Here is a 69,199-nt window from a genome sequence, read left to right as displayed (position 1 = left end):
CGGCCAGATCCGCTTCCGGTCTTTTGGATGCTGACGTTGTCTTCCGGTTGTCTGTGGCCCAGGGTGGCGTTTGGGGTGCCCACGGTGAGTCCGGCAGTGGCGGTGGGACTGAGGGTCCCCGAGACCCAGGCTGACCCGAAGCGCGGTGCACACAGCTGTGGCTTGGGCCGACTCCGGGGCCTGCGGCTGCCGACGAGGTCGTGGGGCTGGTGTGTGGCGCCGCTCAGGGTGCCTGCCTGCCTGGCGGTTCTTTCCATACTTGGGCTGATTGCTCACTGCTCTTTTTTCCAAAGATGAGGCCGCTGGCGTTTGTGGTGTTGGCTCTGTTAGCTGTCAGTCAAGGAGAAGAAGGAGCCAGGCTTTTGGCCTCTAAATCATTGCTGAACAGATACGCTGTGGAAGGGCGGGACCTGACCCTGCAGTATAACATCTACAATGTCGGCTCCAGGTAACGGCCTGGGGTGAGCATGCTCCTTCCTGGGTACTGAGCTTCCACGTGGGCATAGAGAACTTTGTGGAGGAGCGAATTCTCTTTTGGAGCCCTCCAGCGTCGGGTGCCGTGAGTGAAGACATGAATGACTCCACCAGAGGGCTTACTTTTGCCGGGGTGCTTTTTGAAAGTGAAGGCACCCTAGAGTGAACTGCCATCTTCCGTTTTAGGGGCCTGGAAGGCTTTCAGAATATGTACATCTCGTCCTAACGTCAGGGGCGCGACTCTCCGCTCTCTTCTTTCACTCATGAGCACTTTTATTGCTGCTCTCTCATTTTATTTTTCTTTTCCATCTTCATTTTACTTCTCCAGTCCAGAAATTAGAGTCGGGATAATTTTGGGCCCATTCGCTTCTGGATATTTGAATATTCTGGTGTTTCTGAGTAACACAATCCCAGGCCTTGATCTGCCTTCTTTAAAACCAAGTTACTGTGTATGTGGGGCGGGGGTTCTTTTGACCAGCAGGTAGGTTTTCTAGTTAACTGCCTTAATTTTATATCCTTTACTCTTCTATTTGCTTTCTAGTGCTGCGCTGGATGTGGAGTTGTCTGACGATTCCTTCCCTCCAGAAGACTTCGGCATCGTCTCTGGTATGCTCAATGTCAAATGGGACCGGATTGCCCCGTATCCTCTTTTTCTAGGTAATGAGGGCTGGGATGGGGCATTGCTTCAAACAGTGGGCGTGTGACTCTTTTTCTTGCCGTCTGTGTGGATAAGATGACACAGGAAGACAGGAGCCAGCTGCGTGAGCGTGCCTTGTGTAGGCTGTGAGCCCTGTGGTCCAACAGGAAGGTGCACACATTTATAAAGGTATCAGTGGCCACATTGAAAGGTGTTTTTTCTTTGCATTGCTGGAGAGACACTCACGCACTCACACACACTGGCTAAATGCTCTATACCCGAGGTTCTTTCAGAATAGGTTCAGGGCGGGCTGGAGAGATGGCTCAGTGGTTAAGAGCACTGCCTGCTCTTCCAAAGGTCCTGAGTTCAATTTCCAGCAACCACATGGTGCCTCACAACCATCTGTAATGAGATCTGGTGCCCAGAACACTGTATACATAATACATAAATAAATCTTTTAAAAAAAGGAAAAAAGGCAGCTTCTTAGCGTAGAGAAACTGGGTAACCTGTTGCCCCGCATCCTTACTCAATGACTGTCTGACTTCTTATTTTTTAATTTTTTGAGACAGGATCTCACTCCGTAGCACTGGATATACTGGAACTCACTCTGTAGACCAGGCTGGTCTTGAACTCACAGAGATCCTCCTGCCTTTGCCTCCCGAGTGCTGGGGTTAAAGGTGTGCGCCACCACCGCCCCACCATATGCTATGCTTTTAAAAAGTGGGCTTGAAGCATGAAGAGGCGTGCAGTCACTACAGGTGTTGTTAACTCTTTCATGAATGGCACATCTTTTTTTACTTCCTTAACTGTTGGGCTAGTGCCAGCAATGTCTCCCACACAGTGGTCCTTCGTCCTCTCAAAGCTGGTTATTTCAACTTCACTTCAGCAACTATTACCTACCTGGCCCAGGAGGATGGGCCTGTTGTGGTAAGTTTTCCAAACCTTGAGCTCTGTGGGGCTCCGTCTATCTATCTTTCTTTCTCTCCCTCTCTCTCTCTCTCTCTTTCTTTCTTCCTTTCTTTCTTCTTTTATTCATTTTCGTTATCATGATACATCTCACTACACAATCCTGACTGGCCTGGAACTTACGAGAGAGCCACCTGCCTCTGCTTCCCAAAAGCATGTGCCACCATGCCCAGCCCTGAATTGGTTTCATTTTGTTTTTCAAGACAGGTTTCTCTGTGTAGCCCTGGCTGTTCTGGAACTCGCTCTGTAGACCAGGCTGGCCTTGAACTCAGAGATCTACCTGCCTCTGTCTCCCCTGCTGAGGTTACAGGTGTGAACCCCTGCACCCTGCTTTATTTTTAATTAACTGAGTGATTGAATTTTTTTTCTTTTATTTGTTTGAGACAGATTCTATGTAGCTCAGGCTGACCTTATTCAAACTTTCAAGGAGTTTGAACTCCTGATCTTCCTGCCTTAGTTACCCAAGTGCTAGGATTACAAGTGTGCGAGCCATTCTGCCCAGAACTCCCTGGTACTTAGTGGGTTAATAGACATGAAAATCAAAGGCTCGCCTGCCGCTGGGAACAGTTCTTCGCTGTGAGCTCCAAACTCTTGGCCACTCTTGAGACAGCACAGGAATGTGTGGCAGCCCCAGCCCTTCTCTGGTAATGTACGTTTGTGTAGGGCGTTAACATTTTCAGAACGCTTCTTACTACTTCATCTGAGTCGGGTCGGCCTTGTGAAGTAGGAAAGAGTGTTTTCTCTTCTGGAATAAGCAAATGATCGCTGAGGCCTGCTAACTCCATGATACACCCTGCCGTGCAGACAGGAGTGGTCTGTATCCTGACCCTGGTGTATCAAGGTTTGGTTTTAGTTGTGTAGCTAGCGTGTCCTGTCTGACAGATGCTCACTGTGTGTGTGGGGGGGGGGGTTCAACTCTGCTGGCTCCTAATCTACTTTTCTCTATAAAAGCCTGAGGGAATTATCTCTCTGGTATTTATTTATTTATTTGTGGTTTTTCAAGGAAGGTTTCTCTATATAGCTCTGGTTTTCCTGGCACTCACTCTGTAGGCCAGGCTGGCCTCTTATGGATCTGCCTGGATTTGCCTTCCGAGTGCTGGAATTAAAGGCATGTACCACCATGCTTGACTTCATCTATCTTATTTAAAAATTTTCTTTAAAAAGAAAATTTTGTAGATTTGTTTATGTATATGAGACCTTTGCCGAACTGTATACGTGTGCACCATGTCCACGCCTAGCGCCTACAGAGGTCAGAAGAAGGGCTTGGATCCCCTGGGACTGGAGTTAGAGGTGGCTGTGAGCTTCTCTGTGGGTGCTGGGGACCAAACCCAGGTCATTTGCAAAAACAGCCAGTCTCTCAACCACTGAGCCATCTCTCCAGCCCTCAATAGCGTCTTTCCTCCTTTTCTTTCTTTTTTCCTTCCTTCCTTCCTTCCTTCCTTCCTTCCTTCTTTTCTCTTTCTCTCTCTCTCTTTTCCCAGTACTGGTGATCAAAACCGAGTTGTCTTCCATGCTATACGAGGACTCTCCCACTTGAGCCCTTTACGCATTCTCGGCTGCTCTGTCTGTTGGTAGCTCTGTCTAATGCTCAGAGCTCTGTTGGCTGGAACAGCCTGTTCTCAGATGAGGTAACTTTGAAGCTTGCCTTAATCTCTTCTTTTTTTTTCTTTCCAGATTGGCTCCACCAGTGCACCTGGACAGGGAGGAATCCTTGCCCAGCGGGAGTTTGACCGGAGATTCTCCCCCCATTTTGTAAGCCTTTCTTTCTAGTATTGTCTCTCATCCCCTGGTGTGAGAACATTCTATTGGTTCTGGAAACTCATGGTCTCCTTAGAAAATTGATTAACTTGTTCTTACCTTATCTATTTCTTGCTTTCATATGAGAGACAGACAGAGAAAGAAAAAGACAGACAGTTTTAAGGTAATCCTGCCCAAATTTTTGTCAGGTGAGCTCACAAGAGCCAGCACTATGAAGCTGGCCTTTCTTTCTGCTCAGCCTGGAGTGGAAGCCTGTCAGGCTCAGTAGACTCAATGGGTCATAGTGTTGAGATAGTTACTTAAACTTAGTCTTGGTTTCATTTTCTTTAGGTCCTAGCTGGCCTGGAACTCACAGCGCTCCTCCTGCCTGTCTCCTGAGTGCTGGGGTTAAGTCATGCACCAGCTCGCCCAGCTGGAGCTTGGAGAGAATTTTTCAGGGTTGAGCGAACACTGAATGAGGGAATCCATTTACATCCAGAAGCTCCAAATACGACAGTCTCTCCCGTTAAAGATTACCTGGCGCTGAGGATGTGGCTCAGTCAGTAGCATGCACAAGGCCCTGGGTTCTACCCCAACGCTATAAAACCAGCCCTGGTGGCACACCTGTATTCCCAGCTTCTGCGGGAGTGAAGGCAGGAAGATCAGGAGCGTCATGTAGCCAGTTTGAGGCCAGCCTGGGCTACAAGAGACAGTATATAACCTCAGCAACAACAAAATTTGCCTGCTCTCATAGACTCAGTGAGGCTGTGGCGGGAAGCACTGTGGTCAGGTGTGTCACACAGGGTCCTGGAGCAGCTAGGAGCTGGAGCAGCTAGGAGCCGCACCAGCTGTCCCTTTGAGTCCGGAGAGGGTTTAGCCAGTCAAGAAGCGAGGAAGGGCAGACTGAGAGCAGCAGATGTGGCTGAAGACCTGGGTGGTCCAGTGCTTAACTAGGCTGGAAGACAAAAAGGTGAAGTATGAAGGGGATTGTCCAAGTTTCATTAGACTTGACTGTTACGGACTGAGGTGAGAAGGAGCCGCTTGTCTGGGCAGAGAGGCTTTAACTCTGCTGCCAGGGTCCTCTGCTTCCTTCTCATGGATCATTCCCTGGGTCGCTGTTCTGTCCTGCATCTCTGCATCCAGACTCCTAAGTAAGCTCTTGTTTTCCTCCACAGCTGGACTGGGCAGCCTTTGGGGTCATGACCTTGCCCTCCATAGGCATCCCCCTTCTCCTGTGGTACTCCAGCAAGAGGAAATATGATACTCCCAAACCCAAGAAGAACTGAGTGCAGTTTCCTCGACCCTTCTCTCCCAAGAAGCCAGGTGTTTTCTAGACTCCATAGGGTAGCAAATGTGTTCCCTTGGCCCGTGGCCATCTTGTCCTGGATCCTGACTCAGCCAGAATGCAGAGGGCAGACTTGGGAGTTGGCGAGCCTCCCTGTCCTCACTGAAGCCATACAAACAGTAACTGCCTTTAGCCTCAGCTTCGAGCTTGAGGATCCCATCCGGGTGCTATTGGCATGTTACTGGCAATGTGAACTCTTGGGGGTCCAGGAGAGGCCTTTGGACTCTGCCTGGCACCCCCATCCCCTGGCAGCTCCTCACAAGAGGGTAGAAGATTAAACGAGAGCTGTGGGGCCTAAACAGGCCCTGCCTGCGTTAGGGGCACTCACCTAAGGGTTTTCTAATAAAAACAAATGCCACACCAATGTGCTTGTCTTGCTGGAACACAGGTCTTGAAGCCCAGATCCAGGGCAAACCCAGACTTTGGGCGTTGGGGTATGATCTGCTCTCAGGGATATACCTGTTTGCTTTTGAACTCTGGTTATCTTTTTTTTTTTTCTCTGCTTTCACCACACAGTCCCCTAAGTCTTCCTTCCTAGCTCTCCATAGCTGTACAAGGTTTGCAGAGGCTCTCATGCCCTGAGGAACCTGATGTGTTTACTGACTCTTCTAGAAAACAATCTGTTTCTAGCCCACTGTCCAAGTCAGGGTTCTCAACCTGTGGGTCGGGACCCTTTCGCAGGGGTCATGTATCAAATATCCTACATATCAGACATATTATGGTTTATAACTAGGAAAATAATAGTTATGAAGTAGCCACGACATAATTTGGTGGTTGAGGGTCACTGCGCATGAGGAACTGTATTAAAGGGTCTCAGCACAGTGATTTTAGGGATGGAAGAGGTGGCTTAGTGGGTAAGAGCACTGGCTCCTCTTGTTGGACGTGGGTTCGACTCCCAGCGTCCACATGGTAGCTGACAGCCTCCAGACTACTGGCATAAGGTGCCCAATTGATACACTCGTAATCTTTTTTTAAATTATGGTTTTTTTATTTATCATGTATACAGCATATAGCCTGCATGTATTCCTGCAGGCCGGAAGATGGCACAAGATCTCATACAGATGGTTGTGAGTCACCATGTGGGTGCTGGGAATTGAACTCAGGACCTCTGGAAGAGTAGTCAGTGCTCTTATCCTCTGAGCCATCTCTCCAGCCTTAAAATTATGCTTTGAAAAATCCAAATGCCACCAGGCAGTGGTGGTGCACGCTTTTAACCCCTGTACTCAGAAGGCAGAGGCAGGAGCTCTGAGTTCCAGGACAGTCAGGACTATACAGAAAAACCCTGTCTCAAAAAACCAACAAAGATGGCTCAGCAGTTAAAAGCACATAATGTTCTTTCAGAGTACCCAGATTTAGAAACTAGTGTCTATGGCAGGTGGCCTCTATCTCTAGTCCCAGTGGATCCAACACCCTTTGATTGCACCCACACATACACATAAAAGTAACAGTGCTATTAAAGAAAATGGCTTCTCGAGGTTGAATTTATTTTTATTTTGTTTTGAGATGGGGTATCCTTATTGCATAGCTGTGACTGTCCTAGAACTCTGTAAACCAGGCTAGCCTCAAACTCGCAGAGATCTGCCTGCCTCTGCCTTCTGAGTGCGGGGATTAAAGGTGTGCACCACCACTACCCAATAATGTTGGCTTTTCAGGCCTGGAAGAAGTTGTGGGTTTCCTTCCTTGGGAAAAAAGTAGCTTTGGCTGCAGCCGCCCTGGAGAAGCCACTGTGAACTGACTCTGGCCAACCCAGGAATGCCGTGGTGTGAGAACACCCTCCCAAGCAGGAGGGAAGCCCAACAAACACTGGCTTTGTTTCTCCTACCAAGTTTCGCCTTTAGATTCCGCTCCTCAGCTCCCCTGCCCAACCGGCTTAACCTTTCCTTTACCCAGCTGTGGGCGCCTCTGGGTCCCTGGAAGATGAAAAGGACATGGAGACAATGGGAAGCTCCAAACGGAGTGGTCCTCAGCCAGCTCACATCCTCCTTTCAGGCCCTGCAGCTTGGACACCCCAGCACCAGCCAGGTCAGAAAGCAAGATGCTTGCTCTTGTTCATCGTGTGCCAGTGCAACCTGGGAACGCCCAGACTGGGACCCGAGTGAACAGGTGTAGGGGTGTAGCAGAGGGGCAGCCCATTTGCTGGGGAGGACGTTGCTGTCTCCTTCTAAGCTATTCATTTCCAGAGAGGGGAGCGCTCTTTCCCATGGGTGCAGACAGAGTTAAGCCGCAGGAGGAGGGCTCTCCTGCCCAAAACGGGATGGACTTGGGCAGGTGACAAAAAGCTTTATTTTTCTTGGCATTCAGTCTCAGTGGTCCCTTCCGGAAAGCTGGGGAGCTCTGCTCCCTTTCCTCGCACAGCTCAACGGCACTGTGGGGAAGGAGGTGAACCAGGAACACAGGAGCTCACAGATGAGGGCAGGTGAAGGCAGTGAATGTCGTGGGTTCTTGGAAAGAGGCCAAACAGGAAACTTCATCTCTTGAAGTCAGGGTGGAATTTGAGCCTCCCTGGGTAGAGGCCGCCGAGAGTGTAAGGACTGCCAGAGTCTGTAGACAGACTCAGCTGAACAGTCAGCTTCCAGACTGCCAGCGTCCGACTCAGGCTACTTGGCAGGAGGACCGGTGCCAACAGGCTCCTTCACACGCACAGCCTCCCCCAAACCTCAAGGCTGTGAACCCTCATCTCAGGTTGTGTGCAGATCTGTGAGGAGAGGGGAGCACCTCATCACCCCGAAGACTAAGTGCCCAGACTGAGGCTCTACCCTAAAAAGAGAGATAGTAATCCTGAAGCCTTCAGGTGCCCAGTCCCCTCTGCCTTCTGCAGCGCAGACGGCTAGCCCTCATTCAACTTGGTACCAGACACAGTCAGTTGTTGCCTTCAGATCTGGTGAAGGAGTCTATGTTGCAGGGAGAATAGGGCAATCCAGGCACGGGACGTTGTCTCTTGGATGCTCATGTGGGCCATGGGGAGCAGCACTGACCACACAGAACAACTGGGTCCCGGTCCCAAGATGGCCACTAGTGTTAACCTCGGTAATCTCATCTTGGAGCCTGCATCCTCATCTGGACAGCACAGATTGTTTAATGGATTTCCATGATCCTCCCTGCTAAGATGACAGGCATTTCTCCTGTGTTATCATGAAGAGGCGGTTGCTGTCTCCTTCTCATGTAAGAAAGGGTACATGGTTCCTCTGGCAGCAGCTGCCTTCCTCTATCCACAGCAAAAACTTCAGAGCAAAAGATGACTGACCTTGAATGAAAAAAAAAAAAGAAGAAGAAGAAAAAAGAAAGATGGCTGGCTTTCCTGCTCCCGAGTGTGGTGGAGGAGAAAGTTTATTACAGATATGTAGAGAGCATAGTCAGAGACAGGGCTCTCTAGGGGAGTCCAGAGTGGCCATGTCCAGCCTTAGCTGGACCATGTGGAGAGACAAAGTGGGGAGAGATGGGAACCAGGTCAACATCCAGGAGGCCCCAAATACAAAGAGATCAGGTAACCAAATGATTGGATTATATAGGGAAGGGCAGCCTAGCCCCCAGGCTGGAGCTTTTAGGCCAGAAGGCAGGGTATGCCAGTCACAAGGGTCTTGTAGCAGGGGGCTGAGAGATGCAGGGAGAACCTGGTGACCAGGTCCACTCACTGTGATGTGTGTCCTCAGCCATTTGTCCCCATTTGACACATAACAGCCAGAAGACTGTTTTATTCAATAACTCATGAAGGGCCAAGTGAATCGGCTTACCCAAGGATCACCAGCGGATGGCAGTTGGCATGGGTCTGACTCATATTGGTTTGGTTTTGGTTTTTGAGGCAGGGTTTCTCTGTAGCATTGGAGCCTGTCCTGTCCTGGAACTAACTCTTGTAGACCAGGCTGGCCTCTAACTCACAGAGATCCACTTGCCTCTGCCTCCCGAGTGCTGGAATCAGGTATCAGGCGTGCACCACTACTGACCGGCTGGCAGTTAGCATGTTTATTTTCACTTGCTTTTGAGACAGAATCTCAAAACTTGTCTCTGTATAGACACGACTAACCTGAACTCACTGCATAGCCCAGGCTGGCCCTGCCTGAGAGTACCGTGTGCCATCACACTGGCCCAAAGCACAGTTACTGCGTGGCTCCTACAGGTCTGCGTTGTTTCCCATTACTGCTCCTCTTCACAAATGGCGGAGAAAGCATTTAATACTTGAAATTTGCCCAAGGCCCTGTAAATAAGGAGCTGTCAGAGCGAGCAATTCTTCCAAGCCCGTTCCAGTAGCCACAGGATCCTTAGAGAGGCACGTTCCTAGTCACCTCAGGAAGTCGATGTGTGCTGAGCTGCCCTCTGCCCTGGAGGAGAAAGTGAGAGTGAGTCCACCACACCTCCTCAGTTACCAAGGAAAGGGTGGAGGAACTGGCCAAATATCCTGTCGCCTGGTATCCAAAACAAGCTATACCATGTGTATGTGTGTCGAGCTGTTGGTCACCTTCTTCCCTGTGGGACTAGGGCCCTCCTCACCTGGAGCTCCTCCCTGTACCTTATCGCACATAAATACTGGCTTTCTAACTCGCTACTGTGGCCTGCCCCTTAAAGGGACCAAGGAGTAGTTTTTTAAGCCAAACTGAGAGGACAGAGACCCCTGCTGCCCTCTGGAAGACCTTGCTGTTAAGTTGGTCTCCAGCGGTGACTCCTGCCCTTTTCCTGCCTCAGTTTCTCCCTGTCCCCTGCTAGAGGGAAGATAAAAGTTCCCTAGTTGGGGTCCCACATCCTCTCCCCTCAGAGAGACTCCAGCCTGGTCTTCCACACCTGTTCCCAGGGGAGCCTGAGTCCTGTGGCTGCCCTTTGCTCAGGGAATGCTTAGGGCAGGGCAGTGGCACCAGAAGGGTTAACGGCCTGGCCACAGAACTGTCTAGTGTGTTTGAAGTAGGGTGGAGAAGGGAAGGGCTTGAGCAGTTGAAGAGGCAGCTGGTCAGGACTGGAGTGAGTGCCCCCTGGCCCCTATGCAAACTTCTGGACCATGAACAGTTCCTGGAGAGGGACCAAGACAGAGGCACCCCCGCTGAAGTGTGGGGACCGACCCTCAGAGGGGCTGCCCGAAGCAGGACCTGAACGCGTACTGAAGTCACCAGCCGAGGGCAAGAGCAGGTTTCCCATCTTTGGGACCTCTCCCAGGTCTGGTGAGTCTACTCTTCCTCTTCCTGGGTCCTTACTTGACAAATGTACATTTACTCAGGAAGCAGCGATGGGCAGGAACTCCTCGGCACCCCAGGAGTGGCAAAAGAACTTAACCATTGTTTCACACTCACTTCCCATTTGTGATCAGGGAGCAGTGTGCGAGTGTGTGTGAGTGTGCAAAAGTGTATAGTGTTTGAGTGTGCGCGAGTATGAGAGTGTGTGAGTGTGTGTGTATGCATGCAAGTATGCAAATGGAAGATGGAATCACAACAGTGGTCAATGGTTAATTAACACGACTTGTGTAGCAAGTATTTCTAAATCCTTTCCATATTTTCTCTTTTAATCTTTAGAATCTTGTAGGGTTAATCTACTCACTTTAAATAACTAATCTATGTCAATTAAGAAGTAAGTTGTAGACTAGGTTTTAGATTCAAGTTTATTCGGCATTCAAATTCATTGTGTTGTCATTAAGAGAAAAAGCAAAACAAATCCCACTATCATTTTTTTAAAATTTTTTTTTAATAATACTCCCACTATCATTTTTATCTGTATGGTGCTGGCACCGGAGCCCAGCACCTCTGCAAGCAAGGGGAGTGCTCACCCCTGAGCTCCAGCCCACCTGGAACCTGGAGACTTACTTTTTCTTTTCATTTTCTTTTTCTTTTGGTTTTTTGAAATAATATCTTACTATGTAGCTCCAGAGGTCCTAGAACTTACTATGCAGACCAGGGTGGCCTCAAACTCACAGAGATTCACCTGCCTCTTCCTGCAGAGTGCTGGGATTAAAGATGCGTGCCACTATGCCCAGCCTCTACCATATTTCTAGCAGTGCGGACACCAAGGACAGCCACAGATCTGAGAAGCTGGAGGCTCGAATGCCCAGCAACTCTGTGTCTCACGATATTTCTTATATTCGATAGAGAGTCAAGAGATGGTCCATGTCACCTGAAACCTTTTAAAGATTTTTCCCCATATTTTGAAAAGGAATTACCAAGGATTACAATGTAATAAGACAAGACATTTTTCCTTATTTTTAAGTGTGGGGGTAAGAGGGACAACCAAAACACATTTTGTTTGAAAAATACCATAATAAAATCTAATTCCTGATAAATCTGTAAATTTCAATGAATGTGTGGAGTTAAGAAGCTGTTGCACATTTAAGATTCAATAAAAATAAGTTTAGAGGGGAAAAAGCGAAAGCCAGGCTGGGAAATGTGGTCTTGTTATAGCAGACGTAAGGGTTGCAAGACAACACAGGACCGCCAGGCGGTGGTGGCACATGCCTCTAATCCCAGCACTCGGGAGGCAGAGGCAGGTGGATCTCTGTGAGTTCGAGTCCAGCCTGGTCTACAAGAGCTAGTTCCAGGACAGGCTCCAAAGCCACAGAGAAACCTTGTCTCAAAAAACCAAAACACACACACACACATATGACCACTCATTCATTCCTAAAGCCAGAGTCTAGACCAGTGGTCTCGACCTTCCCTTCCCCATGCTGTGACCCTTTAATCCAGTCCCTCATGTTGTGGTGACCCCAACCATATAATGATTTTATTTGTGCTTCATAGATATAATTTTGCTACTGTTATAAATCGTAATGTAAATATCTGATATGAAGGATATGTGACCTTTGGGGGTCGTGATCCACGACCCACAGGATGAGAACCACTGGTCTAACCTGTCCTACTGTCCTATTAAGAGTTACCCACTCTGCCAACTACTTAGCATTTCCTGGGATCTTCCGGGTTAATTCCCCGTGTCACCTCTGGTCAAAGTCTTCTTAGATCTTAGATGTCTTTGGACCTCAGACTTCTTGCCCCACCCTTTTGGCACAGATGCCACGGTGCCTGCCGAGAAGCTGGCAGGAGGTGACGAGGATTGTCTGGCTGCCTTGCTGTCTGGACTGGGACCTGGGGTTCCTGTAGAGAAATACTCAGTTACAAGCCCAGGGGTGGGGTGGGGTGGGGAGGAAGACAGGATCCCTAAACTCGGTTTGCAAACAAAACAAAGCAAACCCGATGATCACCTTCAGAAACAGCGAAATTCCTGCCTGATGCGTGAGTGTTACAGAGCACAGGGTGGGTGGGGCGGGAGATGCCTGCTCAGTGACTTAGTGGAGTGTGTGGTTAGATTAGGGTATGGTGCAGCTTGGAACTTCTGGAATTTACTAACAGTAAAGTCAATAACTCTGCACTGTGGGCTTGGCTGCCAATGGGCTCCTATTCAGGGCCACCCCCGAAGCTTCTCTAGGAGGACAGATTTTAGCCATACAAGCTTCTGCCTGCCTTTACATTGATATATTGATCCTTCTGGGTCCTTTTCTTTGTACTGTGTGTGTAATAACACTTAGTTATGTTAGTCTACAGTGCTGGTTGCTGGATGAATGGGTCTCCTCTACTCCTCAACCCCCCACACCATCACCCTTTGGGGAACTGTACTACTATTCCCTGGCATTGACAGGAAAGTCAGAGAAACACCAGCACTCAGCCAAGATGGGCTGACGGTGCAGACACAGAACTTCCCTGCCACTGATGGGTTGTCAGCATACAGAAAGGAAGTGCGGTCCTGGGGTCCTCCTGTCCTAGCCCCGCTCCTCTGCTGGACTCATGGCTGAACCAGGGCTTGTGTGGCTGTAATAAACACTATGGCTATAAGCAACCTGGCGGAGAAGGACTCATTTCATCTTACAGTTGACATCATTAGAGAAGTCAGGGCAGGAACTGACCCAGAGGTCAGAGGCCATGAAACAACACTGCTTGTTCCTCATGTCTTGTCCTTCCTTCCTTCTTCCCTTCCTCCCTCCCTCCCTCCTTCCTTCCTCCCTCCCTTCCTTCCTTCCTTCCTTTCCTCCTTCCTTCTTTCCTTCCTCTTTTCTTTCTTTCTTTCTTTCTTTCCTTCTTTCTTTCTTTTTTATTTTTTTTTTGGTGTTTTGAGACAGGATTTCTCTGTATAGCTCTAGCTGTCCTGGACTCACTCTGTAGACCAGGCTGGCCTCGAAATCACCTGCCTCCACCTTCCAAGTGCTGGGATTACAGGTGTGCGCCACCACCGCCACCCAGTAGTGCCACCACCACTTGGCCTCTGCAGGTCTTAAAAAACATTATGACTTATCTATGTGTGTGTCCTTGAATTTAAGTCAGTAGTCTTGGTGACAGGCATCTTTAGCTGCTGAGCAATCTCACCCACCCACTAGTGTAACTGCTTTTGTTGTTGTTGTTTCTTTGTTTTGCTTTTCAAGCCCTGACTGGAACTTACTTTTTAGACCGGACTGTCTTTGAACTCAGAGATCCACCTGCCCCCACCTCCTAAGTGCTGGGATTAAAAGCATAAGCCACCACTGCCTGGCTGTTACTGTTTTAATTTTAAATTTATACTTAGGTCTTTATTGGGGGTTCATGTGGAGGTCAGAGGAACACTTTCAGGAGTTCTAAAACATGTGGGTCCCAGGGATGGTGTCAGGCAAGGCGGCTGGCTCTCCCCACTGCACCCACCTCACTGGCCTGACTGGTTTAGAAGCAGGGTAGGAGATGAACGACTGTGGGTTGCTCTCCAGGAGCTTGTGTTCTGGTTTCAGAAAACAATGCAGGCTCCATAGTGTGATGGGTCAGCTTTGAAATCTCACCACCTGCAGTCAACTGCCTGTGTGACTTTGAGCAAGCCCCTGAAGCCTGTGCCCTGTGCTGACAGTTCCTCAGGGGTATGCTGCAGAGGTGCTGGCCAGCACCTGCAGGCACTCCTAAGCTGACCTCCTCTGTGGGCTCCAGGCGATATTTAGGAAGCGGACATGTTGGGATAATAGTGTCTCCTCCCTGAAACCATTGCTGATTGGTATATAGAGAGCAGATCTTTAAATTTTTTCTATAAAGACCCAGAAAAAAATATTTTAGGCTTGTGAGCCATATGGCCACTGTCATAATGATCAACTTTGCTGACAATATGTAAATGAGTGAGCATGTTTAAAAAAATTCTATGAGTATGGAATTTTGAATTTCATGAAAATTTTATATATATATATATATTTGAGACATAGTCTTATGTATCCCACATTGTCTCAAACTTCCAGTTTAGCTGGCGATGACCCTGACCTTTTGCGTGCCTGTGTGTGTACCTGTGTGTTCCTGTGTGTTTATAGCTGTGTGTACAGAGGCCAGAAGCCCTGAGGATCTGTGTGCCTTCTGTTTTTTGTTGCTTGCTGGTTTTTAATTTTTTTTGAGATCTTGTTTATTTTTGTTTATTTCTAATTTGTGTGTATGATGTTTTTCATGCATGTATGTCAGTGTAGCATGTGCGTGCCGGGTGCCTGCAGAGGCCGCCAGATTCAGAGGGCATCAGCTTCAGAGGGCGTCAGATCTCCTGGAGCTAGAGTTACAGACACTTGTGAACTAGGAACTAAGCTCAGGTCCTTGCAAGAGCAGCACATTCTCTTAAGCACTGAGCTCCTCTGGTGGTCTTCTGAGACACAGTCACCACTGTGTAGCCCAGGCTGGTCTGGGACTAGGATTAGAAGCATGTACTGTCAGGCCCTCCTTCAGTGTCTTCTTTTTAATTTTTTCAACAACAATTTAAGAAAGACGGGGCAGGGCTAAGAGCTGGGGAGGAGGGTCAGCAGTTAGAGCGCTCACTGGTCTCGCAGAGGACTCTGTAAGGGTGTACAGTGCTCACTTGATGTCCACAGTCTTCTGTGAGTCTAGTTCCATGGGATCCAGTACTCTCTTCTGGCCTGCATGCCCACTATACACACAAGGTGCACATCCATCTATGCAGGTGAAACATTCATATGCATAAAATAAAAATAATTCTTTTTTTTATTTCCGATACAGGGTTTCTCTGTGTAACAGCACTGTTTGTCCTGAAACTAGCTCTGTAGCCCAGGCTGGCCTCAAACCCACAGAAGTCCACCTGCCTGTGCCTCCCAAGTGTTGGGATTAAAGGCGTGCGCCACCACTGCCCGGCACTCCTCATCTTTTTTTTTCTTTTAAGAATTATTTAAACTGGCTGGGCTGTGATGTTGCATACCTTTAATCCCAACACTTGGGAGGCGGAGGCAGTGGATCTCTGGGAGTTTGAAGTCAGTCTGGTCTACAGAGTGAGTTCTAGGACAGCCAGATTTGTTATACAGAGAAACCCTGTTTCGTAAAACAAAACAACCAAAAAAAAAAAACAAAAAACAAAATCGGGAGCAGCAAGTCTTGCTACGATGCCTCAGGACCTGAGTTCAGTTTCGGGAGCCCGTGTGGTGGAAGGAGAGAATCAATCCCCAAACTTGTCTCTGATCTCCAACATGTGCTCTGTGTCACGCTTGTACCTGCTCGGATGGTCTCTCTCTCTCTCTCTCTCTCTCTCATGCATATACACAAACTAAACAGAATGCAATTTAAAAATAAAGATGGGTCATTGACAAACCTTACTAAGAGTAAAGGCACTTCCTGCAAAGCGAAACACCTGGTCTCACTCCCCAGGGCCCACACGGTAGCAGGTTGTCCTCTGACCACTACAATCACTCCCTGCCCACTCATCTGCACAAATCAATATTAAAAATAAGTAAGGCCAGCAAGATGGCTCCATGGGTAAAGCCATCTGCTGAGTGAGCCTGGGGAACCTGACTTCAGCCCCCAGAACCCATGGAAAGGTGGTAAGGAGGGAATCGAATCAGCACTGTGGTTCTCTGATTGCCTCCATACACAATAATAGTAATAATAATAGTAATAGTAATAATAATAACAATATAAGTCTAAGCCAGGAGTGGCTGCAGGGATGGCTCAGCGAGGCCTGGGTTCAATTTCCAGCATCCACATGGCAGGTCACAAATACGTTTCACTACATCCTGATCTGATGCTGTCTTCTGGTGTTCAAATATACATACAGACAAAACACTTACTTACATATAATACACAAATAAAATTTTTAAAAAGCTAGGCATGAGTTTTTAATTGAGGCTTGCTTACATTTTCAGAGGTGAGTCTGTGACCACCGTAGCAGGCAGCATGGCCGCAGGCAAGCAGGCAGGCATGGTGCTGGGGCAGCAGCTGAGAGCTCACATTTTTTGAAACCTCAAAGTCCACCGACAGTGACACACCTCCAACAAGCCCCACCTCCTAATCCTTCCCCAAACAGTTCCACCAGCTGGGGACCAATTGTTCAAATACCAAATACTTGAGCCTATGGAGGGAGGCCTTTCTCATTCAAACACCACAGTAAGGAAATCATTCTCTCTCTCTCTCTCTCTCTTTTTTTTTTTTAGTTTTTCGAGACAGGGTTTCTCTGTAGCATTGGAGCCTGTTCTGGAACTAGCTCTTGTAGACCAGGTTGGTCTCAAACTCACAGAGATCTGCCTGCCTCTGCCTCCCGAGTGCTAGGATTAAAGGCATGCGCCACCACCGCCTGGCTTCTTTCATTATTTAAGACAGGGTTTCTCTGTGTAATAGCCCTGGCTGCCCTGAAACTCACTCTGTAGACCAGGCTGGCCTTGAACTGTCAGAGATCTGCTTCCTGAGTGCTGGGATTAAAGGTGCACACCACCACCACCACCCAGCTAGGAACATCATTCTCTTATTTTCTGAGTCAAGGAAAGAAAAGAAAAGAAAAGAAAAGAGAAGAGAAGAGAAGAGAAGAGAAGAGAAGAGAAGAGAAGAAAAGAAAAGAAAAGAAAAGAAAAGAAAAGAAAAGAAAAGAAAAGAAAAGAAAAGAAGGACGCCCACCATCACGAGGTTTAGGAAGGTTGTACTTACAAACGCCAGTCACATCTGAAGAAAGCAAGGGCTTAGCTTTGCTCTACAGCGCCCCCTGCTGCACACAGTCACTCTAAGTTACTATCCTAGTTACTGTCTGTGAGTCAGTGGTGAGCAGGCTAGCTAAGGGAGGCCACTAAAAGCGAGGCAGACCGTCTAGGGCTGTAGGAGACAGGGGTAAATCAAATGACTGCTTAGCGCTTTTTCCTGCTCGGCCACTTCCTCTCCAGTGCCTGTTTCAGAACCTCCTAGTTCTGTCACCAGAAACAGACCTGTGACTTGATGTGACCTCAGTGCAAGAGAGCCAGCCGGGGCTGTTCCCTTGTCTCTTGAGCCATTTCCTGAGCTAAGAGGTCAGGGGAAGTTGGGAGGGGGCTGGGAGTGAAAAGAGAGCAAAGAGAGAGCTAGCTACTGGAAGGTCCTCTGACCTCCGAAGGTACAACACGTCAAACATATATAAATAAATAAAAGAACCCACTTATTCACCCACACACCACAGCACATGTGTGGAGGTCAGAGGACTTTCCTTCTACTCCAGGGTCCAGGCATTGACCTCAGGCGGTCAGGTTTGCCTTCTCCTACGGGCTGGGCTCTTCCCTGTTCCTCCACCTGTCTAGAAGCCTTTCCTTCCCTTCCTCAGATCCCAGCCACCCTCCCCGCTCAAAGTTAACCTCTTCCTCCTGTTTTGCTTTCTGGAGTCTCCCAGCTAGTAATATGCACTTATTCCACTGATAGACAAAAGCCTTTTTTTTTTTTTCTGAGACAAGGTCTCACTCTGTAGTCATTGACTGTATGTAGACCACGCTTGTCTTAAACTCCTAGAGGTCTGCCTTTGCCTCATCCATCCTGGCCACGGGCTTTGGATGAACTTTCTCTCGTAGCATTTGATAGTTATGGAGGCATTTTTAAATTGTGCTTTAGTCTGAGCACATGCACACACACACACACACACATGCGTGCACGCGCACACACACACAGACACAGACACACACACACGGACACACACACACATGCGCACACACACACACAGACACACACACATGCATGCACGCACACACACGCACACACACACACACACGTATGAACACCTAAGGACAGAAACCGTATCTGCTTTTCTTAGCATGGCTTCCTACTGTATACATGCTCAATGGATGGAATAATAATGAGCAAACAAGATCTTCTTTCAAAGTTTTTTATTTTGTAACAAGGTTGCCCACAGCAGTGTTGAACTCTCAATTTTCCTGTTCTGCCTTCTGAGCACTGAGATTGCAGACATGAGCTACCACGCTCAGTAAAGGTCTACACTGAACAGAACCCTGGACTGACAGCCAGAAGTTGTTCTCCCTCAACACTAAATCCTCCGGCTCTGCCACAGCGAGGTGAGGGCGCAAGGGGCTCAGCAGCCTGGTCGCTGTGCTTCTTCATCCAAGCCGCCCTTTCTGTCTTCATTTCTCTTTCTTCTTCCTTTCTTCTTTATTCAAAGATTTATTTATTTGTTCTGTCTACATGGCAGACAGGCCAGAAGAGGGCACCAGATCCCATTACAGATGAGTTGTGAACCACCATGTGGTTGATGGGAATTGAAGGCCAGAAGAGGGCACCAGATCCCATTACAGATGAGTTGTGAACCACCATGTGGTTGATGGGAATTGAACTCAGGACCTCTGAGCCATCTCTCCAGCCCCTCCTTTCTTTCTTTCTTTCCTTCCTTCCTTCTTCCTTCCTTCCTTCCTTCCTTTCTTTCTTTCTTTCTTTTTTCCTTTCTTTCTTAAAACAGGATCTCACAAGTCGGGCAATGGTGGCACATACCTTTAAATCCCAGCACTTGAGAAGCAGAGGCAGGCAAATCTCCGTGAGTTCGAGGCCAGCCTGGTCTATACAGTGAGTCCCAGAACAGGCTCCATAGCTACTGAGAAACCCTGTCTTAAAAAAAAAAAAAGGATAGGATTTCACGATATTGTCCTGGCTGACCTGGAATTTGCTACACACAAGCCACGCTAGCCTCGAACCTGCTGAGACCAGTTTACCTCTGCTTCTCGTGCTGGCGTGAAAGGAGAGTGCCAACCACTCACAGCTTCTTTCTTCTTTTTTAAAAGACAGGGCCTCACTCTTAGCCCAAACTAGCACAAACCTCATCATGCAGTCCAGCTTAGCTTGGCCCCAACTCAGGGCCATCCTTCTGTCTCAGCCTCTTGAAGGTCTGTAGCATCATCCCTGGTTCCAAGGTTCTAGAATGCTGCTCACCCTTCTCTTTCTTCTCTGTTCAGAGCTGTCTCCGTGTACCTCCCATGAACAAATCGGCCCCAGAGGGGTCGCTCGTAGGTGAAGGCCCAGTGTCCCGAGGCCGCACTCAATGCTGCCTGTCTGAAATCGAGTCCCGAGAGCAGCTGGAAGAAGGGGAGGGCGAGGAGGACTCAGGGAGAAAGAGAAAACAGGAAGACGGTGATGGCGCCCACGCCTCACCCCTCAGAAGATCGGGGGCTTTCCGCACCCATAGCCATACCAATGATTCCTTCAAAAGACACAGTTGGGGACCCGACAAAGATTTACAGGACCCAATGAGCAGGTGAGTCCCCAGGGGACCTTCTGACCCTCCGTTCCCCGGCTCTAAACCTTGGAGAAAGTGTTCAAATAGATACATCCTGGTGTTTTGGCCCCACCCCCCTTCCCTGCCACTGATTTCCCTGGAGAAACAAGGGTCTCTGAGAAATGGCTGAAGCTCTGGAGAATCAGGCCCGGCCTGTGATGAGCCTTGGCGAGGCTAACAAGGGCTCTCCACGGTGATAGCGGGTAGTGGGAGGAGGGAGTGCTGAGTGGGTCCCCTTTCAGTTTCATAGTTCCATACGATGGTGTCAAAAAATCTGGAGATTATTATGTAACCCAGCCTCTTCTTTTTACAGACAGGAAATAGGCCCAGGGAACTTTAGGAGGTTTCTTGAAGGAAGTTGGTAGTGTTTCCCCAGCAACACCTGGAGTTTTATGCCTGGGAGTTTGTTAGTTGTTTTTCTTTATTTTTGTGACAGAGTTTCAGGTAGGTCAGGCTGGTCACAAATTTGCAGTCCCCCTAAGCCCCTCTCAAGGGCTGAGATGACAGGCATAGGCCACCATGCCTGGTGGGGACGGCTGCCTTGCTCAGAGCTTTGCGTGTGCTTACCAAGCTTGGAAAGGGGGACCCTTGTGTTCCCTGTCTCCTGGAAAACCCCTGGCCACTTCCCCAAAATAGAGGAAGTAGAAAAAGAGAAGGTCGGGGAGGGGCTTATCCACGTGAGGGTCAGACTGCTGACTTGGGTATGGTCCCTTTAGACAAGCCCTTAGCTCTGGTGAGTGGTTCAGCATTCTTCAGCTCTTGAGCATGGGCACAGGGGGCTTTGCTGAACAAGGGAGATGCCCCCTAGGACTTTGTCCCAGCATTGGTTTTGTGGTTTTTTTAAATATTTATTTATTTATTTATTATGTATACAATATTCTGTCTGCATGTATGCCTGCAGACCAGAAGAGTGCACCAGATCTCATTACAGATGGTTGTGAGCACATATGGTTGCTGAGAATTGCACTAAGGACCTTTGGAAGAGCAGGCAATGCTCTTAATTAACCTCTGAGCCACCTCTCCAGCCCCACCCCCCACCCCCAGCATTGGTTTTGTGGGAACTTGGTGAACAGCAATGCCCTGCCCACAGGCCTGGCTGAGAGTCTTGAGTGAGTGCCTTTCGTGATGCCTGTCTACAGATTTTCTGGATGTCTAAAGTATCACCCACTCTTCATGAACAGACGTTAATTCCATGCTTCAGATGCAGAGGGAAGGAGCGCTGACTTCTCCATAGCTGAGTAAGAGGAGAGGTTGTATCAGAAACCAAACAAGGAGAATTCAGCTTGCCCTTCCCTTCCTTTCTGGAGGACAGTACTGCTCTTGTACCAGCAGGGGTCGGTCTTGTCTGAAGCCCGCTATGCCAGCACCGAGCTCAGTTTGGGTTTGAGCTGTGCCTATGCTAACAGGAAGGGCTGGGCTGGAACCAAACAACAAGGCTGGGCTGAGGAACTGTTCGTTCCTGGTGCCCATCACTGACTACTGGCTACAAGGGCAGTGGTGGCAATGTGTGTTTCAGGAGAAGACTGCAGTCCTTGGGATGCCCAGGTTCCCAAGAAGACTCCTTTCTGCAGAGCTACGAGGAACTGGACCCCTTTCCGGGAGCACAGCAGCAGCAGCCACAGCAGCAGCAGCCGCCGCAGCTGGGTGGCCAACCCTCCCACCCGGTATGACAGACCCTGGTCAGGCCACTGCCTGGCTTCCCCTCCTGACCCTCCCCTGCCAGCAACCACTCTGTGCTTCTTCTGTTCCATCAGCTGCTGAGTCTCTCTGTGCCCAGACCTGGCTCTGGCTCCATCTGGGTCCATCTGAATCTATCTTCTGTGGCCCTCTGTCTACTTTGTTGAGTCTGTGTGCGCGTCCCCAATGCTTGGTAGCCTGCCTCTGTCTCTGTAGCGCTGTCTCTCCACTTCCGTGGCTGGCTCTGTATTGATACGGGTATCTGTCCCCTTCCCTTACTTATAAGACCTTTGTCCCTCTGGTGGCTATAATTTCTTCTTTCTGTGGGCCCCACATTTCCCAGAGTTGGAACTGAACTTATTATTGTGGGAATAAACTCAGCATCTGGTACCCTGAGAAACACAGCAGCTCTCTAAGAAAATCTCAGTGGAAACAGTGACTGAGAAAGGCTACAGAGCCTCGAGTGTAGGTGAATATCGGGGTCACTGTATATCAAGAGAGTCCCTGGATTTAGTCCCCAGCAATAGAGGAAGGGTGGAAAAAGAAGCTTTCTGAATGAGGAGCACAACTAGTAAGTGGTCTAGGCTCTAAGACCACTGAGGCTGAGAGGAACATCTGGCCCCACAAGCGAGTGTCCTGCACTCCAGAGGGAGCCTCAAGCCTGTGGCTGAGATCCCCTCCCGAACTACTTCTCAGGAGCTCCAGTCTGACCCTCGGTGCTGTGAAAGAAAGGGTTGGCTGGGAGGAAGAGACCATGTCCAACCTTTCAGGCAGGACCTCATCTTACCCCGGCTTCTGGTTTTGTCCACTCTGCTCTGAAAGTTTCCTCCCGACTTTCCCATAAGTGAGAAGATAAAGAGCAGATCTCACTGCTAGATCTTCTCCACTCGGCAGCTGGCGCGTTTATCTCAGCTTCCCCCAGATCAGAGCTAAGCTGCCTTCTAGTTGCAGTTATTAGAAGAAAGGCATTAGGCTGCCGTCTGATGTGAGTTCAGGAAATATTTTTTCTCTTCTTTTCCTTTTTTGTTTCGTCCTTTTTTTAAAAAAAAATAATTTATTTATTGGTACTTTATGTGCACTGATATTTTGCCTGCATATATGTCTGTGTGAGTGTCAGATCCCTTGGAACAAGAGTTATGGACAGTTCTGAGCTGCCATGTGGGTGCTGGAATTGAACCCGGGTTCTCTGGAAGAGCAGTCAGTGCTCTCAACCCCTGAGCCATCTCTCCAGCCCTTCCTTCTCTCTTCTCATCTTACTCTCTTCCTTCTTGGTATTACAAGGTGTCTTCTCACCCTGGGGCTCCCCTAATTGCTACAGACCTCTCCTCCCCTCATCTAATCCTTAAGGCCTCTCCTTAATAGTCTCTTTGCCTCAGGGTTTGGGGTTCTTGTTTTTCTTTCTTGTGGCATTCCTCCAAAGCCTGCAGACCAAAAGTCTGACTCACTGGGGGTTAGATAGGGGCTGCAGATGATATCTATAAGCAAAATCTCATTCCAAAATTGATCTTTTAACACTGTGTGCAGGTGCACGTGCCTGTGCATGCAATGCCTGACTGGTTATGGGGGTGCTGGGATCTGAACTCTGGTCCTCTCGCTTGTGAAGCAATCATTTTCATGACTGCGCAACCACCTCTGTGGCCCTGAATTTCTAAGCTGCAACTTGTCTCTGTTCTCCAGCTGGCTACGGCCACTGATATACGCTTGGATTTTCCCTTTGTTTTTGGTTTTATCTCATTATTTATTTTATTAGAGATAGATTTATTTTATATAGCAGACTGGCCCCTCAGTCCTCCTGCTTCTGCCATTCCTAGATCTGGGACCACAGGCACACACCACACCCTGTCTTTTCTGTTTTGTTTTTGTGTTTTGAAACTATGTAGCATTAGCTGGTCTGGAACTTGGCATGTAGACCAGGCTCACCTCCAACTTGTGACGATTTCCCCACTTCTTAAGAGCAAGGATTATAGGCATGAACCGCTATCCCAGCTCTGCTCTGCTTTGTTTTGTTTTGTTTTTTAAAAAATATGATATTTACAAGACAAGATTTATAAGGATCAAAGCCGAAGCCAAAACCCTTCCCATCCCACGACATCACCTCCTTGCTGACTGCTGACATGCACTGTCCTGGAACTCGCTCTGTAGACCAGGCTGCCCTGTAAAGGCCTCCCAGAACTCTCAGGCTGCCTCTGCCTCCCACGGGTTGGGAATAAGGATGTGTGCCACCAAGCTTAGATTACCTTTTTTCTTATTTATTAACATCTATTTATTTTACGTGCCTGGACATGCACACACAAGCTACGGTGCCTATGTGGGAACCAGAGGACAGCTTTCGGGTTTACTCTCCACCCACTACTCAGCCTTGTTAACAGGATTCACCCTGAGTTCTCTTCTAGTCCTTCCTCTCCTTCCTCTCCTTCCCACCATAGGTAACATTATGATGAATGTTTATCATTTCCCTTGTCAAAAACTGTCTTAATACAAATGTATATTTTATCTATACTATCATATGTTTTTATTGATGAATTTAAAAGCAATGATGATATGCTTTATAAAAGTTTATAGATCTTCCTTTTTCTTGTGTGCTGTGTTTGAGACAGAGTCTTGGCTGATTCAAGCTTGTGATCTTTCTGCCTAAGCTTCTTGTGCATTAAACTTTACAGGGTACATCCTCATGCCCGACAACATGGCTCACCGTGATGTTGTTATTTATCTTTTATTTCTGTGTTGTGGCAAATTGTTGCAGTCACTCAGTTGTATTTTATTTATACTTCATTTTTGAGATAGGGTCTTATGTACCCCAGGCTATCTTGGAAGTCTCTATGTAGTGGAGGATGACCCTGAATTTCTGATCTTCCAGCCTCTACCTTCCAAGTTCTGGGATATTAGGCACAGACTGCCATGCTGGTTTTCTCTGGTACTAGGGATGGGAACCAAGACTTGGTTATGCTGAACAAGCACTCCACTGGCTGAACTACATCCTAAGCCCTATACTTTCCCCCTATTTTATTATTATGGAGGTCAGAGGACAACTCTGTGATGTTAGTTCCCTCCATCCACCTTCCCATGGTTCCAGGGATGAAGTTCCGTATAATTCCTCTTTCTTCTTCTTCTTCTGAGAGAGGGTCTCTCTATTATGTATCTCTAGCTGTCTTGGATCTCTCTATGGAGACCAAGCTGGCCTCGAACTCAGAGATCTGCCTGCCCCTGCTTCTTGAGTGCTGGGATTAAAGCTGTGCACTACCACATGGTCTTAGATTCTTTCTCTCTCTCTCTCTCTCTCTCTCTCTCTCTCTCTCTCTCTTCCTCCTTCTCCTCCTCCTCCTCCTCCTCCTCCTCCTCCTCCTCCTCCTCTTCTTCTTCTTCTTCTTCTATTTATTTTTTGGTTTTTTGAGATGGGCTTCTCTGTGTAGCTTTGGAGCCTGTCCTGGAACTCACTCTGTAGACCAGGCTGGCCTTAAACTCACAGAGATCTGCCTGCCTCTGCCTCCCAAGTGCTGGGATTAAAGGTGTGCATCACCACCACTTGGTTTAATTTTTTTTAAATGTGTGTATACAAGTATGTGGGTATGTGCAAATGAGCACTGTGTTTGAGGAGGAAAGAAGAGGGCACTGGATCCCTAGACCTGGAATTATAGGTGGTTGTAAGCTGTCTGCCCAATGTGGGTGCTGGAAACAGAACTCCAGGCCTCTGCAAGAGGTGTAATCATAACTGTAAAACCTTCTCTCCAGTCATGACCTTTGTTCTCTTCTCCTTTCCCTTTCTCTCTTGTATACACACACACACACACACACATACACACACACACACACACTTACACACATACACACACTCACACACATATACACACTCACACACACATACACACACACACACACACACATACACACACACACAGTCTGTTGATGAACAATGACAATAATCTAAATACATTGCCGGTACAGCCTGGACTATATACTGGTGAAGTGTATGCTTGGACGAGCAAACATCACAATTACGCAAGTTAACCTCCTCAGCCCAGCTAAATTTCTCAGTAGCAACCGACACTTATATTGTATAATTGGTTTCTCTAGAAAAACTTTTGTATGTTTTATGTGTAATCTACCTGCAGATAGTTTATGACCCATATGTGTGCCTGGTTCCTGTGGAGTCAGAAGAGGGTATTGGATTCCCTACGACTGGAATTACAGTTGTGAGCCTCCATGTGGGTGCTGGGAATCAAATCTGAGGAGTGTTGCAAGGAGGAGGACCTGCTTGTTCATCTCGACCGCCCAGCTAGCTTAGCCTCGAAATAACCACTTCTTCTTGGCTAACTCTTACATATTAATTTAACCCATCATCATTAATCTGTGTATCACCGTGAGGTCATGGCCTACCAGTGAAGTTTCAGCACATCTATCTCTGGTGGTGGCTCCATGGCATCTCTCCGACTCCGCCCTTCTTTCTCCCAGCATGCAGTTCTGTCTTCCCTGCCTACCTAAGTTCTGCCCTATCGACAGGACAAAGCAGTTTCTTTATTAACCAATGAAAGCAACACACAGACAGAAGGACCTCATACACCAGAGGAGCAGCCAGTGCTCTCATCCACCGAGCCATCCCTCCAGCACCTTTGTTTTCTTTCTTTCTTCCTTTCTTCCTTTCTTTCTTTCTTTCTTTCTTTCTTTCTTTCTTTCTTTCTTTCTCTATTTAATTCTTTTTTTTTTTTTGATACTGGGTTTCTCTGTAGCTTTGGATCCTGTGCTGGAACTCACTCTTGTAGACCAGGCTGGCCTTGAACTCACAGAGATCCACCTGCTTCTGCCTCCCAAGTGCTGGGATTAAAGGTGTGTGCCACCACCGCCCAGCTCCTTCTTTCTTTCTTCCTTTCTTTCTTTCTTTCTTTCTTTCTTTCTTTCTTTCTTTCTTTCTTTCTTTCTTTCTTTCCTTCTTTCCTTTTTTAAACATTTTTAATGATTTATTGTTTTATTTATTCTTATTTCATGTGCATTGGTGTTTTGCCCGCATGTGTGTCTGTGTGAGGGTGTCAGATCCCCTGGAACTGGAGTTACAGACAGTGGTGAGCTGCCATGTTAGTGCTGAGAATTGAACCCAGGTCCTTTGGAAGAACAATCAGTGCTCTTACCCACTGAGCCCCCTTTATTATTATTTTTTATGATAACCACTTTGAAAGGGGTAAGATATAGTCTCAGTGTGGTATTATTTCCCTGTCCTGATGGCTAAGGATGTTCATTTGTGAACGGTTCACTTGCCCATTTATTGACTAATTATTTTTTTCTTCATGCCTGCTTTTTTCTCGTTGTGTTTAGCTATTGGTCCCATCATTTGCATGTCTAGCTCTCTCTCTCACTTTGTAGGTTGTCTCTTGCTCTGGTGATTGTTTCCCTCTGCCCTGAAGCTTTCTGAGTTTCACATAATTCCACTTGTCAGTTCTTGCTTTATTTCCTATCCTTTACAGAAAGAGAGTCCTCTGCTTGGGGCTGAGGATGTGGCTAGAGGTGGCTCAGCAGTTAATGGTACTTATGCTCTGGTAGGGGACCAGTATCGTCTGCTTGCATTGTTTATAACTCCAGCCCCAGGGGATTTGACGCCCTCTTGTGGCCTCTTTGGGAGCCTGCACACATGTGGTACACACACAATAAAATAAACAAACTGCAAAACTAAAATAAAGTGAAAGCAACAGAATACAAAACCAGCTACAAACAACTAGATGTGGTACTATAAGCCTGTGACTCCTGGCACTCCAAGGATGGAGGCAGGGGCGTCAGCAGCTCAAGATAGTCCTTGGCTCCACTGTAGAAGACCCCTGTTTCCAAACAGAAAGAAAAAGAAACAGATTTGCCTATGCCTGTGTCTTAAACTGTATCTGTGGTTTTTCTCACAACAATTTCAAAGTTCTAGTTTTTTTGTTTTATTTTGTTTTGTTTGTTTTTTGAGACAGGGTTTCTCTGTGTAACAGTTCTGGAACTCACTTTGCAGACCAAGCTGACCTCGAACTCATTGATATCATTGATATCTCCTGCCTCTGCCTCCCAAGTGCTGGAATTAAAGGTGTGCACTGCCACCATGTGGCACAAAGTTCCAGGTTTTTTTGTTTTGTTTTGTTTTGTTTTGTTTTTTGAAACAGGGTTTCACTGTGTAACAGCCCTGGTTGTCCTGGAACTAGCTCTTGTAGAACAGGCTGGCCTCAAACTCACAGAGATCTGCCTGTCTGCACCTCTAGGTGTGTGCCACCATCACCCAGCAAAGTTCCAGATTTTATTTTAAGGTCTATCACTCATTTGACATATCCTTGTGTAGGGTAAGGAAGAATCTAGAACTTTCAGGAACTTTCATGTGGCCCTTGGTGATTTCATTATCCTGACTCTGAAGCAGCCTATGCTCTTTCCTGCCCTGCACTGAATGCGTCCTTTAGACATTTTTGACACTGAGCCTTTATGGTTATTGTGTATCTGATGATTTATGTCAGTTTGGGCTCTGTTTTCTTTTTCTTTTTTTTTTCTTTTATTTATTTATTTATTTATTTATTTATTTATTTATTTATTTATTTATTATGTATTACAATATTCTGTCTGTGTATATGCCTGCAGGCCAGAAGAGGGCACCAGACCCCATTACAGATGGTTGTGAGCCACCATGTGGTTGCTGGGAATTGAACTCAGTACCTTTAGAAGAGCAGGCAATGCTCTTAACCTCTGAGCCATCTCTCCAGCCCTCTTTTTTTTTTTTTAAAGGTTTATTTATTTATTGTGTACACAGTGTTCAGCCTCCTTGTATGCCTGCAGGCCAGAAGAGGGCACCATATCTCATTACAGATGGTTGTGAGCCACCATGTGGTTGCTGGGAATTGAACTCAGGACCTCCGGAAGATCATCAGCCAGTGCTCCTAACCTCTGAGCCATCTCTCCAGCCCTGGGCTCTGTTTTCATTTAAAAAAAACCAACAACAACAGTGTAACATGAGGGCCAGCTTGTTGGGGTATCTGTCCCCGCCCGGTACCCCACAACCGGCAAGTCCCAGAGAAAATCAATCACACAGAGATCTCTATAAGTTATAAAGCTGATTGGCCCATTAGCTCAGGCTTCTTGTTAACTCTTATAGCTTATATTAACCCATTATTCTGATCTATGTTAGCCAGGTGGCTTGGTACCTTTTTCAGCTGTCAGCTTACATGTTGCCTCTTTGGTGGTCTGGGCAGGAATGGCAGAGGAACCTTCCTGCTTCCCAGAATTCTCCTGTCCTCATTGCATCACCTCTACTTCCTGTCTGGTTTTCACGCCTATACTTCCTGCCTGGCCAATCAGCGTTTTATTAAAATACATGATTGACAGAATACAGATAATTCTCCCACACCACAACAGAGTTTTCATTTTGTTTGTTTGTTTAATAATTTGTAGCTGCTTGTGGTGGCATAAACTTTCAATCTTAGCACTCAGCACAGAGGCAGGCAGGCTTCTGTGAGTTCAAGGCCAGCCTGTCTACCTAGTGAATTCCAGGCCAGTCAGAGCTACACAAGAGATCCTACATCAAAAAAGAAACCAACGCTAGGGTCAGATATGGTGCTACAGGTCTGTAATTCCACCACTGAAGAGGTTGAGGTAACAGAATCATGAATGTAAGACCAGCCTGAACTACATAGGAAGATCCTGTCTCAAATCAATCATACACACGTACACAAACACAAAGGAAGGAAAAAAAGGGGGGCAGGATATGACTTAGTGAGAAAAGACTCCTGATGACCTGAGTTTAATATCTAAGATACATATTGTAGAAGGAAAGAAGTGATTGACTCCTGCAGGTTGTCCTCTGACCTCTACAGGTATGCACATACAGTGGTTAAGAGCACTGCCTGTTCGTCTATAGGTCCTGAGTTCAATTCCCAGCAACCACTTGGTGGCTCACAACCAAACCATCTGTAATGAGATCTGGTGCCCTCTTCTGGCCTGCAGGCCTTGTAGGCAGAATACTGTATACATAATAAATAAATAAATCTTTAAAAAGAAACAAAAACAAAAAACAAAAAGAAAGAAGGAAAGAAAGAAAGAAAGAAAGAAGGAAAGAAAGAAAGAAAGAAAGAAAGAAAGAAAGAAAAAGAAGAAAAAGAAGGAAAAGGCTGACAGACCTGCTCAGCAGACAGAAGTGCTTGTTGTACAGAACTCCACCTGGTCGACCCCTAGATCCCATGATGGAGGGTGAAAATAAACCCTGAGAGTGACCTCTGACCTCCACACCTCCTGCTATAACACATGTACAATAGAAACACAAAAAACAACAATGAAAAAAATATACTGGATTGTGTTTTCTGTCCAGGTTAGTGGATAAACCTCAGGAATAATATCCCAACTATTTCCAGTGAAATAACCTAGATTGGGTGTGGAGAATCTTGGGAGGCCTGGTGGAAGGGTTGGACTGTGGGGAAGGGAACACGTCTGAGGAGGTGGACAATGCATGGTCTTCATGTGAGGACTCTGCACAACTCCAGGGTCAGAGTTCCTGCCTGCTATCTGCTGCCTCTTTGGTTCACTAGGCCCCTGGCATGCTGTCCAAGGCTGTGTCCATGAGTGGCATCAATTTCCTCTTGGACTGCTCAGATCCAGGTGGTAAGTAAAAGTGGAGCTCAAACCAGTGGCCCAGCAATGCCCAGCAGTGCCCAGCCGTGCCCAGCCGTGCCCAGCAGTGCCCAGCCGTGCCCAGCAGAGTAGGCTGTTCTGGATCTCCATCACCTGCCTTGTGTGTAGTTATACACCATTGGGGCTCCAAAAATCCCTTCAAGTGAGGGTTCTTACTCAGGACCTCAGCATCCCTGAGACTGTCCCCCTGTGAACGAGGGGGACACAAGATACAAGAGGTCTTCCCAGGCTCCCCTATCACTAGAAATGGGGGGCAGTTTCTAGAAGTGCATCTTTGTTCTGAAGATGGCACATGCGGGGGCTGGCAAGATGGCTCACTGGGTAAAGGTGCTTGCCAATAAGTCTAACAACTTGAGTTCAATCCCTGGGAAGGAGAAACTTCTGACTTCCTCATGCCTGTCCCCACTCCACATACTCACGAATAATTGAACAAAGGGCAGCTCCGTGCTGAGCTTCAGCCTCAGTCCAGCTAGTTCTTCACTTCAGTTCTCCTCAGACCCCGCCCTCTGTCCCTGCTCCCCAGTGGCCGCCCTCAGGAATGGCGTCACAGGCACCTGCAGCCTGGGAACCTGATCCAGGTGGAGGGGGTTGGGAAGGCAGCCCTGGGTGCCTTTGTCTGGCTTTTCCTAAACACGGCTTTTCCTTGTGCATTAGCAGGTAACTCGTTCCGATCCTCTGGCACAGACCTCAGCAAATGGTGAGTTTCGGGGATTCTGAGCCCATCAAAGGCCTAGATGTAGGAGTGGTGGGTGTGGCCATGGATTGTGTAGCCTTAAAATTCCCCACTGTCCCCATGATGCTTCTGAGGAGGCCTTCAAATAGCCATCTCCCCGAACGAGAGAAAAGGAGTAGGAACCAAACCCTAAGGATTCTAACAAATAGCAGAGAGAGAGAGAGAGAGAGAGAGAGAGAGAGAGAGAGACAGAGAGAGAGAGAGAGAGAGAGAGGGATTGAGATTCGCTTGCTGCTGTCTGTGACATGAAGTAGAGCAGGCCATTGTGCTGCTGAGTGGCCTGGTCCCCGGGGTGAGCTGTGGATGGCATCTGACTGCTGAAGGAGAGCTAGCTGAGGGCTGGAGAATTCCCAGCACAGGGGCCTGGAGTGGAGCTTAGAGATGGACATGGATGCTGGACATTTCAAGAACTAAGCAAACAAGCCTGCAAAATCAGCACCTGTTTATCTGGCCTGTGTGGCCAAAGCCTTGTTAGATGGGTCAGCCTTCTCACTCTGTGTGCCTGTGTGAGCAACACATGGGCCCTTTAAGAATGGGGCTCTGATTTGTGATCCTGAAATTCTCTAGTTGACACAACCTCTTGGCCCCGGTCGGGATTAGCTCATGGGATGGGCTGATGAAATCCCAGGAAATTCAGTTCTTATTGGCTTTAGGCCCAGGGGCTTTTTCCAAACAGCAAAGGGTCTACACAGGGCTCTTGTTCTGAGAGGGGGATATGCCCCTCAAGGGCCTTCTCTCCAACCACATCTGATGGAGAACAGTTTGAGAGGGACTCGGCCCTCCCATCTCCAGCTGGAGAGGAAGAGGGTGGCTGCCTTTATCTGGGAGGAGTCTGGAGTTTCCTCATAAATAGAGGAGTCTGAAAGCTTGAACATCCTGATCCAGAAGAGCTAGGAGGTGGGAACTGGGGGGTGCGTTTCCAGACTTCTACCTCAATGGCAGGGGTCACTGCCATCCCTGTGGTCGATTTTCTTTCCCAGTTCCCTCTCCTCACCTTTTCCCTGTCTTTTTGCAGTGGTAACCAGCTGGAAGAAGACTCAGGGACCTGGGCAGGCACCTCCCTGCGACGGACCTTCAGCTTCCTCTTGGGCATGACAGGCAAGGCCAAGGTAGGAGGCAGACCGGGAAATAGGAGGCATAGATCTGTTTTCCCTCCTCACTTCTCTTCCTCCTCCGTGTCTCAGCAGGTCACCCCTTCCCAACTTTCCTGATAGAGACTCAGGGCCAGGGCTCTCATTTTAAGAGAACACATGATGTGCCTTCAAAGCTCTGAGTGTCCCAGTAAATCGGCCTTTCTCTGTTTCCCTCCCCTCCAGCTGAGCAGACAGCTGCTGTGGATAACTGGAGCTGAGGAATGGCCTAAGGCTCCCTCACTTCAGGCCGCCTATAGCTAAGAGGTGGGCAGCAGGAATCGTGCCCATCGGACACAAGAATGATAATTACAGCAACGCCTTTCGCTTCTTCATAGACTGTTAGGGTTTTCAAAGTGCTTTCACACTCATAATTTTATGGGTGGATACAGCAACTGAAGGGGTTGAAATAAGACCACAGGCAGAGTGGGAGCCAGGGAGGGATGTGATTATGTGGCACATGTGTGGCCACGTGCCTTGGGATGCCAGGAAGAAAAGGTGTTCTGCTCTGCCTTTGTCATTTCCCCTGAACTCACTATGTGGCCAGGTGGCCTCAGCTGTGACTCTCCTCCCACCTCAGCCTCCAGAATGCTGGGATTCTTGATTTTAGGCATGAGACACCACACATGACCATTGTTTATATTTATTTATTTTTGAGACAGGGTTTCATATAAGCCAGGTGGGCCTTAAATTGTATAGCTGAAGATGACCTTTAACTCTTGATCCTTCTGTGTCTGTCTCAAGAGCTGGGACCCCAAGCATGCACCACCACACCTAGCCGTGGTGCCTTTCTCCTTCCCTTCTTCCCTCCCTCCTCCCCTCCCTCCCTCCCTCCCTTCCTTCCTTCTTCCCTCCTCTCCTTTTCCTTCTCTGGCAGTTACTCCCCAGTCCTTCAGCCTGGTTGGCCTTCATTATCCTGCCTCCAGCCTCCTGATTCTGAGCTCCAGGCTTGCAGGTTCCACTTACTGTGGCAACAATAAATCCCTCTCCTTTTCCATTAGTGTTCATGTGCTTCCAGCCTGAGGTGGTCTCCAGTCACCGAGAGGAGCTTGAAGGAGACACCATCCTATTCAGCTGGCAGTACCATGGGTCACTCCAGTCAGGTTGTTACCACAGTAGCCAAGTGCAAAGAAGGATTTCCTCAGCTGGGCAGGCAAGGTAGTGATGGAAGCAGATCCATTGCTAGGGCCTTCCCAGAGAGGGAGTTGAAGGTGATGAAAAGGAGACATGAGAAAACATATCACAATCTTTTTTATATATATAATTTATTTATTTTTATGTATATTGGCACTTTGCCTGCATGTCTGTCCGTGTGAGCTGTAACATCTTGGAGTTACAGACAGTTGTTAGCTGCTTGTGGGTGCTGGGAATTGAACCTGGGTCTTCTGGAAGAGCAGTCAGTGCCCTTAACCAGTGAGCCATCTCTCCAGCTCCCGGAATATCACAATCTTAAAATCCCTGGACATGGGGGAGGCAGGCAGGGTCAGGAATCAGATTGCTTAGAAAACAAAGCAAGCAGGAAGCCCCTAGGATCTGAATCCCGTCAGGACAAGGGCTCTGTCAGGCTGTCGTCACCCCCGTCAGGACACAGGACACAGGACACACACAGGCTCTGTCAGGCTGTCACACAACACTTGCTCACCCTTGGCCTAGCAGCCTGGTAGGAGATTGAGGAACCTGAAGAAAGGAAACCTGGGTAGAGACTCTGGAGTATGGACAGGGACCAAGAAGAGGTGGCATAGATCAGTGTACTGTTCTGCTTGTTGGCTTGTCTCCCTTCCCTACACCCTTCCAGAATGCGTCTGCCTACACCATGCTGCCCCTTTCTCCCTTGTTCCCAGCTTGGGTACCACTGCTGCATATTGCTGGGGATGGAGAGGAGGAGGTAGCCTGTTCCTCCCAACTTGACTGGCATCCCATAGGTGGCAAAACACTTTTCTAGAGCTTTTTAGGATGACTGTGGCAGAGATAAGTGATGGCTACACATTAATCACCGTTTCACAGACAAGATAACCTAGAAGCTGGGTCACTCGGGATCCCTCAGCTGCTTGAAGTGCAGCACTCATTAAGAAACCTGTGACTCTCTCACTGAACCCCAAAGCCTTCCTCCACCAGCCCTCGCTGGGAAGCCACTGTGGTCACGTATGCCTTAGTCATTTCCAAGTCATGTCTAAGGCCCAAACTAATCAGCAGAAAGGTCGATCTGTGGACTGTATGTCTTGAGTCTAGACAGCTAGAGGTACTCTTGATTCCTACAACGGCCCTTCGGAAATCAGACCCTTCCCTTCCTAGCTGCCAATGGGAATGGTACTGTTTCTTTTCTTTTCCTTTTTTTTTTTTTTTTTTTTTGAGTTAAACGGTTCACTGAGGGCATTGGCTACTTTTGGATTCTGGCAGAGGGTTTCTTTTTTATATATATAAAAAAATTTCTGAAAAGTTTCACTGGCTAGGATCACATGGGTCTGGAATGAAAGGGCTTGGGAAAAGGGAGGACACCCAGAAGAAAGGAAAACATTCATTGTTCCAGAGGGTGCAGAAACCAGAAACTGAGTCAAGCTGAGGACATAGCTCATTAAATACAGGTGGTTTTAAAGGTTTGGTTTTCAGAGCTCGGTGAGAACCGGTGGGATGGGAAAACACAGTAAAAGGCTTGGGGGTCAGACATTCCACGTGGACTTTATAGACTGACCAGTCCCTCAGAGAGTCTTGGGGTCAAATCCTAGATTTTTGCTCACTCAGGATTTGACTTACAACACTTTCTGGCCCGGGCCTTGGAGAAAAGTGAGGTTCCAGACTAACAGAGGTCTCTGAGCCCCCAGTGGTAAAGACAGGCAGCTAGGAGTCTGTTTTTAAAGTTAGTACATTTCTTAGGCATGGCTGGTCTCTTAAAGGAGCGCCAGTCTGGAGTCCCAGAGTCAGATGCTCCTGAGGCCGTCCTTAGGCTTCCTTTACAGGAAGCAGAATTGGCCTGGGAAAGTCCTTTCTGCTTCTAGCTAGCCTGACCTGGGCATAGCGCCCCCCACCCACCCCCGCCTTTACTATAAAAGGATTTTAGTAGGAGCATGGGTGCAGAAGGTGAGGGAGTTGCCAGGCAGGGGATAGGTCAGAGGAATGAGTGGGCGTGGTTCAGGGGTGAGGAGCCCAATCAGCACAGCCGAGGTTGAGGCAGTGGAGCCCAAAATAGAGAAGGAGACTAAAACTGGCGCCACCAGAGTGCCAGTGCCAGTGCCGTGTTGGGCTGGAAACCTGCAGCCCAGCAGCGTTCTGCCTGGTTAGGCTACTGAGAAGGCCAGGAAGCTAGTGGTCGTGGGCGGGGCCTCATTCCCTTCCCTCACCACACACCTTTTGGGACTAGGTTAGGCAGGACCCTGAAATTTCTACACAGTTTTGTCCCAGGATGCTCTGATTTTTACAGGGCAGTGGGAGACCTTGAAAGTGGAAACGAAGCAGACTGGAGAAAGAATTTCCCCAGTGTCAGGAAACTCAGGTTGACGCAAAAGGTCCAAAGAGATGAAAAGCCACCCACACTCCTTAGCAAACTCCAGCTACTTCCTGACCGGGGCAGGTTGTGTCGAGTCTTCCATGTCTTGTTGAATTTGCAGCGGCAGGAACTGGTGTCCAGACACGAGGAAGGATTTCCTCAGTTAGCCTCGGGAAAGGTGCAGACTTCTCACTTCATTGCCAAAGTGGTTGGCAGAGGTGGTGCTGGGAATGACGGCGCGGTCCGGGTCTGAGTGTGGTCCCAGAGGTGTGAGCAGCTTGCGGTGGTGGTGGGAAACCCTCTTCTGTGGTCTTTGGAAATGGCTCCTCCTTACTTTTTTTTTGGGGGGGGGGATGAAATTTACTGGTGAAGCTTCTAGTTCCCTTTTGATTTCCTCCTCCCTCTTGTCACACCAGTCCTCAGCTGTAAAGGAGATCTGTGTACTCAAGTCTATTTGATAGGCCCTTAAGGCTAGTTCCCCCTGCGGCCGACGAGGTAGGCGACAGAATCCTCCAACCGGAGGGTCTTTAAAGAGTGAAGTTACCCGGAATGGGTGCCAGTGTTTTTTTAGGGAGAGGCAAACTAAGAGGGGTCGCTGAGGTCAGAGAGTGTCCCTAAGCGCTAAAGGGAAAAGGCAAGAGGACACCTCGAACCTATCCAAGGACCTAGTCTTCCAGGCCGTAGCAACACTAACCCTGGCGTCCCGTCCGGTGCGCGGGTACCCCGCCCTGCCTCCGCTCCGCCTCCCCCCTTCCTGAGCCCGGGTGAGGGAGGAGACTAGGGTTTGAGGAACTGGCGCTGGGTGCCGGGGCTAGGGGACTCAGACTTCCTGTCCCTAAGGCCGACGCGTGCGGCCGGACCCCTCCCCCGCCGGAGCTGGACGCCCGGGTCCGCCGCGTCTGACCGCGGCTCACGCTGGATTATGTCTCGAATCGAATCCCTCACGCGCGCTCGGATCGACCGGAGCAAGGAGCTGGCGACCAAGGTGGGCTGGCTCTGCGACCGAGCGCCCTGCCGACCTCGGGCCTCCACCCCGCGCCCCATTTCCCCCCGCCGCCGGCTCTGGGGAGCGGGAGTCAGCGCGCAGCGGCCGGACGGGGTGGGTGGGGCTGCGAGCGCGTGGGGAGGGGGCTGGAGGACCGCGACGTGACCCGCGCCTCCAGCACCCGCGCAGCTTCTGTGCTGGGATTCTAGGAGAGCGGAGCTGGGTCATCAGTGGTTCGGCGGGACCGAGTGTTTTGGGCCGCTCGGAAGAAAGTTGCTTTGGTAAGGGACCGGGCGGGAAAGAGGGTCGTGCGTGTCGGGCTCCTAGGGGCGACGCTTTTGGGTATCCCTTCCGCGCCCCAGTTCTTCCCGGTTGCTCGCGGCGGTGCCCCCCAGCGCAGGCTCGGTCGTTTCCCCCTTTGTCCCCACCATCGGTTGTAGGGGGCGGGAGGGGTGGTTTCCCAGCTCCCTCCCCCACCTTCCCGCCCCTCCAAGACAAAAGTCAGCTCCTCCTCTTCTCGCCGATGGACTTTCCAGCTGTGATTCAGTTCTTGCCTGGGGTGGGCGGGTGGCTGGGGTCAGGACAGCAAGCGACAGCCCATTTCCCCCGCCAGGCCAGGCCGACTCCCTCAGGTGAAGGGAGCTTGCCTTTGTGTAGCTGGGATGCCTTCCTCCATCCTGAGCGCCGAGGTGTCTGAACCCAGAGTAGTTTCCACCCTTATCTGTTCCATCATCTTACTGGCTCCTGGTCCTCCAGTGGCCTTGGCTGACCCACTCCCCACTCCCCTCAGCCATATTTTTGATTATAGCCGCGGGTTGGGGGCCATTCACCTGTCATCTGGGATCTGGGTGTGTAATTCTCAGCACACACTGCTTGACGACCTCTCCGCCGCGCTTTTACAAGTGTCCTTTATTCCTGTCTTTGTATTCAGACCCACTCGCAAATGCCATGACTTTCCATACCTCAGTCTCCAGGAAGTGGTGAACCGGAGGACTTGTAGGCGAATGTGGAGCTGGCAGATGGGGCCTCCCAGTTCCTCAGGGCACCCACATTATAAGGTTCTCAGAAAGGAAAGGCAGAAACAGTTTTAATCTTAATCCCTGTTCTCACTGGGAGCTCATGGACCCTTCTGCAACCAGCCAAGCAGATCATTTATTTTCAGGCTGGGAAGCCACTCTGGGGATGGAAACCCCTCTCCCTTCCTCCTGGTTCCAGGCTTTAGCGACTTGTCTTAGTGCTAACCGCGAAGCTGGTCTGTAGGTTGGATAGCCCAGGGGAAGCTTAGTTTGAGGCTTTTTTTTTTTTTTTTTTTTGGGATGGGAGCCTGCAAACCGGAAGGAAAGCTAGCAGGACTCTGCGTTGCTCCAGGGTGAGGTGACTGAAGTGTGAACTGTGGGGGTGGCAGACAGGCTCTTATCAACCCCAGCGACAGGCCAGGCCCCAGCTCCCAAAGTCTGTTTATTTTTTCAACCGTTTGAGCGAGACCCTGGAGTAGAGCCAGGGGGTGGGGGGGGGGATTGGACCTTTTTGAAAGCACGGAAATTTGGTTCCACCCTAAAAAGGAAAGTCATGGGGGAGCTTGGGGGGCAGACCTGTGAAACTGTATGAAGACATTCTTGGAGGGCCTTTCTCTAATCCAGACACCTGGCATCTCATGCCCTGTTTTTTTGTTGTTGTTTTGTTTTTTTCATATCGTGGTAACTGGAAATCCAGAACCTGGTTCTTTATCCTGTAACTAGCCATGGAGGGGGAATTGGGGGATCTGACTGGGACCGGGACCAGAAAGTGGTTCTGAGAGGGCAGGGAGACCTTGGGGAGGAGGGAGGTTGTCAGTTTGAGCTGGTCGGAAGGGGAGGGACACCTCCGGAAAGCTGTGGTTACCGAAGTGGGGGAGTTGGTTCTCAGCCAACAAACCCTGGATCTTCCCCCTCCCCCTCCCCAAGCACACCAGCTGTCTCCTTTCTTTTTATACTGTGGTGGGAAGTAGAGGCCCCACTGGAAGTGAGCTTATTTGAGGAGCATGGTCTTCCCTGCTCCCTGTGAGGGAGATGGGTCAGGGCAGAGATCTGTTGCCCTCCTCCGTCTCGTTTTTTACTCTTAGGACATTTTCACAGAAGGGAGAATTCAAGCTCGACCTGCCACAGGCAGAGGATCTACCCGTGCGCCCCCCCCACTCCCTTTTTCTCCTCATTGTTTCTGTCCTGCTGGTTCCCCAGCCCTCAGTAATCTCGGCCCTACTCGCTACCTCCTCTAGCCTTAAGGCTGCTCCTTGCATCTTTAGACCCCCTCATCTCCTCTCCTGATCTTCCTGAGCCCTGTCTTGGCCCTTAGAACAAAGCAGGGGCCAGAGATCAGAGCTCTGGGGATGGCTTTGGGGGCGGGAGCACCGTGGGTTTTTCTGAACCCTGTGTGTGATGGGGAGCAGGGAGAGAGGCCGCCTTTGTTCCAGAGAGGTGGCTGGCTTTGTGTGCAGGACCAGGAGGGCAGGGCTGGGGGAGCAGGGAGGGGAACTGGAATAGTTTGGGAGACTTGAGGAGTTGGGGTTCCTCTGGGAAGCTGGGGTTTGGGGCCATCCAAAAAGATTTTAGGGGTAATGGGTGTCCAGCAAAGCACTGAGGGGGAAGAAAAAAGCAAAGCTGGGCATAGGGTGATGAAGCCTTAGAGAGGTCACCTAGGGACTGCAAGGTGGCTGAAGAGTGCCTGGAAACACCCAGGGCACCAGAGGAGGTGGAGAAGGGTCTGGGCTCTGTCCCACTGGCACTGGAACTGTGACCTTGAGTCAGAGAGGGGACAGATGAGATGTGATTCCCATGTGTTTATGTTCCCTGTGTTTGGGGGTGTGTCTCTCCGGCAGAGATGCACAGGGGTGCTTTTTGAAAATTAGCTCTTCCCATACTCTGGGGACAAGCAAGTAGTTCCCATTTTAAAGTTCAGCCTCTGTTCTGATGTAGGATGTAGGCGCCGAGTGGATTTGTCATGGTTTCTGGAACTGGTAGAGAAATGGCTGAGAGGTGCTGGCTAGACCCTTCTGGGTTTGTTTTTGTCTCCTTGGGAAGGTGGGGGTAGGGCTGAAGGCAGCAGCTACCCCCTCCCAACTCAGCTGGCCTGCCTTGTGCCAGGAGGGCAGGGAGTCTGGCACAGCCATTGTTTGCCTGTACAAATGCCCGTCTGTCTGTGTCTGGCCTGACAGGTGTGGCTGGGAGGGGAGCGGGCTGGGGTCGAGGGTACCTGGATCTCAGAGGCTCCAGCCAGATTTTATTGCCTATGGCATAAGTGCCCCTTTTCTGCCTCCCCTGTGTGTTGTCCAGTCCCACTGTCCAGCCACCCTTCACTGAGCAGGGGTTTTCTAAGTGCCTTTGTGTGCTCAGTGATGTCTTTTTCTTTTGTTTCTGGCTTAAGGTTTAGTGTCTGCATTTGACCATCTTCTCTCAGCTTCCAATCTTCCATTTTCTTTCCTGGAGCTTCTGGAGGACCAGGGCCTTCCACAGTCTATCCAAAGCCTGGACTCACCTCAGGAATCTTCTCTCTTCACTCCCAGTCTCAGAGATTTCCCCTTGTGGAATTGAAACCAAGTTTGCAAGTACTGCACCGCTGACCAGCAGCCCTTCCCTTCACAACCCAGTGACCCTGTGTCTCGGCTGTCCAGGGCGGAGCCACAGACTATTAGTCCCAGTGGACCCCTCCTAGAGCCCTCTGGCTGTAGAGTCTTGAGGAAAAGGCAGCTGCCCCTTGCCGGTTGCCAACTGAGGTGATTGTGAATACCACACAATTGTCCCTGAGGCCTTGGTGTGGAGAGAGGAGAACAGTGAGAACTCAGGCCTGGGGAGAGCAGCTCTGACACACCCGAGTAACTGCCGCCCTGAGGAGCTTGGGAAGCCTGAGTCTAGGTTTCCTTACTTGTCTTGCCTCATTGGTTTTCTTTTTCTTTTTTTTTCAAGACAAAGTTTCTCTGTAGCTTTGGAGCCTATCCTGGAACTAGCTCTTGTAGAACAGAGCTGGCCTCCAACTCACAGAGATCCTCCTGCCTCTGCCTCCCGCGTGCTGGCCACCGCCCAGCTATCATTGTTTTCTTTTAGCCTAGAGCACAGAATGGAGTGAACTTGTCAGCACTCAGCTCCCTCCCTGCAGGAAGGAGGTGGAAGGAGGTTTCCCCTTGGTGTTCTGCCCCCCCAGAGGAAACCCTCTTGGTCTCTGTCAGAAGAAGTGGGGTGCTCCAGAGGACAGGAAAGGAGGCTGAAGTTCTTAAGGTTCTCATAGGCTAGCAAAGGGTACCTACAGATGAGGGTGCTGCTGGAGACCCTGTCTTTTCTTCCTTTTGTACCCCCATTTCTGAACATACATTGGGTGCCTGCTGTACTTGAGGCTTTGTGCTAGGTATGGGTCTTTTTTTTTTTTTTTTTTTTTTTTGAGACAGGGTTTCTCTGTAGTTTTTGGTGCCTGTCCTGGAACTAACTCTTGTAGAGCAGGCTGGCCTCAAACTCACAAGGATCCCCCTGCTTCTGCCTCCCAAGTGCTGGAATTAAGGGCGTGTGCCACCACCGTCCAGCTGCTAGGTATGGGTCTTAAGATGAAGGTTGACTTTAACCCCAGCACTTGGGAGGCAGAGGCAGGCGGATCTCTGTGAGTTTGAGGCCAGCCTAGTCTATAAGAGTTCCAGGACAGGTTCCAAAGCTACAGAGAAACCATGTCTCGAAGAACTAAAAACAAAACAAAAAAAACCAAAAAAACAAAAAAAGACGAAGTTGGCCTTGAACTCCCGATTCTTCTGCCTCAACTTCTCAGTGCTGAGCTTATTGGTGTACGCCCCAACACTCAGCCCTGTTCACTTCTATATTCAGTTAATCTGACATGTAGCATTAGCCTGGACAATATCAGTGAGTGGGGAAGGCTTTCCGGGTCTGTGGAGAGGAAGCAGGACACCCTGAGCTGGCCAGCAGAGGGTCGGGCCCTGCAGAAAGGGCTCTGAACACTGGGGTGGGTGTTTGGACTGGGGATGACAGGTCTTTCTTGCCTCTGTGGTGCTGGGATTGAATCCAGTGCTTCATGTCTACCAGATCCTTGAACCTGGAGCAACATTCCCTGCCCTTTTTAGAATTTTCTTTTGAGACAGAGTCTTGCCAAGTTGCCCAGGCTGTCTTTGGCTATCCATCCTCTTCCCTCAACCTTCCAAATAGTTAGACTTCCAGATGTGCACACCACCCCTAGCTGTGATAGACCCTTTCCTGGTGGACATGCTGGGGCATGGAGGACATGAAGGGCCGTTGTGCTTGCTGTGTGTTAAATACAGGAGAGTCCATCAAGCAGCCGTTTCCCCTGGTAAGCACTTCCCCTGTCATTCCATTCTCCCCAGCTTGAGCCTGGGGCGGTCTCAGTACAATAGTGCTAGGCAGTGCCAGGGCCGCTTGCTGCTGGGCAGTGCCCGTGCTGGGATGTGCTGCTGCTGTGGCTGCTGCCCGCTGCTCGCCCACTCAGAACAGGGGCCGCTTCAAGAGAGGGTGAGTGTTGGCAGGTGGAAGGCGGGGACCAGAGCAACTGGGGTCTGTATGGGCAGCGGTGCCGAGGAGGGAAAGGGCCACTGGAGCCCTTTTCTGGCCCCAGTCCCTCGTCCCTTCCCACTTCCAGGAGAACTATCTAGGCAGGTAGCACAGGGAACCATGAGGAAAGACGGTGTCTATAAGCACACACTTTTTGGAGTGGCCCTTGCCAGCCAAGCATGTTGTTCTGTTTGCTGCCGTTCTCACGTTTGCTTGCTTGCCTGTCGGACATGCTCATACTTTCTACAGGTCAGTGTCCTTGAGACAGCTGGGAGGGCAGAGAGGTGGAGAGAGGGAGAGCGTACGTCGGCGGGAAGAGATATTTAGACTTGGCCTTTGAAGTTCCACAAGGTGAATTTGAGGTGACTTTGATCTAGAAACAATCCAGTTAAAGAGCTATACTTCCCACAAGTTGGCTGGAGAATAGACCAATGGGCACTTTGCTAGTGACGCAGGCAGGCCCGTGCCACTAAAGAAAAGAAAGCTGGAGTGTCTGAGACTAGAGTCTGACAGAGGGTGTCCCTTGGGGAGGAGGAGGGAAGGAGGCTCCGTGCCTGGGGGGAGAAGTAGTTGCAGGGCTGATAGAAAGAAGTCTGAGGACAAGCAGAGACCAGGGCGGGGCAAGGAAGACCGGCAGGATGAGGAGAGAAGCCTGGCCTGGTGGTACATGCCTGTAAGCCTAGTACTTGGGTGGCTGAGGCAGGAGGATTGCCTTTAGTTCAAGGCCAGACAGGTGACACAGTGAGATCCTGACTCAAAAAACAGTAGAGTGTCTGGTGGCAGAGGAGGAAGCACGCGGAGGAATGGTAGGGAACGACCTCCAGACCACCGGGCTCTGTCACCTCAGGTCACCCTAACTGAGGGCCAAGACAGAAGGATCTTGGTTCAGGACACCTCAAGACCTAGGGCACTGTGGTCCGTTGCTCTCTGGCCTGCACTGTTGACTCAGCACCTCCACACTTCCCCTTTCCCCCATCCTCCCCCATCCGACTGCCCGTGTGGTCAGTGGTGTGGCAGGCCCAGGCTGGCATCCTCCCCCACTCCTACTGCCCGTGTGGTCGGTGGTGTGGCAGGCCCAGGCTGGGTATTTTCGTCACTGAATTACGATTCTGTCTTAGGGTCCCTGCCAGTGTCCTCGGTTCTGTTTCAGCTGCCTGCATGGTTTTGTCCTTGTCCTCTAACATCTTTAATTAAATTGATTAACTAGTTAATTTAGATGCTGGGTCTCACTGTAAAGCCCCGACTAGCTTGGAGTTTCCTTTGTATGCCAAGGTGGTCTCGAACTCAGAGATCTGCCTGCCTCTTCTCCTGAGTGCTGGGATTAAAGCCATGCCCCAGCATACCAGCTGTCTTGCCCTTTCTAATTTACTGGGTACATGCCATGGCTGGAATGGGGATATCAGTTCAGTTCTTCCACCATGTGGGTCATCAAGTTTGGCAGCAGGTACCTTTGCTTTTCTTCCTCTTGTAACCTGTTTGTTTGTTTGTTTTGGTGGTGGTGTTTTGAGATTGGGCCTCATCATCCATATCACTAGATAGCTAAAGATGTCCATACTCCCAAGCTTCCCGCCTCCACTTCATAAGTGCTGTATGTGTGTGTTCTTTTTTTTTTTTTTTTTTTTTTTTTTTTGGACACAGTTGTCTATAGCCCAGGCTTGCTGCAGTATTCCTGTCTTAGTCTCCCAAGTTCAGGAATTCATAGGCATGAGCTACCACAGCCAGTATTGTCTTTTCTGGCTTTTGGAAACGTCAGGTGCTTGGGGAGGAACAGAAAGGAAGTTAAGGACTTCTGCAGAAGCTGGATGGAGTGGGAGAAAACTTAAAGGCAAAGGTATTCCTCAGTGTCCCATTAATCCCAGCACCAAGCAGTGGAGGCTGGATGATCCAAAGTTCAAGGGTATTCTTGGCTACTTGAGCACCCCCCACACACACAGACACACACACACTGGTGACCAAAGGTGGATCTTTTGGGCTTTGACTGACTGATTGAGTATAAATAGAAGAGTTAGAGGTTTGGGGTCCTGACCTCTGGGTTGGGGTGGCTGAAGACACATTCTGTCCCCCCAGCCAATCTAATAAGGGAATCTCCTGCATTCCCACCCCTGTTTCCTCATGACTGCTTTGAAGACAGCAGCTCCAACACCCGTTGTCATGGTTATGAGAGGAGCTAACTCCCATAGATTGGAAAGCGCTGGTGAGCTGGCACCCTCTGCTTCGCTGGTCCTCCCCTCCTCTCTGCGCATCTTCCCCCAGCACAGAGAAAGCATCCAGCAGCCGGGGGCGAGCAGAGCTAAGCCTGGGAGGTGGAGTGAGGACGCAGAGATCTAGAGCTAGGAAGATGAGTGGCAACAGGAGGCAGCCCAGTCGCCGGGGTCAGGTAGGCCAGAGGCCTCGGACCTGTAGGGCCTGACTGCCCTGTGCATTAGCTACTGATGTCATCCACCCTCTGGGCAGGCATTTCTTCCGAGGCTCTGCTTTCAGTGCTTAGACTTCTCCTGGCCTCACCTCTATCTTTCGACCTTTCTGCAGACCCGGGAAAAGGAGAAGATGAAGGAAGCCAAGGACGCTCGCTATACCAACGGCCACCTCTTTACCACCATCTCGGTCTCGGGCATGACTATGTGCTACGCCTGTAACAAGAGCATCACAGCCAAGGAAGCCCTCATCTGCCCAAGTAAGTTGTTGGTCCCCGCAGGTCACTCAGACTGGGTCATCACCAACCCTAGCCCTTTCCACCCTGGGACTTTAAAAGGGACTCTATTTTCTGGGCCCCACCTGGGCTCAAGTCCCATGTCCAGGTGCTTGGTCCCTCCCTTTGCTGCCCTTCCTCACACTGGGTGGTGGCTGTTGGAATGTGGCATAGTCCGGTCTCTTGGGTGTGGGTTGGCAGAGTCTGGGACTGCTGTCCTTCCAGCTGTCTCTGGGTATCCCACTTGCCCTCTGACAACTGTTGGCAGTTAGGGGAACTGCCTGGAAAAGGAGCAGGAATGTGTGTTTGAACCGGGGTGGGAGAGGAGCTAGGGAAGAGGGAAGCTGCCAACCCTGCAGCTGCCTCTGCCCATCTTTCTGGGCCCCACTGGATCGACTTTGGGATCCCCTTGTTGCATGTGGGTGGACTCTGAAGTCTTCTGATTCAAGGACAAGATGGAACTAGGCCTTATCTATTTCTTTAACCCTGATAAAGAAATGCAATAGAGACCTGTGTGATGGAGAGAGGACTCAAAATTCCTAATCTTGCGCATACAACCTTCATCCTGTCCCAAGGTGGCTCTGTACTGAAGGAACATAGAGAGGAATTGCTGCCTTCTTAGGTCACCAGTGCAGAGGGCTCCAGCGCCGCCCTGCCCCCCAGCCCCATGCCTTCTTCTGAGTAGAATGGGGGTGTTGTGGTCTGACTCTGACTCCCTTTATGACTTTGGGAAGGAACCCCGGGAAGAACTATTGGGGCCTGCCTCCCTACTTCTTTACCACTTGATTTAGAGCTAAAAGGATGAGGAGGGACCCCAATCTAGATCCCTCTGGAGACCTGACAAAATACTCAATCCGGAAGCTTGTTGCCAGGGGAACAGGGGAGGTGGGTAGCACTATTTTGAGAGCAGGTGGAAAGCGGAGGTTTGATCCAGAGACACTAGGTGTTGGGGGTAGGAGAAGGGAGCTCCAAGGGTAGGCACTGCCACAGCCCTGCTTCCATCGTCCCCTTCTGCCCCACCCTATGAGCCTTGTATTTGTGGAAGTGAGCGTGGTACTGGGCATTGTCTGTATGAGGTAGCAGTTTCCTGTGGTGTTGGGGGGGGGTTCGGGGTGTGCTGGAGCGCTGAAGGCAGGTCAGGAAGGAGATAGTCCACGGTCCTAAGCCCAGGCTCTGTTCTTCCTTTTTCCTTTCCTACTTCATGGAGAGGTGGGTGGGGGATGGGCGGAAGCAGATGGAGTGTGGGAGCTGTAGTTTGCCTTAGTGGAGAACAGAACTTCCCAGGCCTAGAAGGGAGAAGCAGTTTGGATGGAGTTAGTGCAGAAGACTGCCCCGCTGGGGAAGGGAGGACCACTGGGTGCAGACTCTGAAGCTGCTGGCATGTGTGGGAAAGAGTATGGCTTTGGGCTCTGCGTCGTGCGTGTGTGCGTGTGCGTGTGTGTGTGTGTGTGTGTGTGTGTGTGTGTGTGTGTTGTTTTTTTTTTTTTTGAAACAGAGTTTCTCTGTGTAGCCCTGACTATCCAGGAACTTGCTTTATAGACCAGGTTGGTCTCAAACTCACAGAGATCCATCTGCCTCTGCCCTTCGAGTGCTGGGATTAAAGGCCTGCGCCACCACCACTGGGCAAGAGTATGGGTTTTGAATTAAGGCACTGAAGTTTAACTCGTAACTCTCCACCAGCTGGGTGACTGGGCTAGTGAACAGTATCCAGACCAAGTTCCTCATCTGTGAAGTGCAGTTGTTGAGTGGGTGAGCAGGGAGCTTTCCTCAGGGGGCCAGGGGCCAGGGGCGTCCCGGCTCTCGGCCACCGTCTGGTCTGGGGAGGCCCCGTGCTCCTCTGCCAGCATCATGTCCTTTATGCCTTCAGCTCTTCTCCAGCAGCAGATGCCTTCTTCCCCATCCCTCAGGCCCCAGAACGGTTCAGCCTTCTGGGTCACAGACCCCTCCCACTTCCATTCCTGCCGAAGGATGAGGGAGGCAGGGGAGGAATTGGCATGAGATTCTGGGAAACTGGGAAGAGTGTCTGCAGAATGTATGGCCTAGGAAGTTGGGTGTTTACATGTGGGTGTGTCCCCTCCTGTGCCACCCAGCCCTCCCTTCACCCTCTCTACCCCACCCTCCCAGCCTGCAATGTGACTATCCACAACCGCTGTAAAGACACCCTGGCCAACTGTACCAAGGTCAAGCAGAAGGTGAGAGGGCAGGGTGGGCCGAGGGTTGGGGGAGAGGGCAGGGATCGCAGTACCTGTCTGTTTTTCGTTCATTCCCTCCCCTGCGTGTCCTTGCCATGGGACAGCCCAGACCTGCCCCCTAGGCCACAGCCTACTGTTAACATAGCCCTGCCTAACTACAGTGTGTGGGGTCTCTGGGTGACAGCTGTTCTTGGTGTCTCTCTTTGCTCTGTGCCACAGCAACAGAAAGCTGCTCTGCTGAAGAACAACACTGCCTTGCAGTCTGTTTCCCTCCGAAGTAAGAGTGAGTAATTAGGAAGTTCCCATGAGCCCCAGGACCACCGAGCTCCTGAGCCCATGATCTCTGCTGCCCCCATGAGGTCATACCCAGGAACAGACAGCTCCTTTTAAATTGAAGTGTCTTGGGGGTGGCGTAGGGATGGTCCTTAATCTTGGGGTTACTGTCAAGACAGGCAAGTCCAGATAGGTCTGAGGGACAAGGATGGCTGGTTACTTGAACCTTGCAACATCTTTTTATGATTGCCATTTATCTATACTTCATTTGGGAATTGTCTGTGACGACTGTTACACGTCAGATCAGAGGCAGCACAGTGCCCAAGTTCCTTCTCACTGGCTTGGGTCACTCTAGACCGGTCTCACCTCTCTGGCCTTTGCGTTGCTCACAGGCTTCTCTGGGGGTTAAAGAACATATAAGAACAGGCTCTTAATTCATGCTGGAGGGTTGCGCAGTGGACAGAGACATTCTCTTGATTGGTTTGCCAACCTCTGACTGTAAAGAGCAGAAGACAGGCCAGGCAGTTCACCGTAGTTCTACTTGAGGAACCTGGGAGACCAAAGGGCTGAGGAATTCAGTTTTTTCCTGTTTGGCCTCTTTCCTTACAGCAACCACCAGAGAGCGACCAACCTCTGCCATCTACCCTTCTGATAGCTTTCGGCAGTCCCTCCTAGGTTCACGGCGTGGCCGATCCTCCTTGTCTTTGGCCAAGAGTGTTTCCACCACCAACATTGCTGGGTGAGCTTCTGTTTGGGGAGGAGGGGTCCCGGCAGGAGAGCACCACTTCTTTCCATGAATTCAGAACTGGAGACAGCCATGTGAAAGATAAATTCAAACACAGAGTAGCTATCCTTAGGGACCCAACCTGGGAAGGGACCTCCTGCCCGAGTGGGGGTGATGTAGATGGCCTCCACTTCCTTCAGACATTTCAATGATGAGTCTCCCCTGGGGCTGCGTCGGATCCTCTCCCAGTCCACAGACTCCCTCAACATGCGGAACCGAACCCTGTCCGTGGAATCCCTTATTGATGAAGGTGAGCAGCCTCACCATGGAGGAGAGGCATGTTGGCGTGGCTGGTGTGAGAAGCCTGGGAAGGGAGGAAGGGAGAGGATCCAGGGAAGGGCCCAGGCGAGGAGAGCCGCATTCTGAGGTGGCTCCTGCACCAATGCCCAGGTGCAGAAGTGATCTACAATGAACTGATGAGTGACTTTGAGATGGATGAGAAGGACTTTGCGGCAGATTCATGGAGCCTGGCGGTGGACAGCAGCTTCCTGCAGCAGCACAAGAAGGAGGTGATGAAGCAGCAGGATGTCATCTACGGTAAGCCGCAGGGACACACAAGCTTCCCTTCTACCAGACCCTGCTGGACCACATCTTCCCTGTGCTACCCACCTGTCAGGACGCCATGCCCCTGTGCACCTACTTCTTGGTGCCATTGGGTTTTTTTTTTAATCTTACTTGTCTTAGAGAAGAGTCTTGGGGTGTAGGCCAGCTTGGTCTCAAACTCTCAGTCCTCCTGCCTCGGTCTCCTGAGTTCTGGGATTGCAGGCATGCCCCACTACACCCAGCTCCCAAGACCCCCGCCTAGATCTCGTCTTCTTCACTCTGCCTCTTCCACGCCCAGCGCTGTGCTGGGAACTGGCACACATGATTCTTGCCCTCAGATCGTGCCCAGCTTGAAATGGCAAGGCATAGAGATAAAAACAAACTTGAAAATGATCTAAGATGACAGTGATGTACGAGTTAACTCAGAAAGACCCTGGGCGTCGTGATTGTGTCCGAGGCAGAGCGCAGAGACAAGCGTCCCTTCGTCTTGTAGAGCTCATCCAGACAGAGCTGCACCATGTGCGGACACTGAAGATCATGACGCGCCTCTTTCGCACTGGGATGCTGGAAGAGTTGCAGCTGGAGCCTGGGGTGGTCCAGGGCCTGTTTCCCTGCGTGGACGAGCTTAGTGACATTCACACGCGCTTCCTCAGTCGGCTGTTGGAACGTCGGCGTCAGGCCCTATGTCCAGGCAGCACCCGGAACTTTGTCATCCATCGTCTGGGCGACTTGCTCATCAGCCAGGTAGGAAAAGGCAGGGCTCCTGGCTGATGTCTGTAGAAGGAGTTAGGACAGAAGTGAGCATTTCTTGTTTTGAGACAAGGTCTTATGTAGCTCTGGCTGTCTGGCAGCTCATATGTAGACCAGGCTGGCCTGCAGCTCACTGACATCCATCTGCCTCTGCTTCCCAAGTGCTGAGTTAAAGATGCACACTAGTGTACAGGGCTCTTTCATTAAGAAAAAGTATGTGCGTGAGTGTGCCTGGACAGGAATGTGCATGAGCGTGTGGTGGTCAGAGGACCATTCTGGGAGTCGGTTCTTTCCCACCATGTTGTCAGCCAAAGAGTGAGCAATTCTTACCTCCAACCGAACTCTGGTGGCAGGAAGGGAAGATGAAAGAGACTGGAGAGGAGGAAGGCCCGGGTTGTGCTGACCTGGTCTTGCTGTCCTGACTTCTAGTTCTCAGGTTCCAGCGCAGAGCAAATGCGCAAGACCTACTCGGAGTTCTGCAGCCGCCACACCAAGGCCTTAAAGCTCTATAAGGAGCTGTATGCGCGAGACAAACGCTTCCAGCAGTTCATCCGGGTAAGCAAGCATCTCCAAACCCAGGCTCAGCCTTCTCATGGCTCAAACTTCTCCCGCCCCCAGGGTAGCATATGCCCTCTGCATGCATAAAGGGAGGCACTTGAACACCATTCATGGAGCCTTGTTTGCTCTTAGATCTCTTTGGGTTTCTTTGTTTTGTTTTTTTTTGGGGGAGGGGGATGTACGTGTTGGTGTATTCGGTCGGTATGATAAATAACCAGACCAGCTCAAGAACAACAGATATAATTTAATAATTGAAAAAAGAGGGGAACTCACGCTACCGGAGTGGAAGGTCCGAAGTCCAAAAGGGTCCGGCGAGCACCGCTTAGAGAGCGCGCCTACCTACCCCGATTTTCTACCTGAGCTTCAGGCGGCCACACCCTAGCCAGATGTGATTGGTTGAGCTTCCCCCTCACTAGACTCGTTTTCATACCGTATTGGCTTGGTCATCACCACAGACCTGTGACAGTCTCTTCCCCATATCCCAGAAGCCTTCTACCCAGGCCAACGTGGGGCAGATGCCAGGATGGGCCAGCTCCAGAGCTTGGGCTCCCAGTCTTTCTGTCCCCTTAGTCTTTCATCTTCCTTACAGAAAGTGACCCGCTCAGCTGTGTTGAAGCGACATGGAGTTCAGGAGTGCATTCTGCTGGTGACTCAGCGGATCACCAAATATCCAGTGCTCATCAATCGGATCCTACAGCATTCTCACGGTGAGGAAAAGCATGGTGGTCAGGGCCTCCCTGGGGAAGGGTGGGGAGCTCTGAGCACCCGGTGGAATTGGGTTGGGATGGCGCCAGCTAAACCTTCTCTTGTGCTGGACATCTGGTGGCACCAGGGATTGAGGAAGAGTGCCAAGACCTGACAGCAGCGCTAGGCCTGGTGAAGGAGCTGCTGTCCAATGTGGACCAGGATGTGCACGAGCTGGAGAAGGGGGCCCGCCTGCAGGAGATCTACAACCGAATGGACCCTCGGGCTCAGACCCCTGTGCCTGGCAAGGGCCCCTTTGGCCGAGAGGAACTTCTGAGGCGTAAGCTTATCCACGATGGCTGCCTGCTCTGGAAGACAGCTGCAGGTCGCTTCAAAGGTCAGTGCCCCCACTGGCAGACCTGATAAGTCATAGTTAGATTATCTGAACGGGATTTGCGGCCACCCTGTGGGACTGTTCCTACAGCCTTTCACCAAGGGTGAGATTCGGGAGGCAAAGAGGTAACCTATAGCTGCAGAAGTCTAAACTCTGCATTTGACAGTGTGGGCCATCAGGGACATCTTTATCGGAATGCATTCATTTCTGTGGTCTGTGAGTGGCCAGCGAACTACCTGTCCTAACCAAAGGGACATAGAGACGCAGATCAGAAGGAGATTCCTCCAGCCACAATCCCTACTGCTAGGACAGCAGAGATCCATCTGGGAGACCCACAGTGGGGACTGAGCCCTGAAGGGCAGGGAGGTTGGAAAGAGGACTGGGTGGGGTTGGGCACTGTTCCACGGGCTCCCTTATTAGAACTTATCTGCACTGATAAAGTCCTTGAACCTAAATCAGGACAAGAAAATAGCACCTCTAAACTTTGGTTTTAGAGGCCAAGGATGGGGGGTACCCGAAGCCAGAGCCCTTAGAAAATTCCAGCTGTGCTGTGAAATTCCTTCTCCTAGGGCCTGGGTACCGTCAGTCTTTAGCAGGCTTCTTCCTCCATCCGTTTCTCTCCTTCCCATCCCTCCCACGCAGCAGCTAAGAATATAAAGCATTGAGGGTTAAAAATAGCAAGGCTGGAGAGCGCTATTTCTGAGGGATTAGCAAAAGCCCTCCCCTTCTGTGTCCACAGTTTAGTAAAATCCCCACAGGCCAAGGGTGGCTGTGTGCTCTTAACTGTGGCATTCAGGTCTTTATGGACTTGGTCTTTGGTTCCTCCCTTCCTGGGAGTGCAGGACCCACAGGACCTGAGAGCCTGGAAGTGAAGCCGGGCTTGCTGGGGTTGGAGATGGGATGAGTCCAGGCTGGTGGGACGGCCTTTCAGTGCCGCTTTCTTGGAAGCTAACCTTGTCCCTCTGCTGTGCAAAAGTAAGAAGCAGAACTGTGTCAGTTCATTAGAATACCTAAAAAGGGGGCCTTGGGAGATGGCTCAGTGGTTAAGAGCACTGGCTGCTCTTCCAGAGGACCCAGGTTCAATTCCCTATACTCACACAGTGGCTCACAGCTGTCTGTAACTCTAGTTCCAGCGAATCCGACACTTTCATACAGACATGCAGGCAGGCGAAAACACCAGTGTGCACACCTTTAATGCCAGCACTTGGGAGGCAGAGGCGGGCAGATCTCTGTGAGTTTGAAGCCATCCTGGAGTGAGTGTCAGGATAGGCACCGAAGCTACGGAGAAACCCTTGAGAAATCTTTTTTTTTTTTTTTTTTTTTTTTTTTGGTTTTGGTTTTTAGTTTTTGGAGAGACAGGGTTTCTCTGTAGCTTTTGAGCCTGTCCTGGAACTCGCTCTTGTAGACCAGGCTGGCCTCGAACTCACAGATATCCGCCCGCCTCTGCCTCCCGAGTGCTGGGATTAAAGGCATGTGCCACCACCGCCCAGATGAAAAATCTTGAAAAATCAAAAAATATAGATAAATAAATAAATAAATAAATATACAGAAAGAAAGAAAGAAAAGAAAGGAAAACAACAGCAACAACAAATATTTAAACAAGCAAACAAATAAATAAAATAATACCTAAAAAGGTTCTGCATTAGTCAGATGCTGGACATGGGAATTAAAGGCCTAGAATTCCACCCTTCTTGTTAAGGGAATCCAGACACATCTGATTATGGCGCTGGTCCTAGGGAAGAAGGCAAACAGTTGCTTTGACCTTTAGTGCTGACCGTTTTCCAACTTTATGTCTTGGCCAGATGTGCTGATGCTGTTGATGACAGATGTGCTAGTGTTTCTCCAGGAAAAGGACCAGAAGTACATCTTTCCTGCCCTGGTGAGCCTTCCTTCTGTTCTCTTACTCATTGTTCTTATCAGACCCAAGAAAGACATGGAGTCAAATACCTGTTATACCTGTTAATTCTATATAATAAGTAAGCTGTTAGTGCTGTGCACAGGCATGCTTCTCCTGTGAGGAAAGCCCATCGTTAGCATTACTTTGTAGAAATGAAGATGATACAGTGGTACATGCCTATAACGACAGCACTTGGGAGTTAGCGGCAGGAGGTCATGGTAAGTTCAGGTCTAGCTTAGACTATATGAGAGGTCCCAACCCTAATAAATCAATCAATCACTCAATCAATCAATCAATCTCTGCCGTGGGATGGTGGGACACACCTTTAATCCCAACACTTGGTAGGCAGAGGCAGGTAGGTTTCAGAGTTCAAGCCTAGCCTGGTCTGCATAGCAAGTTCCAAGCCAGTCAGGGTTACATAGTTAAGTCCCAGCTCAACAACAAAAAAAGCATAGCAGCCAGAAGCCTGTAATTGCAGTACTGGGAAAGCAGAGGCTTGAGGATTGCAACTGTGTAGCTATCCTGGGCTACACAGTGAGTTCAATACCAGTTAAGGTTACATATTAAGCTCCCTGTGGGGGATGTGACTATCAAGGGTCTCACATACACTTTTAAATCTTGGCTGGTACTGATGCCTGGGATCTTGCATATACAGCATTATCTTCAATCCAGAACTGAGAACCAAGATATTAAGGGTTAATATTCCTACTCTTAATTCTTCCTTTTCCCTGATAGGACAAGCCTTCGGTGGTATCCTTACAGAATCTGATCGTAAGAGACATTGCCAACCAGGCGAAAGGGATGTTTTTGATCAGTGCTGGCCCGCCTGAGATGTACGAGGTGCACACAGCGTCCCGAGATGACCGTAGTACCTGGATCCGTGTCATTCAGCAGAGCGTGCGCGTGTGAGTGTGTGCCTGCTGCCTGTGTGTATATATGGCCTCAGGGTCCCATGGTCTCAGGTCCTAAACAGAATACTCCTTGGTAACAGAACCATCGTCAGAGACTGGGGCAGAGGTTGGAGGAAGACAAGATGAGCCAGGATAGATACATGAGCCAGGCGGTGGTGACGCACACCTTTAATCCCAGCACTCAGGAGGCAGAAGCAGGCTGATCTCTGTGAGTTCGAGGCCAGCCTGATCCACATAGCCAGCTCCAGAACAGGCTCCAAAGCTACACAGAGAAACCCTGTCTAAAGAAAAAAAAATGGAGGGGCTGGAGAGATGGCTCAGAGGTTAAGAGCATTGCCTGCTCTTCCAAAGGTCCTGAGTTCAATTCCCAGCAACCACATGGTGGCTCACAACCATCTGTAATGGGGTCTGGTGCCCTCTTCTGGCCTTCAGGCATACGTGCAGACAGAATATTGTGTACATAATAAATAAATATTAAAAGAAAAAGAAAGAAAAAATGAAAAGAAAGATACATGAAGTTATAGTTTATGCCCAGACAACCCCTGCTATCCCTCCAAGTATTCTGCACTGACAAGGGTTATGCGGCTCTTTCTGGTGACTTCCCTACCAGTTAGCGATAGTGTAACCGCACTAACAGCACTGGCAATAGGAAAAAGTCTCTTATTTGGGTTGTAGCATTTTATCTTTATTTTCTAAAATTGAAAGAATAGCATAATTAAAGCATTGATATTAATGAGTTGAGTACGATTTATTCCACACAGTAGATGCAAGGAGTAAATCAGTTGTGCTAAGGACAACCATTGGACTTGAAGTTATCAGCCAAATGTCTAGTTGAGTGGGGAAAAAGTAGACACTCAGGCAGAAAATGTTGAAAACAGCTTGGTGTGGCATGAATGTCTATAACCCCGATACCTGGGAAGCAGAGGCAGAAGGATTCAGAGTTAAAGGTCAACTTTGATGCATAAAGGATTTCAGGACCCACTTGGGCTGAGGTCTTAAAAAACCGCAACAGAGTTAGTGATGCAACCCAACTGATAGTGTGCGCACCTGGGAGCCCCGGGTTCCGTCCTCAGGTGTGGGGACATGCAGAGGATCAGAAGCTGGAAACGCCAGTGGGAGAGGTGCCATAGAGTGTGTGTGAGGTCAGGACGGCTGCTGGTGTCTCCTCCGCAAACTCAGCTCTTTGTTGTTCTGCAGATGCCCATCTAGGGAGGACTTCCCCCTGATCGAGACGGAGGATGAGGCCTACCTCCGGAGGATCAAGAGTAAGTTCCCTTCAGGGCATGTGTCGGTTTACGGCATAGCCGTACAAAACACTATGCAGCTCTGGAAAAGATGAGAAAGAGGTTGATGAGGTGGCTTCGAGGTTCAAAAAGTACTGCATCTCTTTTGGGGGACCCCGATTCAGTTCTCAGTACCCACTTGGTGACAAATGTCTGTAACCCTGTTCTGAAGACCTAATGCCTGCTGGCCACCTTGGTCACATGCATTGTGCACATATGTACACGCATGCAGAATTCTTTCCTTTTTTTCTTTTTTATTAGATTTATTTATTTACTGTGTACACAGTGTTTTGTCTGCATGTGTGTCTGCATGACAGAAGAGGGCACCAGATCTCATTACGGATGGTTGTGAGCCACCATGTGGTTGCTGGGAATTGAACTCAGGACCTCTGGAAGAGCAGCCAGTGCTCTTAACATCTGAGTCATCTCTTCAGTCAAACAGGCAAAATTCTTATACACATAAAATAAAAATAGATAAATCTTAGGGGAAAAAATGAAAGCTTCATGTGACCTGATATATATCTAGGATTTAAAACAATGTGAAGTATATGCTACAGTTTTGTAAGATTGGTGCAAATAGATATTCGTGTGTATGTATGTGTAAATAAATATATGTATGTGTATATATAAATATACATAAGCACATACATGAATACATATACGTGTGTGTGTGTGTGTGTAAAATCTCTGTCCCAAGGACATCTGATGCCCTCTTCTGGCCTCTGAGGGCACTGCATGTACATGGTGCATAGACATAAATGCAGCAAAACACCTATATGCCTAGAAATAATGTTGATGCCAGGCTTGGTGGTGCACACTTTTATTCCCAGCACTCAGGTGACAGAGTCAGGTGGATCTCTAAGTCCAAGGCTAAATCGAGTTCCCGGGCAACCACGGCTGTTACACGCACAGAAACTGTCTCAAAAACATCCAAAAAAACCAACAACCAAAAATGGTTAGACATTTTTTTTTTTAAGTGAGAACAGGGTATGTGGTGTGCACTCGTAACTCCAGCATTTGGAAGGCAGTACTAGGGTTAGGCTGTCTTGATTACATTTATATTGCTGTGGTATAACCCCATGGCCCAGGCAACTCAAAGAAAGAAGGACTTTTTTGGGATTTCGGTTCCAGAGGGTTCATAATGGTAGGAACAGCAGGTGGCAAATGAGACAGCTGGAACAGGAGAGAGAGCTGGAGTCTTTTGAAACTCCAAAGCCCGCCCCCAGTGACGTACTTCCTCCAGCAAATCTCCCTCCTAACTTTCCCCAAATAGCTACCAACTGGGTACTAAGTATTCAAATTCTTGGTACTTGTGGGGGAACATCTCATTCAAAAGACTGCAGAGCGCATCCTCAACTATATATGGAGTTTGAGACCAGCCTTAGCTACACATGAGGCCAGTGTCTAACTGCAAGTCATTCTGGGAAGCACACTTGCTGAGTGCGCAGGGAGCCAGGGACCAGATGAAACTTCTGCGCATGCATAGAGAGAGTGAGACAGACAGCCTGAACCCTTTTCTCAGGTTTGGTTTGGTTTGAGGCAGAGTTTCTCTATGTAGCCCTGGCTGACCTGGAACTTGCTCTGCAGACCACGCTGGCCTCGAACTCACAGAGATCCACCTGCCTCTGTTTCCTGAGTGCTGGATTCACAGATTTTTATAAACAAAAGTAGCAATGATTTATATCACACACAAGGTTTTTGGGAGGTGGGCAGGGGGTGGCTCCAAGCCCAAAATTAAGTCCTGCCACTCTGCCCATGCTGACCCTGTCCCCTGGGCTGCCCCTTCACAGGCTCTTTGGGTCTTTGGGCCTTCCTTCCATGCTTACCTCTTTCTGTCCACAGTGGAGCTGCAGCAAAAGGACCGGGCGCTGGTGGAGCTGCTCCAGGAGAAGGTTGGGCTGTTTGCTGAGATGACCCACTTCCAGGCAGATGAAGATAGTGTCAGTGGGATGCCCCTGCCCACCCTGCCCAGGGGCCTTTTCCGTTCTGAGTCCCTTGAGTCCCCTCGAGGCGAGCGGCTGTTACGAGATGCCATCCGTGAAGGTGAGGGCTCTCCTTCTGATGTGTCAGGGCTGTGCACTCAGACCAGGGCCATCTCAACCCCACAACCCTTAAAGGCCCCTGAAGGTTTGTCCTGGTCCAGTTCCTGGGCAGAGCAGGGAGGAAAGCTGACCTTGCTGCTGAATGCCCCTCCCTCTGTCAGGCGCTGTTGCCCCTTGCACATCTTTGCGGTCCCTTGGGTGCAGCATGCGGACTGAAACCACACCACCTCAATGTTGAGTCCCTAAATACTTGAAAGGTCACTGTGTGCTGGATGAATTCCACTCAGTATTGTCTCCTGTCCCTGTCCCCTCTTCTTCCCCTTCAGTGGAAGGCCTGAAAGACTTGCTGGTGGGGCCTGGTGCTGATCTGCTTTTGACACCCCGAGAACCAGCTTTACCTCTGGAACCTGATAGTGGCAACACCAGTCCTGGGGTCACTGCTAGTGAGTATGGGGCGTGAGAGCGAGGCGGGAGTGACTGGGGGGGGGTTACAGTCCCTAAGGAGGTGAGTGTACTCTCTTCTTTCTCTTCTGCAACAGATGGAGAAGCCAGGACTTTCAATGGCTCCATTGAGCTCTGTAGAGCAGACTCAGACGCCAGCCAAAAGGTGGGTTCTCGAGAGTCAGGGAGTGGCTAGAGGAAGGGCACACCTGGTGCGTGGCTCTTCAATGGAAAGCTACTGGGGCGGCCCCCACGTCTGCTGTGCCTGCTGACTCCCCTTCCTTGCCCATTTCTGCAGGATCGGAATGGAAATCAGTTGAGGTCACCCCAGGAGGTAAGATGGGGATTCTGCAGTAGAGGAGATAGAGGGAAAGGGAAACTGGTCTCTATCTGAGAAATCATTGCCTAGTTTGGGTGATTTAGGGGGGCGTATGTCTCTAGCACTAATGTTTCCGCAGCCTCTTGACAACTTCTGGGCACTGATCCTAAGCTTGGGCACTGGTGCACCCATCCTTTCTCTGTCCACAGGAGGCATTACAGCGATTGGTCAATCTCTACGGACTTCTACATGGCCTTCAGGTCAGTGAGCAAGGTCTGGAATGGGGAAGAAGGGGAGGAGCCAGCCCGAGGTGTCCCTGTAGGTGGCTTCTGAAAGTCCTTTTGGCCTCATCCCATCCTCAGGCTGCTGTGGCCCAGCAGGACACTTTGATGGAAGCCCGATTCCCTGAGGGTCCTGAACGATGGGAAAAGCTATCCCGAACCAACTCTCGGGATGGCGAAGCCGGCCGGGCTATGGTTGCTCCTGTGGCCCCAGAGAAGCAGGCAACAGAACTAGCCCTGCTGCAGCGGCAACACACGCTGCTTCAGGAGGAGCTGAGACGCTGCCGGCGGCTGGGTGAAGAGCGGGCCACCGAAGCTGGCAGTCTGGAGGCCCGGCTCCGAGAGAGTGAACAAGCCCGGGCCCTGCTGGAGCGGGAGGCTGAAGAGGCCCGCCGACAGCTGGCGGCCTTGGGCCAAAATGAGCCACTCCCAGCGGAGGCCCCCTGGGCCCGCAGGCCTCTGGACCCTCGGCGCCGCAGCCTTCCAGCAGGCGATGCTCTCTACTTGAGCTTCAATCCCCCTCAGGTGAGGCTGCCTGGAGTGTGGAGTGAATCTCAGAAACATGAGAGCCAGCAGAACCTGAAGGACAGACAAAATCATACAGTTAAACTGAAAAGAAATTCAAGGCAAGCTCAGTGGTAGAGGCCTATGCAAATGTCCAGCACTTCAACAAGCGATTCTACTCTGTTCTCCCCAGATTTCTCCTAGTAGTCTGTGTGGGGCACTGCAGGCATTGCTATACCTGGAGTCCTTGTATGTGAAGCCTGAGGCTGGAGAACCAGCTGGTCCCAGCAGATATAGAGATGAGGGTTGAAGGCAAACAATATGTTTGTCTCGCTGAGAGGAGAGCCAATTGGTGGTTGATCTACTGATGGGGGGGTCATTGGTAAACCTCAAGAGATGAGGTGTGTTGGGATCCTGGAGGGCTCGCTGCCCTCACCCACCAGTGCCTGCTCCATCTCCTGGTCTTGTCCTTTTGTTTTCCATAGCCCAGCAGAGGCCATGACCGCCTGGATTTGCCCGTGACTGTCCGTTCCGTCCCCCGACCCTTTGAAGACCGGGAGAGGCAGGAGCTTGGTAGCCCCGAGGAGCGGCTGCAGGACAGCAGCGACCCCGACACCGGCAGTGAGGAGGAAGGCAGCAGCCGCTTATCTCCACCTCACAGTCCTCGAGGTGAGACCTCTGGGGTCAGGGTCTGGGGCTGCTAAGTGGCTCCTGAGGTCGTTATTCCAAGACAGGGAAGATTTCTGCTCTGTGTCATGACAAACGGGGGGTGGAGCTCTTTTCTGCTGTTTTTCTTGTTCGTTTGTTGAGACTGGGTCTCTCTGTATAGCCCTGGCTGTTCTGGAACTCCCTCTGTAGACCAGAGACTGGCCTCAAATTCAGAGATGCACCTGCCTCTGCCTTCCAAGTCCTGGAAGTAAAGGTGGGCACTGTCGCTGCCCAGGGTAGTAGAACTCTTGAGAGGCAGTTTTTCTAATTGGTTGATGGCTCCCAGCCTTTACAAGTAGAAATCCATTTTAAAGTAAAACGGTTTAAAGACTGCCACATCCTAATGGAGAGAAAACAGTCAAACCCCTCCCGGGGTTTCATGTTGTAACAGTCATCCTGCCAGGGTGCCCAGAGGCTGCACCCCATGTCTGCGCAGGGGCCTGCGTGTGAGTGCGTGCCTACTCCTCACCGCCTCTACCCTGCCTTTCACTCTCCAGACTTCACCCGAATGCAGGACATCCCGGAGGAGACAGAAAGCCGAGATGGGGAGCCTACAGCTTCGGAGAGCTAAGGGGACCCCACCCCCTGCCTGGTGCCCCACTGAAGAACATTAATTAGTAAAGGGGTCAAACCTTGGGGACTCCGTTCTGCCAATAATGAGGGAATATTTGAAAGAACTGCTGATTGTCCTTGCCAGCTCCTGGGATCCTTGGATACCTATGGCCATGTGGGACTGGGGATTTAGAGGCCACAGCCCCCCAGGTGGCATCCAAGAGCTACACCACAGATGCCAGTTTTTCATGCCTTCTTCCCTCTACTTAGGAAAAATTATTTATTTATTGTTTATTGGTTATGTGGGGGAGAGTGAGACTTAAAGGACCAGGGACATGGGAACCAAGCCATAGGGACCAGAGGGCCTTTCTTTTAGCACCGCTGGGACACGTATAGGCTTAGCCACGAGCTGCTGGCTCCGGCTAACACCCACTCCAGCGACTCCCATCCGTGGCCACAGTACCTACTGCCCCTTTAAGGAGGGCTGGGGTAGGCCTGTGTCCCTTTCCCCACTCTCCTTAGGCTCCTCCTGCTGGTCTTCCTTCTCTTCATCCTCCATGGAAATCCGGCTCCTTGGGGTTGATGGAGTCGAGGCTAGGGTGGCCATGATGTATTGGGGTGGGGGAGGAAAAATCCACAGGGACCAGAATGTTTTGTTTTTATTTTCTTTTTTGTACCAAAGCCAACCGCACGTGTTTTATATTTTTAAAAGAAGATTGTAGGTACTTCTAGCTCCATGTCTTTGAACTTGAGGAACTGGGGAGACAGTGGCTTCTTTCACCTACAGTCAGGGCTCTCCTATTCGGAATTCTTCCTCAGCCATTTGAAAGAAGATCCATCCCTAAGGTGGGTTAGGGAACCTCGAACCCTCACCTCATCTCCCACCATGGCAACTATGGTTGAAACGTAAGCAAGAAAGTGGGGGTTCAATGCAACCCGAATACCCACCAGCAGTAGCCATTTGTCGGCCAATTTCATTGTTAAAAACAAAAAGACAGAGACAGTAACAACAAAGAAAGAAAGAAAAACTCAAGCAGGGAAAAAAATTAAAGACCTGAAACGCACCAGGTGCTGTCTCTAGTGGCCCATTCTAAGGATTACAGTGCCTGCAGCCAGGCAGTGACCACGGTTTCTATAAAGGGGCTGTCACTACCTCACTGAAGAGGGCACTAAAAAAAAAAATGAAGCTGCCCAAACCCTCGTTAAAATCTCAAAATTACAATGATAAAAATGAAGTTGCACCCAAGCTCCTGGAGCTGTTGGTGACTCCAATATTAGAAAACTTGTTTGCATCTTATTTGTATGCTGTGCTTGGATATCATCACATCTGGCTCTTGCCCCCCCCCCCCCCCCCGGCTTCATTTCCACAGAGTCTGACTCAGGGCTGAGTTCTCAGAGGAGCAGCCCTGCTCATGCTGCCTAGTGGAAAGGCAGGAAGTGGTTTCAGTTCTTGGTTTTGGTTCATCCCACTTCCTGTTTCTAGGCCCTACACTTAGCCCATAGGGCAGGGTCAGTGCATGCACACCCCCACAGCCTGTGATGCAGGGTGAGAAGAAGGGTCTCAGGACCCCAACTAAAAAGGAGACTTGGCATTGCATGGGCAGCAGGCTTTGAGACGCTGCCAATACTCCCCTCCATAAGCCTCTGGCCCTTACGAGACACTTTCTAGCCAATCATAGGATTCTTGGGCCGTAAGAGTTGTTTTATATGTTTATTTATTTACTTTATTATTATTTTTGAGACAAGGTCTTGCAGTGAAGCCCAGGCTGGCCTTGGACTCACGTCAATCCTCTTGCCGCAGCCTCCCAAGTGTTGGCATTGCAGGCGTGAGCCAGTATGCCCAGCCTCTGCTGTTTTCCTTTACATGATGGGTGCAGAATGGTTGCCAGGCCCAGAAGCCCGTCCTTGCTCCCTCTCCTTTCCCCTCTGCCTTACAAACAGCAGCACACAGTTTCGAGCATTCTGGTGGCTCAGTAGCTGCGTTCCAGGTAGCACTAAGCGTGCAGAGGTCAAGTAGAAGAGACAGTGGTAAAGTCAGGAGAAGATGCAACTTCCCAACCTTCTCCAGAGGGGCCAAGAGAAAACCTAGGACCTGGAGACTGAGTCCCAGAGTATGAGTTCTGAGAAGCTGGGGTGCTTCTGCTGCCTTATTACCCAATTCCACCCCATTATCAGCACAGAGCCAATCCCGTCCTATCATCTTCCCATCCCTAGGCCTGCCCTCTCCCTAGCCGTGTTTCTGAACCTGATTATTCTCCCCACTGCTGCCATTTCAAACCTCTGTGGCAGTGTGTTCTGGGAGCCAGGGTTCAGCTCCTTACCTATACCATACTACTCCCTTGGAGGGGGCTCTAACCCTGGGTGCCCAGCCCTCCTTCCTCACCCCCTCAACCCTCTACCCGCATCCCCCTTCATCCCCCCCTCCATCAGAAGTAGGGCCACAGGCAACTACTTGAGTTGTCGATATTTACCCCCGGGGTTCTGTAAAGCGGATGCCCCCAGAGAGGGTAATATCTGGCCCCAGCCAGGCCATTAGAGGTGCTGCTGGGGCAGCCAGAAGAATGTTCAGGGAGGGGAACATTTCTCACCTTCCTGATGGCTAGTAATAGGCCTGGCATTTTGGAGCCAGTTTAAACATTATCAAAAAGAGGAAATTAAACATCAAGAGGCTAATTAAATCTCGTTCCCATCCTTCAATATGTCGTGAGTTGGGCAACTCTTCAAAGCTTGTGGGCAGTCGACTGGGTGGAACGGGCAGTGGTGCCTGAGGTGTTGTGGCTCCCCCACAGGGACTAGTCATCCCAGAGACTGGTCCTGAAGGGAGGGCCTGGAGTAGGGGCTCCCCTATACCTCCCCTTCATCCCAGAAGCAGACCCCAGTAAGATCCCTCCTGATGGACAGCTTCGGTCATTTTGTTTTAAATGAAGAAGGAAAGCAAAGGAGCCCCTCTGTTCAGAAGACACTCGCAAAGGCGTCTCTCTTTGCAGAGTTTGATGCTGGTTGCTCTTTACCTGGGTTTTTGAGACCAGGTATGTCCCTGAAGCTAGAGCTTGCTGAGTGGCTAGAGTGGTCAGTGGGTCTCGGAGATCCTCCTGTCTTCCTCCCCAGCACCACGGTGTCCAGGATTTTTACACGGGGTAAAAGCTAGCTCCTGAACTCATCGGGCTCTCTGCATGTCTGCTCCAAGTACTTCACTCACAGCTCTCCTCGATTTGCTTTTGTTATTGTTTCTTTTGTTTTTTTGTTGTTGTTTGTTTTTGTTTTCCAAGACAGGGTTTCTCTGTAGCTTTTGGAGCCTGTCCTGGAACTCCTCTGTAGACCTGGCCTTGAACTCAGAGATCCGCCCGCCTCTGACTCCAGAGTGCTGGGATTAAAGGCGTGTGCCACCATGCCCAGCTATTTGTTACTATTTGTAATTTTAGGAAGTGTTAGTGTGTGTAGTGACATACATGTCAGAGCACAAGTATGGAGGTTAGAGAACAACTTTGCATACTTAGGTCTCTCAGTTCACCTCTCTGTAGATTTGACAGTCCAACCCAGGTTGCCAGGCTTGTGCGCCAAGTATTTTCCCTGCTTTGCTTGCTATCTTTCTGGTCCTTAAAAAATTTTATTATGTATGTGTGTCTATGGTGTGCATGTATGGGTATGCATAACCAAATCTCTTTTATGCGAGACTTTCATTATACTCCCTACAACAGGACACAAAATAGACAAGACCTCCATGGCTTCCTATCTGTCAGCTGCCCTATTTCCTCCTTTCCATTTTACATGGAAACTGCAAATAATAGTAATACTGCCTCCTCCGACACTGTTGAGTCCTCAACAGCCTTTCATTTTTGAGATAGTTTCTAGCCCAAGCTGGTTCTGGACTCTATGTAGTTTAGACATATCTTGAATTGAAGAGATTAGACAAGCACTCCATCAACTGAGATACTCTAGAAAGCTGGGCATGGCAGCACCCCAGTACTTGGGAGGGAAGACAAGAGAATCAGGAGTTCCAGGCCAGCTTTTATTGAGCTGGAGGCCAATCTCCAGCTCACACACACACACACACACACACACACACACACACACGGCTGAATTGAATAGCTGGCTCAATACCATTCTTGTCATGCAGCCATGGCCCCGAGTATGGTCCCTGGCACCTATATAAAAGCCAGCTGCAGCAGCACCCGATTCTCACTGGTCAGCCAGTCAAGCCAGTAGGTCAGTTCCAAGGTCACTGTGAGACCCTTTCTCACAGGTAAGATGGGGCTGGGGAGCTAGTTTGACAGTCAAGAGTGCTCACTGATTTTCCACAGGACCCGAATCTGGTTGCCAGCACCTGTGCTGGGTAGTTTACAGCCCCCTGAAATAAGCTCCAGAGGAGCTGCTATCTGGGCACTCACTCCACACTTACATAATTTTTTTTCAATTAAAAAAAATTAACAGCCAGGTAGAATGACAAACGCCTTTAATCTCAACACTCAGAAGACAATGGATCTCTGAATTCAAAGTCAGCCTGGTCTACAGAGTGAGTTCCTGGACTGCCATGACCATGGTCTCAAGACAAAAGCGTGGGGGGGGGTTCAACAGGGTCTGGAGAGAGCTTGGTTAAGAGCACTGACTGATCTTCCATAGAACCCAGGTTCAATTCCCAGCCCCCATATGGCAGCTCATACCTGTCTGTAACTCCAGTTCCAGGATATCTGACACCCTCACGTAGACATACATTTAGGCAAAGCACCAATACACATAAATTAAAAATAAATTATATATTTAAAGAACCCAACAAACTAATATTTATACAGGCAAACACCAATACACATACAAAAAAATTAAGAAAAATACTTGAGCAGGTAGAGGTCCTTGCTACAAAGCTTGATAGTCTAGATTCAATCCCTGAATCTCAGATGGCGGGAGAGAATTGACTCTAAGCTGTCCTCTGGTCTCCACATGGAAGTGGCACGTCTCCTTGCCCAAACAAGTGTACCTTGTAAAAGGAAGAGCAAGGTGTGGCGATACACACCTATCACTTGCACTTGGGAGGCACAGGCAGGTGCATCTATGGACTACATAATGAGTTCCAGGTAAGCCAGAGAGATGTATATGACCCCGTCTCCAAGAGAACAAGAGAGAAATTGAAGATGAAACCTTACGTCTGCTTCTGGCATTCACATACGCAAGTGTGAGTACACACACAAATGTACATGCATACACACAAAGGAAGGGAGAAAAAGGAAAGGAAACAAGAATACACTGAACTAAGAAGGCTAAATGTGTTAGTACATGCCTGTAATTCTAGCATTTGGGATCAAGATTAAAGAGTTCCAAGCTACCCTCAGCTACATGCCTGAGACCCCACTCCAACTTAAAAAGAAATGTGAGGTTGGCAGTGGGCACGCCTTTAATCTCAGCTCTTGGAAGGCAAGGCAGAGGCAGGCAGAACTCCGTGAGTTCGAGGCCAGCCTGGTCTATAATGTGAGTTCCAGGTCAACCAGGGCTACCCAGAGAAATTCTGTCTTGAAAAAAGCAAGCAAACAAGAAGAACCTGATGTATAGAGGTGATTCGCCCAAGGGGACGGGCTACTGAAACTCAGCCTTGGTTCCTGATTCTTCCTGATCCTCCAGACCTCTTCGGTACCTCTCACCTTCGCCCCACCCCACCATGTCTTTCCCTCGTAATTGCCTCCCTTCCGTGCTTGGTTGAAGGACACGGATCTATTCACTGTTCTCCCCAGGCTACACATCCAGGATCTCCCGACTGGAACTGCAGGTTCCAGCAAGCCCCGCTCTGGCATCTTCCTGCTGCAAAAGCAGAGGCTTCTGTGTCGTTTCTTTGGCTACCCCTGAGAGGAGAAGAAGCTGCTTGGCCAGAGAAGGCATTTTTGGTTTTGGTACCAAAGAGGGATTAAGGGATGCCCTGTTTTGAAGTGAGAAAGACAGGGAGAACCCACGTCTGACTTGCTGGTCTAGACCCCGTCAGGGAAGGTATCCTGTGTTGTACCGGCATGAAAGGTCAGACAGTCTGGATGATGCCGAGGTTTAGTCCCAGTTTCTCTTTGCCATCTCTAGGGACAAGCTTTGCCACACCCACTTTCGGCCTGGGCTCCAGCTTCTGTGTCCTATCACACCCACAGTTGGTGATCAAAGGTCAGACTTTCCCTGGAACCCTGCAGACTGGCTGAGAGCGCAGCTTCTCCCCAGAATCTGTGGGTTCTGCTCCCGGTAGAGCTCAGAAAAGGGAACGTCCAGGCTGCATCCTTCATCCAGGAGTCCCTTTGTGTTTGTCCACTCTCTGGGTGCCCGTCTCCCACTTACTTCCTTGAGGGCCACTTCTTCCACACAGGCCTGGCTTTGGGGCCACAGTCTTGACCAAGGGTCCCTGAAGACACTGCTCAGAACTTGCTGAGGCTGGCGCCGGAGGAGACTGCAGAGCACAGGGTTGAGGCAGCTGTTGCTGTGTGCCAAGCGGGTGATGACAGGAAAAACGTAAGTACGGATGGTGTAGAAAGTGCTGTCCCAGGGTACCAGGTAAAACTCTACCAGAATGCCCGGAGTGCATTCTGCATGGTTGGGAAACCAGCAGAGGACGAAGGAAGCCACCAGAACACAAACAGAGCGGGCTGCCACTCGGCTGTCCTGCCACTGTGGAGGCCTGCGTCACTGCGGACACTGTAGAGAAGCCAGCAGCAGCAGGTAGCTAGCTGGTGGTGATGGTGCCCAAGGACACAATGAAGGCCAGAACCACCCTCTGTAGCTGGTATGCCCCCAGCCAGGATCTGCTGGGGAAACGCAGAAGGCAGAGGCACACACCCCACAACTCACCCTCAGCCCCAAAGATTGCTGTGGGCACAGTCACCAGGGCAGCCGCCACCCACACGGCCAGGGTGACCACACATATCTGGAAGATAGACAGGTGCCTGCCTGGTCTCACAACCATGGCCAGCACCCAGTATCTGGCAACATTCAGCGCTGTAATTAGGAAGGTGCTGGTGTGGATGCTGAGGGCAGGGGTGTCAGGACTATCTTGCAGAGGGCACTTCTGAAAGGCCAGTGTGAGTCCAGTGCTGATTCAGTTGCCCAGGCGAAAGGGAGGGCGAGGGCCAGCCCCAGGTCTGCCAGAGCCAGGCTGAAGACAAAGATATCAGAAGGTGGTTCAGGCACATGCTGAGCACAATTGCCTAATACCCACAGTGTAGGGTAACGGACAACTGGAGCAGGAACCGAACGATCACTGAGCACCTTGGCTCTGAACCCAGAATCAGAGAAACACACCCTATATTTGAGACCTGGGCCAGGGAGAGAAACATCTTTATCCCTGAACCAAGGACTAAAGACATGTGCCCTGACTCTGAAACTAGTATCAAAGAAACACACTTGTCCCTAGAATCAGAGCCAGTAAAAGAAATATGCCCTGGTCCTAAGTTTAGAGTCAAAAAGTTTAAAAGGACCAGTGAAAGAAACAGTTTGGCCATGAAGGCTGAGCCGCCTCTGCCCCACTGAACCAACCAATCCCAGGGCAGGAAACCAACCAATCACCGAGCACCCTGACTCTGAACCCAGAGCCAGTGAAAGAAACACCAGGTTTTTGAGGCCTGAGGCAGAAAAGAAACATCTTTATCCCTGAACCCAGGACTAAAGACATGTGCTCTGGCTCTAAAACTACTGTCAAAGAAACACACTTTGTCCCTAGAATCAGAGCCAGTGAAAGAAATAGGCCCTGGTCCTAATATTAGAATCAAAGAGCTAAAAAGGACCAGTGAAAGAAACACAGTTTGGCCATAAAGTCAGAGCCTTCTCTGCCTCTGACCAGCTAAACTGACCAATCCCTGAGCAGGGAAAAACTAACCAATCCTCCTTCTCCCTGGGAAAACTCCACCCCTAAGAAGTTGGGTATAAGCCTCTCTGCTCCTTCAGTTAAGAGCTGCCATTAATCCCTCCCTGGCAGAGGCTGCCACCCTTCTGGACTCCTTCCCAAATAAATCTCTTTCTCAAAAGAGTTTTCAGTGATGACCTTCATTCACCAGCGCTGAGCAGAAGAACCGGGCTGGGATGTCCCTTAGGGAACTGAGTTGAAAAACCTTGCTGAGACGTCCCATTGCAGCTCCAGCCTCCAGAGCTGTCCTATTGCGGCTCTACTCTCCCCACCCAGAGCTGTCTATTGGGGCTCTACCCCCAACCCAGAGCTGTCTATTGGGGCTCTACCCCCTCTCCAGAGCTGTCTATTGGGGCTTTACCCCCTCTCCAGAGCTGTCTATTGGGGCTCTACCCCCAACCCAGAGCTGTCTATTGGGGCTCTACCCCCAACCCAGAGCTGTCTATTGGGGCTCTACCCCCTCTCCAGAGCTGTCTATTGCGGTTCTACCAGCTGTCCTATCGTGGCTCTAAGTATATCCTGACTTCTCAATAAGTCAAGATATGCCAACACACTTACTGTACCACATTGCCCTACACACACAGCACAGCCAAATTTCCCAGCAAGCCAATGATACCTACAAGTCCATAGGCCAATGTGACCACGATCCTCTCAAAGCAAGGACCTGAATGGGCATTGCAGCACCCTCAATACTCAGCACACTGTCTCCAGAGCCATTGACCCAGAAGATGGTGGGCAGAGAGGCAGAAGAATTGATGTGGCCGTTGTAAGGCATCAGAGGTTGCTGGAGCCTGCTGGAGTGGAGCAGAGGAGTGAGCAAGTACCTGTTTGCTGGACTGGCAGGCGCCAGAGCAGTCAGCAGGAGAGCGGACGAGACCTGGAATCTGGGTGTGGGTCTGGAGCTTTAAGTTGCAGGAGCGTCTGCCCACGCTCACAACTAAGAGGGAGGGGTGTGGTTAGAACAGCCTACTTCTTCCTTGTTGGACAACAGTCCTGGGTGTGGCAGCACAAGGGAGTGATATGTCCAGACTGCAAACAGATGCATAACAGCGAGGAAAAGGGAGAAACTAGAGACGTCTGGAGTGACAGAACCAAACCAGAAGTCCCTGTACGCTGGGCAGGGTGCAGAGAGCCCTCTCTTAAAAGAAGTCTTGGAACAGGCTAGGAAAGGAAAATGGGGATAGAGGACAAGAATGGAAGCCAGAGACGGAGAGGAAGAAATGTGTCTCGTGTCTTTCAGCAGCTGTGCCTTTGCTGTGTCCCTTTGAGTGAGTTTCGTTAACTCCCCTGCATGTGTTTCTATGCTTAAAGTGTCAGTGTACGGGCCAGAGAGGTAGCGGCTCTGTGGGTGAAGGGGCTACTGCCAAGCTGATGACTTCAATCCCCAGGTTCCACACAGGGCAAGAATAGAACCAACACAAGCTGCCATTTGACCTCCACACTCATGCTATGACCTGTGTGTGTGTGTGTGTGTGTGTGTGTGTGTGTACCCCTCCACTAGATGTTAAAAAGAAAATACACAAAATAAATTCAGCGGGTGGCAATTGCCTGTGGTCTCTGCTGTCTACAAGGCAACTGGATCATTTGAGCCCAAGACTTGAAGGCCAACCTTGGCAATAATAACAAAACATAATCTCAAAAAACTTAATAAATAGGGCCATGGAGCTAGTTCAGCAGGTAATGACCCCTATTGAGTTCAGTCCCTGGAACCTACATGAAGGTAGGAGAGAGCAGTTCCACAGAGTTTTCTTTTGACCT

General features: G+C 49.9%; 3 protein-coding genes across 13 annotated transcripts in view; 2 read left to right on the top strand and 1 right to left on the bottom strand.

Annotated features, from left to right (window-relative positions):
• Ssr2 (signal sequence receptor subunit 2) overlaps positions 1-5,523 on the top strand; it is a 5,526-nt gene extending 3 nt beyond the window's left edge. The window contains exons 1-6 of the mRNA XM_048454755.3: positions 1-84; positions 294-448; positions 1,016-1,114; positions 1,930-2,038; positions 3,752-3,829; positions 4,990-5,523. The exon at positions 1-84 is cut by the window's left edge and continues 3 nt beyond it. Coding sequence (XP_048310712.1) covers positions 28-84; positions 294-448; positions 1,016-1,114; positions 1,930-2,038; positions 3,752-3,829; positions 4,990-5,100 — 609 coding nt within the window. The 5' untranslated portion in view covers positions 1-27 and the 3' untranslated portion in view covers positions 5,101-5,523. The remainder of the gene's footprint in view (positions 85-293; positions 449-1,015; positions 1,115-1,929; positions 2,039-3,751; positions 3,830-4,989) is intronic.
• Positions 5,524-10,067: 4,544 nt separating this feature from the next.
• Arhgef2 (Rho/Rac guanine nucleotide exchange factor 2) lies at positions 10,068-62,261 on the top strand. 11 transcript variants are annotated; one of them, XM_087897360.1, is made up of 28 exons: positions 10,068-10,303; positions 18,285-18,405; positions 19,294-19,592; positions 21,130-21,277; positions 29,813-29,885; positions 30,570-30,612; positions 31,664-31,757; positions 44,308-44,452; positions 46,592-46,659; positions 46,879-46,942; positions 47,542-47,671; positions 47,857-47,966; positions 48,107-48,253; positions 48,753-49,003; positions 49,439-49,564; positions 50,157-50,274; positions 50,400-50,648; positions 52,448-52,524; positions 53,278-53,447; positions 54,651-54,718; positions 56,579-56,779; positions 57,105-57,221; positions 57,318-57,385; positions 57,518-57,553; positions 57,748-57,798; positions 57,901-58,344; positions 58,809-58,992; positions 59,529-62,261. In XM_087897360.1, the coding sequence occupies exons 3-28, from the start codon at positions 19,315-19,317 to the stop codon at positions 59,600-59,602; spliced, it is 3,534 nt and encodes a 1,177-aa protein (XP_087753486.1). In that variant the 5' UTR covers positions 10,068-10,303; positions 18,285-18,405; positions 19,294-19,314; the 3' UTR covers positions 59,603-62,261. The 11 variants fall into 11 exon arrangements, with proteins under 11 accessions (XP_087753486.1, XP_087753485.1, XP_048310735.3 ...); XM_087897359.1 differs by having other exon boundaries at positions 18,235-18,405; XM_048454778.3 differs by lacking the exon at positions 18,285-18,405 and having other exon boundaries at positions 30,573-30,612.
• A 1,779-nt stretch (positions 62,262-64,040) lies between these two features.
• Rxfp4 (relaxin family peptide/INSL5 receptor 4) lies at positions 64,041-68,253 on the bottom strand. Its single transcript, XM_048454822.3, is given in 5 exon segments — positions 64,041-66,270; positions 66,272-66,582; positions 66,585-66,776; positions 68,022-68,091; positions 68,094-68,253. Coding segments are annotated over 5 exon segments (1,257 nt in total). The 5' UTR covers positions 68,217-68,253; the 3' UTR covers positions 64,041-65,709.
• Between the last annotated feature and the right edge of the window lie 946 nt (positions 68,254-69,199).

The sequence above is a fragment of the Myodes glareolus genome, chromosome 17, assembly GCF_982192425.1.
Source record: "Myodes glareolus chromosome 17, mMyoGla1.1, whole genome shotgun sequence".
NCBI classification, from domain to species: Eukaryota; Metazoa; Chordata; class Mammalia; order Rodentia; family Cricetidae; genus Myodes; species Myodes glareolus.
Note: the sequence above shows the minus strand (reverse complement) of the source record. Positions and strands in the feature narration are given on the sequence as shown.

Excerpts from the sequence above, each read along its gene's own strand:
- Arhgef2 (XM_048454768.3), top strand. The coding sequence starts at position 19,315 with ATGAACAAATCGGCCCCAGAGGGGTCGCTCGTAGGTGAAGGCCCAGTG. Across the intron at positions 57,386-57,517 it reads ACTCAGACGCCAGCCAAAAG|GATCGGAATGGAAATCAGTT; the intron begins GTGGGTTCTCGA and ends CCATTTCTGCAG. Across the intron at positions 58,345-58,808 it reads TGAGCTTCAATCCCCCTCAG|CCCAGCAGAGGCCATGACCG; the intron begins GTGAGGCTGCCT and ends TGTTTTCCATAG.